Source organism: Numenius arquata, chromosome 1 (assembly GCF_964106895.1).
Source record: "Numenius arquata chromosome 1, bNumArq3.hap1.1, whole genome shotgun sequence".
NCBI lineage: Eukaryota > Metazoa > Chordata > Aves > Charadriiformes > Scolopacidae > Numenius > Numenius arquata.
This window is the reverse complement of record NC_133576.1, coordinates 77,254,790-77,326,878: the sequence shown is the minus strand read 5'-3', so window position 1 is coordinate 77,326,878 and position 72,089 is coordinate 77,254,790. Positions and strand designations below refer to the sequence as shown.

At 42.0% G+C, this 72,089-nt stretch overlaps 1 protein-coding gene across 1 annotated transcript; it reads right to left on the bottom strand.

The window, feature by feature from the left end:
* Nucleotides 1–62,975: 62,975 nt before the first annotated feature.
* On the bottom strand, nt 62,976–67,898 carry IRS2 (insulin receptor substrate 2). Its single transcript, XM_074147012.1, has 2 exons — nt 64,379–67,898; nt 62,976–63,001 (listed from the first exon to the last, which is right to left on the bottom strand). The coding sequence occupies exons 1-2, from the start codon at nt 67,896–67,898 to the stop codon at nt 62,976–62,978; spliced, it is 3,546 nt and encodes a 1,181-aa protein (XP_074003113.1).
* Nucleotides 67,899–72,089: the final 4,191 nt, after the last annotated feature.

The following is a 72,089-nucleotide window of genomic DNA, read 5'->3' as shown; positions in this document are numbered from 1 at the left end:
CCTGCTCTTGGATCCGGGATGTGGGAAGCAAGATCTGATTCCCTAATCCTCAGTGTTTATATTTCTTGTGTTTCTGTGCCTCAGTATAAGTAAATTAGTAGCTGTCCTGACTGGAAGTTACTGTTGGGTAGCTGTATCCTGAGTCTTCTCTTAGCCACAACAGACAAAAGGTGCAACACAAAGAGAAGAAAACCAACAAAAATTAATATTAAATCTAGGAAGACAAAAACACTGCAGTGCCAAATTCTCCTTTGGTAAATCAGCACAGATTCACTGTTGTTTACATCAGCTAAGCAGAAGAATGGAAACTGCTGACAGAAAGGGAGCTCAGAGGCACATGAGTCACCACTCATTGAATTTCTATACTCTCGTGACCTAGTAATGCTGTTGGGGCATTCAGCAGAAGATACTGCTTAAGATGTTTTTCTTCCCAATAAACAAATTTTTGCATTCAGGGTGCATACTGGAGGTTTCCGGAAAGCTTTCTAATAGTGAAGAAACAATTTCAGACTATCAGCTTGAAATCAGTCAGCCTGCATCTCAGGCAAAAACTACTTGCCAGGAAGATGTGCTAGGGTAAAACAGTCTCCTTGGGGAAGCAGTGGAAATTTCGTATCTTCGACACATCTCAAGCTACCCTGGATAAAGCCCTAGTACATGCACAAGAAGAAACAATCTTGCTTTTCACAGGGAGATAAGTTCAAACATTGAGCTGCTGAGATACTTTGGAGACAAGTGCGATGTGAGGTTTAAAATAAACAGAGCACTTCATTGCACTATCAGTAATGAACTGTAGAGAACTATCGTGGTTGTTGTACTCTGCCAATAGAGCTCTATCCTGTAAAATACTGAACACTGTAAATTATTGTTAGAGAGAACATACAGTATTTTCTAAGGGAAAAGAAGAAAAATCTCTGCAATAAAAAAAGCCACCAAAAATAATTACTTAGGTAATCATGCTTCTGAAAAATAACTAAAAGCAAACACATAAATTGAAAATCCGTGACCAAAACAGTGTGTTATTTTAAAAGACACTCTTTAGTGTATGTTTCAGTTTCCTTCATATATACAGTTAAATTGCCCTTAATTTCAGCATGTTGTTTCAAACAGGATTTATGGTGAGTATAAACACATTTCAATACCTCACTTTAACTGATTCATAAAGATTCTTTCAATGCGTAAAAAGTTTGCTCTAATTTGGGCTCAGCGTTCACCATTTCTTCACGGTGAGGGTGACAGAGCCCTGGAACAGGCTGCCCAGGGAGGTTGTGGAGTCCCCTTCTTTGGAGATTTTCAAGACCCGCCTGGATGCAGTCCTGAGTAGCATTCTCTAAGCAATCCTGCTTCAGCAGGGGAGTTGGACTAGATGATCTATATGGTCCCTTCCAACTCTAAAAAAAAAATTCAGTGAAAATTCAGTGAAATTTTTAGTAGGTCCGACTCTAAGTACCTCAAAAGAATTTCTTCTGCTGCAGAAGAAGTGGGAATAAACATTCCAGCCATTTCAAAAAATTAAGTGAATAGAATTTGAAGGCACAATATTGAACTGGCTCCTGACGTACTTACACATAGTTTGTGGAATTTCTCAATTTGAAACATTTATTCTAAAATCCAGAAATCCATACCAAGCCCTCTGTTATTTTCTAATCCTTCAGTAATGCTTATGGTTGCCTGAAAAGGCTTTCAAGGAACATGAGCAAGACAGAATAACATAACATTTGCTGTAATTAAATGTGAAATCAGGAACTTAGGAGTTAAAATGCACACACAGGAGAGAAATCCCTTTCCATTTGTTCTGCTTTGTCATCATTTTTCTTCAGATAAGAGCAACCTTTCTTACCAAATAATTTATCAATGATTCGTTACTTAAACTTATACTTCCTGTCGTAAACTTTGGCACATACAAAGCATATTGTTCCAACTTAAAGTTATAACATAATTACTTTGAGCATTTTTTGAAATAAATAGAAGTAGCAGTTAGACTTCTTTGCATCATTCATAAAGAACAGAGAACTTGGCAATTCTCTGTTAAGGAACAAGAGACAGAAATGGAAAATATTTCTGAGCTTTTCAGCTCCAGCACATGTGGGTAGAAGCCTTAACATTTCTATGCAATCATGACAACAAATTGAAATAGCCCCTGAAATCTTTCAGCCTTGCTGAAACTGGCTTAACCAGTTGCCATCTTCCCTGTCCCAGACTGTAGTTCCCAGCCTTGCACTAAAGCTCATTTTTCCCCTGGTTGTGCCTACACCACTGTTTCTGTGGTGGCACAGTACTGCAGTTGCATCCATAGCATAAGGACAAGACCTATCAGTAACAGTCATGTATTTCCATGATTTGAGTCATCCATAGCCACCGAAAAAGAATGTTCTTTCAATTAAATCTTTAATTATTTTTTTTGATTGAAAGAATGTTAATATGTTTGCAATACATAAAGCTTTGTCCCAAAAAGATGTATCATTCTAGCAATACACGAAGCTGGGTAGCTAGCGCTTCTTATTTCCCATCACAATCAAGTGATCTATTGGTATGACAGCGGATGAAAATATTTTTGTTGCCTTTGCAGAAAAAAAAATTGTTATTTACTGTATTTTCACATTTCTTACTATAAATTTTTTCCCAGTATTTTTTTTTTGAGTCACATTAGATGTATTTTAATCATCTGCTCCATTTGTATGCAGGCCTCCATCTGACAGTCTGCTGTAACCAACAGAGGCAATTCTGTATGTTTTGTGATATGTCTTATGGTAATCACTGCTATCTGATCCATGCAAAATCATTTCTCTGCTCCTTCCACAAAGTGACAGTTTCTGTCTTTTAGTGGGCATAGCCCGGCTTCTCATCAGAACATGGCCACCGAGTCAGTGGTCAGTCACAGTCCACAAGAGACTGTAAGAAGTCAGCCAACTGAAAATACAGAAATTGTGCCTCAGTCCGGTCTCAGATCCCTGTCACTTCTCTCTGTTTTGCATTGCACAGGACCAATTTATCCTAGAATCTACATCTACAGCAAGCAGCAAGTATTGTTCCCATACAGCAAGTTTTTAGCCTGTGTAGACATATTGAAAGTGGCAGTCTCTATGTACCAGAAGTTGAGCATAGAGAGTAATCTAGTTACAGTTCTCTTGAGCAATACATTTCTAGTTTAGCTTTTCATGTTTCAGCAATGATTTGATCATTTCTGTATAAAGTCTGCAAAGAAATACAACAATTTTTGGTTTTAAAGGAGTTACATAAAATGTAACTGTTGTTGACTGTTAACAAGTACATAGACCTTGATTTCAAGCCATAATGTGTCTTTGACAAACAAAAAGACAATCAGCAAAGGTAGCTTAGATCAAATCACTCAAACATTGCTCTCAGTGAGTGAGCCCTCCTGGTACCTTCCTGGCTCACCCCCCATTGCCCATTCGCTCTAGCCAGATCCTTCAGCCTTTGAGCAGCGTGTCAGCATGGAAACTGGGAGACGCCAACCAGATATTTTTTAACGATGAATATTCTACCCCTGTCCCCTGCCAGCCTCCCCATGTCATTGCCTGGAGATGCAGGGAAGTCCGTTTCTCTCTCCAGCTGCACCCCAAGCTCCAGTCCCTGTAAGGAGCTGGAGTTCTGCTGTAGCCACGAGCTACTGAGCCAGGTGCAGGTTTCGAGAGAGCTCCAGTAAAAATCTGCTCTTAAAATGTCCCAGCTCTGACAGAAGAAACTGTCTGGACACCACATGTCAGTCTCCACCTTGCACACAGTACTCACTTCACAACTGACCTCGGATACCTTGGTGTGTCAACCATTTGCTCTCTATATAGCTGCTAACGTTATTTTTTTTCAGAAGTTTCCTTGCTCGCATGAAATTTCTTGTATGAATTACAAAGCAGAATTGTGAAGCAATATTGTGTTTTAAGCAGCAATCCGAAACACGAACACAAATCCATGATTATTTTTTTCAAAGCATTCAATTCAGTGTAATCTTCAGAAAAGAAGAGCCTTATTTCTTCTGAGCTTGGTCATTACTTTCTGTTTAAGGATTTCTCCAGGCTGAATTTTGCACTTAGAGCAACATTTAATCAACACTTATATTGCTTAGCATTGCACTGTGAATGTCTGATCATTTGACTGACTAATCCAATCTTCTCTTTCCTTGTGCAACACTGAAATGAGGGACATCTTTTAAAACGGGGGAAGGCTAGTCACCTGAAGGGCCCAGTTCAGGAGAAAAGGACAGTCTCTTCGTGCACAAGACTGGCAGCCACTCTAAGTGGAGCTCTGGAGGGCACCCCACCTGAAGAAGACACAACATCTTCCATACCATAAGCAGACAGATCCAGCAGCAGCACAGAAGATCTGCTGGCTCTGTTCCTTGGCAGCCTACAAACCTCTGCTAGTGGTCAAGAGGAGAGGTAGAAAGAGAAACCTCTTACTCTGTCTTCTCTTTCTTCTCTCAAAGGTGCTAACATGTACTGCAACGAAAGACCCTATTGTGGCTTGCACTTTGCACAGAGGCACATAAGACAAGCTTCTTCCTTCTTCTGTCTTCTCCTCTGTACCCTGATCATCCCCACCGACGTAACCTAACCTTCCTACTTCTGCAGCCCCAGCTCAGTCATGATGCCTCGTGGTGCTTCTCTTTACATGTCTCTGCAAACAGGACACTTCCCTTCCCCACAAAATGACTGTAAGACTTATTTAACGTCTAGTTTAAGCATAACAATATATCTACACAAAGCTGTATCTAATACTGCACACTGACTTATTTAGATTTTCCATTTAATGCTAGTGTTCTTATAACTTACAGTTAAACAATTCAGTTTTGTCTGCCTGTGGAATTTCTTTCACCCAGATCTACACTATAAAATGTTTTGAAAAACTGACAGAGTGTTATATGCACAGCTCCATACAGCCACATACAATCACAGGATCGCACACGGAGGAAAGGATTTCTGTAGGTCACCCAGCCCAAACGCCTGAGTTTTGAACATCTCCATGGACAGATTTTCCAGTCATCAGGAACCTCCCCCAACTGCCATGATCTCTCAAAGATGACAGAGAGGGACCTCACCATGACACCAAACAGCTCCAGGAGCAGCCTTGGGTACTTCCCCTCTGGTCCCATGGACTTGTGTTTGTTCAATTGTTAAAGGCTCTCTGTCTATATCCTTCTTTGTGCTTCACTCCCACAGTCTCTGAAGGAAAAGGAAACAAATATTTCTTCACTATTCCTTCTAATGTAAATTAGGAGGACAGAGCTGAGAATGGGTTCAAGAAGCAATTAAACGAAGTCATGGAATAAAAATTCATCAGAACTGTTCCATGCTGAGATGCTGATACTACCACCTAATACCAGACAGTCCTTATCCCAAAGATTGCCAGGCAGTAAAACATGGGAAACCTCACAATACGGTAACCACATTGTTCTTGTTTTCCTTGCGCATCTGTGCCTGGGCACCATTCTTGTTGGCTTACACTGAAGAATAATAGATCTGAAAGACTTCCACACCACCAGACAAGGTCCTGGACCTGTTTGTCCAACCCAGCAAATTCTTACCCAGTATGTTTAATGATATTTCTCTGCAATTTAAAGCATAAGTTTTAAAGCTTCTACTTCCGGTGAAGAGTAGTATATTACAAGTACTCCGGTGATACAGGCTTAGATGTGAATGCCTGACCACTCAAACGACCAATGCTGTCAAAAAATGCTTTTATTGCTGTAGGTGTTCACCAACACAAACTACATGCTAATGAGACTATAGCAGCAGAAAACTGAAAACGTTTTAAACGTAGCTTTTAAACAGCCAACATAAACTGCATTTACACCACCTAAAAGTACTGGAGCTGATCACAGTTACCTGTAGCCTCTTCTATCACGTTCTCCTACCGTAGTAAGGCTTCTCAAGTAAGTGTTGTCAGTCATTTGAGTGCTAGGTAGTTGCAGAGGGATCTTGAGTCTTTAAAACTATTTGTTGATTCCTGACCTCGGCAAAACTACACAAGATTTGAATCCATCTCCACTTTAAAATATTGTCGTACCCTCAAGCAATAAGTGGGGAACTCTCCTCATCTCAAAGCTAGTGGTTTCATGAGGATGGCAGAAAGTGGAATATGAGGTTGTTGTTCCTACAGATAATTATCTGAAGTCATAGTGACCTTTGTTGAAAGCTGCACTGAAGAATAAAGAGCATTATATAAACTGTGCATCCTTAAGAAAAGGCAAAGGTACATAATGCATCAAAGTCCGTTAATTCCTAATAGATCCTGTCACAAAGGGGACCTTTGCTATTAAATGACTAATTCAGTCCACTGAGTTATTTTTATCTCTAAAACTCTACCTTAGCAATCATTTTCATACAAAAAGACCTATTACTTCTGATTTTCAGGATTTTTTTAATGTGTATATTTAAAATCTTATGAATATTCTGAGGGCTTCACATGTGGAGGTCAACAAGGGACTGTGCTAGCACTGCCCTCTTTAATATGTATATTAGCCAGTGGTGGTTGGGGAGATTGCTAAGTGTACAGAATAAGCAATTTGCTGAAGCCACAACTCTCTGCTTCCGTGCCATCGAATGTAGATGAAACAGGGTTTTTCTTTACCCTGCAAAACAGACTCTCTCCAAGACTGGAAGCCAGTCCAGCTAAGGAACAGGTATTAGGAAGCTGCAAAGAAAATGGGAGTGAAAGAAATGCAATGAAAAATAGAAAAACAATATGAGTGTTAGTCAGTTAGCTATACGTTATTTATTCTCTTCAGTATAGGTTTCAGTGCAACATTGACGGAATACAAATTGACACAAAATTCATGTAAATTTATGTAAATGCATATATAAATGAGTTGCAGCCCTCAGGCTCCTGGCAAGTTGCCACAGTGGCTCTGAGCAGAGCAGAGACTTTGCACCACTGTAGTACTCTGAGAGGTGTTATTGTGAATTAGAGTGTGGTTTTCTGAGAAACATAGTAGCTTTATCAGTTTCTACATAGAGTTTGCCAGGGGCAAAAGAAATACCACTTTGTGAACTTTTGGCTTCTTATCTGAGGTAGTAATAGCACTGAGCCTAGAAATAGCTCACGTGTGACCATTACAAACTCTTTCACTTTCTCAGCAGAGTTTATAGTTACTGTGAGACAGAAAAACTCAGCTCATGAACATGATAAACTTCACTGGCATTTCTTTGGAATCTGTAATAGCCATGAACTCGGAAATAGCTGGTTCATGACCATTATAAACTCCTTTGGCTTTTCAGTGGAGACTTTCTAATAGCCACGAGCACAGAAATAGCTGGTTCATAACCATTAAGATCTTTGTCAACATGTCCATTGGGAATATAATGGTTGTAAGCCCAGGAACAGCTAGTTCACAGTTTTTATACCTTTTTTTTTTTTTTTACTTTTTCATACTGAAACACAGCCATGTAGCTAATAATTTGCCAGTAACAAATACTGCCATCATAGAAGTTTACTTAGCTATTCAGGGATAATGCAACAGAATAAAATATAATACATTAAGGTAAATGGTGGGACTAGATTTAGGTAGCTTTCCAAAGCTTATGTCTTATACCTGATGATTTTTCTATTTATCTGTCATGGTATTTGTCCCCAGTGAACTGGCATTCACGGAATCCAATCCCATCTCCATTCACAAGGGGAAAGGACAGACCACAGGAGGTGTCACAGACAATAACAAGAGTGAGGATGGGGTACTGAAAGTGTGATGGACTGTTCAGGGAGCCAGCTCTTCTTATTTTTCCGTATAAAGGATCTCAGAATGAATATAACACCTCTGTGGCTTGTCTACAAAAATACCTGTGGCCAGGTTTACAAAGGTACTTGCTGGATTTTTTTAACTGAAGATATGTTGAGTCTAGCTGGTTGTTTGTCGACCATATAGCCAGATTAAGATAGCTGACACGGTAGCTGATAGTCTGCATGCAGACCCCCACCTCAGCCCTTAACAACCTACACGCATAGCCTGTGTTCAGCCAGGCCATAACTGAAAGGTAATCTGCTCATGGCCCTCTTGAATCTCCACAAAACACTTGATCTCTGCAAAGGAGTCTCCTTCCTTTCAGAAGTCTACTGGAGCAGTGTGGGTGGCCTTCGGCGTCCTCACAGGTCCTTTGCAAGAAACTGCATATTTACAGGTGCCTACATGACAACTGAGTATCATTTGGAGGTTTCTACCAAAGGAATAAAAATATAACAGGACCTAACTTCTAAATCTCAAAATAGAAAGGAAACATTGAAGTACTTTTCCTTTGTGACCCTCCTGGGTGCCTCTGGCTCCACACCTTTTCCTTCAAATTCCCCTATGTGAACCCCTTGTCATTGATCTCCCAGATCTTCTATCTAAAAACACCTCTATTATCAGGGAGAGAAGATTTTCTGGGGGCTGAAAGTCTTTCCTCTTAATAGGACTGAGAGGGGGCAACAAGGCATAAAGGTACTGGTGGCACAGGGGGAAGCATTTAAGTATTTATATGCTCTTCTCCTCACTACTTTAGGGAATGTATTATTTCTTTTAATAAGAAGTGTTTGTGCAAGTCAGCCCCTCTGAGGCCATGCAGTTGTAGTCTTGGGATGTAATTCTGTTCCCACTGAAGTCAGCGGCCAAACCTCTATTGCTTTCAAATGAAGCAGCCCTGGGCTCTTTGGTGTTTTCTCTATATTTCCCTCTAAGAAATTGTTTTCTTTAAAGCTCTGACATCACATGATGCAACCCACTGTAAAAATGACGCTCACGGTGCATATAGATGTACAGAAATGGAGGAGTGATTTTTCAGTGATAATGATAATTCTCTGTGGCACGGCAAGCATGGGAGCTGAATCATTGCAGGAAAGAAAGCCTCTGGAAGCATGTACTAACACATCAGGCTTCAGAGAAAAAATCATGTTCCAGCAATTAAACGTAAGAGGAATCAAGCATTTTAATTAATTTTAACTGAGTTTTCACTGTTTAAAAATCCCCAGCCTTTGGGAAGGAAAATGACAGATGGGGCTTTCAAGGAAGTTACGGGATGGAATAAAGGATTGAATGGGCAAACTGGCAGGAAAACAATAAGAGAAAGAGATGCCAAAGAGTGTTGTTATGGTGGTGCTGGGAAAGGACATTAGTCCCAAGAGAAGAGAGCAGGCGATAAAGGGCCTGATCCTACAACTCTGTATTTGCTTATGTGAATGATCTCATTGATCTTAGCTGGACTCTGTGCCTGGGAAACTATTTGTGGAATCAGATCACAGACTGTTAGAGAGCAAACGCTACCTCACTCATTGCCTAACCTGCAAACATTTAGCCAAAGGGACAGATCAGGGGGCAGGAGGGAGGAGGAGGAGGAGAAAAAGAGAAGGAGGAGGAGGCGACAGAGTAAGAAGAGAAAACAACACAGCAGGAAAGACTTTGCTCTAGTGTTAGCAGAGCGATGTCATGGATGCCACCTTGCCACCCCTTGGTCTGAAATAAAGGGGAGATCCAGGTATTTAAGACTGTATTTTGAAAATTACATGCAGTTCCTGGGTTGAGATTTACTTCACGCAAGGCTTAGCCCAAGGAAAATTCTGACAATAAAGTTATGAAAAACCTCAAAAAATAAGATATGTTGATACAAGTATATCGAGTCTGGTGCAAAAGCTGTATCCTACTGATAGATATATCACACTAGGCTATGATGCATGATGAAACTGCTAAAAAACAAATATCTACTGAAGAAATAAACCCATCAAAGTAAAAATTTTGTGTTAAATACTCATTTATTGCATTTTGCTTGTACTCATTACAGTACCTGCAGAGTCCCAAATTCTAAAAATGTATTTGAATGCCCGTTTCCTACTGAAACCAGTAGGAGTTAAGCACTTAAACGTCTTTCAGGGCTAGAGTTCTAGTTCACTGGTATTATAAATTTAAGTGCTCTACCTATTTTCTCCTAATGATGCTTCATCCAGTTTCTGATTGTTTATTTTGTTTCACAGCACTGGTAGCACATTAATAATAGATATTTATATACAGGAGCTATCAAGAGTGCTTTCCAGTGCAAAAGATTTTCACTTCCAAAAGCTTTGGACTGAGTAATAAGTTACACACACATTAGTTACTGCAAAAAATGGTATTTATGGCAATTGCATTTTCTCTAGGACCACAGATCTATATCTGTTATTAGGTACTAAGGTGGTCCTGTCCCTGATGACACAAAAGGTTACTTTACCAGCCTTCAGAGTAAAAGCAAAACAGTAGATGCAATGTCTTCTGTTCTATTGCATAAACCGCTGCTAATCACAGAGCAGCTTAATTGCCACAGTGAGAAAACTGATGCTTTTAGCTCTGGCTTTACAGACACTGACATTTTTCAGAAAAACTTAGGGAAAGGATTTATGGAAATTTAAAACAAGAATAAAATGAAAGATAGGTTTTTCTTAAAAAAATATGAAAGTTGCTTAACTTCACTATAGGAGCTACTGTGCAAAAATATATCTATCCTGAAGCAATTGCAATCACTTGCTGACATGCAATCGGAAGAAGGGCAGACAGAATAAAACTGTATCATCTATTTACAAGTCTGGGAAATCAAAAATATTCACTTCTAATCTTTTCCAAGTTGTTGGCACATAGGAAGGTGGACAGAAAAACAGGAAAACACGGGTAGGTGACATTAGCAATTTCTTTTGAGGTCCTGAGCAGTATAAAATAAGAGAGAAATAGCTCAATAATGACATCATGCCAGAGAAGTCTGTCCTTTCACCACCTGAAGCATAGTTTAATCTAAGGCCAAAAGGATCAGATCTATTTTTAGTAAACATAATGCTAAATAACTTTCTTTGCTTTAATTGAGCTGGTTGGACTAATCTCTAGAGATAGGAGGTCAAGACACAGTTCCTTAAGAACTATGACTGTAGTAAATATTGACACTATTGGCAATTTCTTTCTAAAATAAACAACTATAATATTATTGATTCTGATTTCTCCCTCCTTTTGCACAAATGTAAATGTAATTCTGTGGCCTCGTTAGAGTTTCTCCACTTTTATCCCAGCATTGGTAAGATCAGAAACAGACTCCATTTCACCATTCAGAGGAAAATAGCTGGCTTTTCATGATGGTAATCTTTTTTTTTAATCAATATTTTTGTGGCCAAACTACTTTCGTTAAATATTTAGGGTCATATCAGGAGGTGCAAAGTGAAACCCTAAGACACAATCATCACTAAGTTCCATTTTCCATTATAAGATTTTGACTATTCAGACTCAAGATTGTTTAAATGTATGAAGTCTGAAAAATGCAAGAATCTAATTGTGACACATTTCTTTCCCTTTAACAAAAATACTTGCCATGAGGTATTTTTTTCTTAAGATATATTTTAGAGGCTTTCCCCACCTCAGGTATCTATTCTTCCTTTACTCTTGCCAATAATTAAAATACTTTCCAACGGCTCTAAGAGGGCACTTTCTCATGAGTCCTCCAATTTATCAAAGGGTGCCCACCACATAAATCTAGAACAATGCGTACGTACCTGCAAAAGATGCTCTGGGACTAGTAAGTAGGAGTGGGTACAGGGTAAAGGGATAGTAAGGGATAAGGTAGAGCCACAGGAACAGATCAGTTTGCTGTTTAGTTTCTGTGAAGGTGTATCCTGGCTTTCAAAGGGAGACACGGCTCCAGGAGCCCTAGCTGTGGTCAGTATCAACACCACGTTCAGCACCAGCTGGTGGCACCAAGCTGAGATCCACATTATTGCCACCAGAAATAGGCACACCAGTAGCATCTCTTTCTTTTCTGTTGCATAAAAGGCAGGATACAACATGACAAAAACAATGAGCTATGCATATGCAGAAGAGTTGCCAGACATATTGCAGGTGAGGTGAAGTATAAAACCGTAGATTAGGCCTAAAAAGCAAGTAAGAAAGTTGCACTTTGATGATCAATACAGTGGCCAACTGTGCAACTAAGACAAGTGCTGAGAACATCCACATTTGCTGGTAAAAGCTTATTCAGATACCTGAAGTGTTGCTGTTCCATACATCTAGAGGGGCCACCATTGTTGTGGTGACTGGCACCTTCTCAAAGGCTGTTTGGGGATCACTTGACTAAACACCAAAGTCTTTTCTGGGACCCAATCCAACCCCTCCCCACTTGTCCCCTCTTGGCTACTTGGAGGAAGAACTAACGGTCCCCAGGCATTTTTGCTTTTTTAATAGCCAAGCAGTTAGACCACTGAGCCCTGTGGCAGGAAATCTGGTATTTTCAGACCCTACTTAATCAATACAGTTATTTGAACTTATTAAAAGAAGCTCATTGTGATAAAATGACAGAGAAAGACTTATGATGAGCAGGAATCTCCACCTCAAATTAAAAATGTCTCATTCTCTGTGTGCTGTATAAATCTGGCGTGTATTTTGGAAATACCTAATATGTGTCGGTTTCAGCTGAAGCTTATAATGTAAATAGGCATAAGAACATTTGGCAGATAACCCAAATTACAGCTTCGCCACTGCAACTTCATTAGAAAACAGATATATTAGAAAACTAATCTGCTAGGAGGTGCGGAACAAACTGACACTTGCCTTTAAGCTCTTACAATGCCTGAATTATAGAATTTCTTCTTATTATTATCTTAACATATTTAAATTAAAGTCAATCAAGTATGTATCTGAACTCTAGAATGAATTATCATCACTGTGTCACTGCCTTGAAATCTGTTAATTATCTAGGAAGGATCCATTTGGAGACTTGCTGCACAGATAGATATGTACCATACGCCTGATCTGAAGACTTTCACCTGTCATTTGAAATAAGATTAATCTCTTGAATATCAATACATGAGTGCAGGGTCATGAATCTGAATGAAATGATTCTACGGCAAACTCATAATAAAATTAAAATCCAGTTTCTTTTTTCTGGAGGCTAAAATGATAAATAGACTTCGCTGTCAGGTCTGATGTTTGATTTAATCAGTAATAAATAAAGAGCCCCAACCACAAAAAGACCAACTGGCTGCCAGCTCAGACTCTGCATTAGTCTAACACCTGTGTGTGGAATACACCTATTTTCAAGGTAGTTTACAAAGAAAGTGTCTTATAGGACATGTGACAAGGAGGGATAGGGAATTAAAGTCTTGTGGAGATCTACAAGATCTGGGGGTATTAGCCACTAGAGAACGACTGGAAAACATCTGCTCTGTAGTGCAGTTTAGGACATACAACAAGCTAAATATTCAAGGTGAAATCCTGACTCCAGTCAAGTCAGCAGCAAAGCTCCCTTAGACTTTTAAAGGCCAAGATTTTCCCTTATCTCATTCTAAGTATCTTTGAGCCCAGCTTTGTAAGATGATGAACACCCAGAAGTAATGACTATTTACAGTGACTGCTGGAGTTATGACTCGATTTCAGTTCAGGCATTTCTGTTACATTTCTTCATACCTTATAGGAGAGGAGATGCTCTGTACGTGTGGGAACAGGTCCTTTATAAACTAGCAGTAAAGCCTGTCTTCCTTATCAGGGTATTGTTTAGGTCTCCAGAGAAAGGAACAAAGCCTCAAAAGAAGGAAAATCCCCTGCACTCATTTCTTGCATCTACTCTCCTCTACACAGGAGCAATGAAAGAAATTAGTTTTGTTACCTACAGTTTTCCTAAGAACGTTTACTTTGAATTTTCCTTTGACTAAGTAGAAAAGGAACCAACAAGACAATTTGCATGGTTGGTTACTAGTCTCTTAATGAAAAAAAAAAAAAATTAAAAAAATCATAGGACGGGAGCACAGTAAGGAACAAGGAAATAAAGCAGCCCAGCAAGGAATAACTAGCAATAAAACGTTCCTATTGATTTCATAAAACAGTTCCAATTGTTCCTGGAACTTGATTCAGGGTCGATTGTGAGTTATGGGAAAGGGAAAAAGGACAAAGTCCTAGTAACAGATAGAAAACAGTTTCAAATATAGTCTTTAGACCCTGGAGGAAAGAAAAAAAGCAAAGAATATTATGCAAGCTGAGAAATCATGCTTTTTATTTAAAGGAGAAATAAGATGAGTCAATTTCTTTCATTGTTTACATCCCTGGCTAGCAGGATTCTATAGATATTAATTCAAGACCACACAAAACCCACTTTCAAAATCCATTAATTTTTTTGACTGGTTTAGAAGACTTCCTGGTAATATTGCCATTTTCTGGTAACTCTCTCCTGAACAACTTCTTCAAGAAGATGTCCAAAGGGGGTACATTTTTTCTGTGTTCCTACTCTCACGTCTTTGTCTGCTCTTGTTTCCTGAATGTCCAGTCTTATCTCTGTTTGTTAAATCTTTGTAGCCCTATCTCATCTGGGGATTTATATCCACAAACACAAAAGCTTTCACTTATACCAAGGTGTCTAACATGGAATATTTATAAACACAGGAAGACCGGAGCTAGATTGAACCAAAAAGCAGTAGCAGAACCTGTTTTGAGCAGTCATCAGCAAAACAACAAAACCTCTCTCCCAGTCACCACAAGAGCAGCTTTCTAGCATCTCCTCCCCTACAAAATTACCTCCAGTTACAGACCTTGGTAATATCCAATAGTAAACTAGGTGTCACCCAAAGAAACTAGGTGATATCCATGTGTCCCCCCATGGTTAATATCTCACTTGCCTGACAACAAAATGTTGATTTTATTACATTTCTGCACAGGGTTGGCTACCGTGACCTGGTAATTCTGTGGTAAAAACACACCGCTCTGTCAGCGGTGACAGCCTTAGTGTTTTATGCTGTTTCCCATCACGGCAGCATCTGAGCGCTCTCCTTGTCAAATCAGTCACATTAGGAAAATAAATTTCCTGTGAACCACACAGTTGCAGCCGCTTTTTTTTTCTCCTTGCTTTGAAGTTTTGATAGCACGTACTTTATATCTTTGCTAGCTTGTGGTGATGACTTGCACATTTCTTGGGGTTTGAAAAATCAGTCTTCATAGCCCAAGAATGCCCACAATAGTTCAAAGCGGCAGACCATACATATCTTTGGAAATAGCCAAAGAAATTATTCCAAGAACTTCTAAGATAGATGAAATAACCTTGCAGACACTGTTTTTTCTGAATTCCACCTAGATAACAGTGAACCTAAAGCATTAGGCTGTGTATCTTTGATCTTTTTTAGCCTTTACAATGTCGTTACTGTGATTCTATTATTCATAAAAATTACAAACCTTATTATGACTCCTTGGAAGCTCTTGGTTTCTACAAGAAAGTGTTAGACAGATCTGTTCAAATAGAGAGAAAATGAATTCTAACCTCCACAGAAGCTTTCCAAAAGGATTTTGCTAAGGTTCAGGTATGGATCAAACTTTAATCTTAACTCATTTAATAGACCTTAGTATATTGAATAGTGTAAGATAGCATTAGAAATAGTCCGAGATAACAATATCAGTACCAGCTTAGCAAAGCACGAGTAGCAATTGTAAACAGTGTGTGCCTAGCGTAGCTTTAGTCATGGTAACAAGAAATAAGATGTCTGGAAAGCATCAGTAGTGAGAACATTCAGATTTTTAAAGCTGAATGAGAGCTTTCAATGGGCGAAGGTCAGAAAGCAGCTCTGATTGTAAACAAAGGAGAGTTCTGTCCCCTCTGGCACTGAACCTATATTCCTGATTAGATTCCCACCTGCACAGGCCCTAAAACCTTCTTGAAATTCAAATGTAGAACTGAGGTTCAGTTAGGTAGAATGCATGCTAAGTGTCATACACCTGCAGCAATTTCCAGGATAAATATTCTTCCTTTTTTTTTATTATTCACACAATTACAGATCTAATATGTTCCATATTACTGTTACATATGCTAATAGCAACCAGCCTGCACTGTATTGCTCTTTATTTGCTTATTTAATCATGCATTTATTTTAATCCCTTACTATGAGAATATGGTTCATCTACGACCGGTTCTTTGAAATATCTTTGTTTCCAGTTATATCCAGGGTTCAGCACAAGCACTCTTGTACCAGTGCAAGTCTTCAAGACTTTGGCTAACACTGCTTATTGAAAAAGAGTTTATTTGCTGTGATGCTCTATGTTTCAAATCATTTTAATAAACTAGAGAAGGAACACTAACTCTTCAGTCCTCCAAAACCTGTTCACTGCGGTGATGGCACAGAAAAGTGATAAACAATCCAATATTTAAGGGTCACCACATCCAGAGAAAAAAAACACCTTGGTGTTTGATTTACCTTCAAATCAACTTTATTCCAAGACAGACGTTAAAAAATAGGTACAGAAGTAGATGCAGAAACAGTTATGGAAAACAACTATTTACTTTGGTTCAAATACTTACAGACTGGTTACTTGGTTTAAATTCAAATTTAAATACATAAAAAGGAATAATGATTATATATGCCTGTACTTTAGATCCACTCAAAGACATTTTTCTTCTTTGATTCAAATACTGCTAAGGTACTCCCATGCACACTATTCTTACGAAAAAATGCTCGTCTCTCACTCTCCGAAGAAAATCTTGTTGAAGGCAAAGACTCTTATTGAGATCATATTAAAACTCAAACTTTACCCCACCACAGATACCTGTGATTTGCAATTTAATCAATCAGAGTGATAATTTCAACACTTCTCCTGAAGGGTTATTGGCCCTCCCAATCCAACTTTGAGACTTATTAAGGGCCCTTTCAGATAGCAAGGTGGAGTCATCTCTCCATAAACAGGAACTTGCTAAGAACTATTGCTGTATTTAATATAAACAAGTCATTAACCCCATGGTGAGACAATGTTCCCTCCTCCCTGGTGTTCAAAGAATTCAGCTCTCAGTGTATATGCTCTTTACAAACAAGAACTTGTATTTCTTGTAAACGTCTAATCTGTCAGTTGTATTTTATACAAGCATATAAATTACAGCATGAGATGGCTCATTATGTGTTGCTAATTGAGCAAAGAACTCATAGGAGATAGTAGGTTTGAAGGTTTCCTTAGTCTGGACTTTGGAGAATATCATACTGTACTTCACATTCTCCTATGCCAAGCAATCATGGCTATGATGATGAGCACTTCTTTCATTCCAAACCTAGAAAATGTTCTTTATTATGTATTTTTGAAGTACAGGTTCAGTCAGGTGTAACAAGTAAGGCCCACAAGCTCCCACAACAAAATTGCTTCTTTGTTAAAGTCGGACCCCAGGAAAGGCTTAACTGTTCCAAGCTGGCACCGGTTCTCAATTTATATGATCAAAGCTGAAAACACAGCTGTCACCTTGATGTCCATTTGTTGTCAGTGTAAAAAATTGTACTCACATCAGTGGTTAGAGGTTCTGCTTCATCTGTTACTGAACATTACCCAGTTGTGTTTACTGCAGCCTTTACTGAAAAAAAAAAACCAAACTAAATCCATGTAACTTAGACATTTGTTTTCTCTAATGGCAAAGCAGTGTAAAATAGTTTGTTGGACACTTGGTTCCCTTCCTTGCAAACTCACCTGGTTCACTGCCGCAGCTCAGTGCCCTCCAATTCTGCCAACTAGAAAGGGCTGTAGGGCTGCTTTGCTCTGTGCTCTGATCACAATCACCAGCAGGATCAGAGGGATTTATTTTTTTTAAAAAAAAACTACTTTTGAAGAGGGATTTTGATCATTTCAATGATCTGGTTTGCAACACATCCCTACAAATAGTTGTATCAGCACAGCTAAGAAAGTAGTAGGAGACATATAGCAGAGAGTGGGAACAGGTGGAGGAATAGGAAAAATCAGAACCTCTTAAACTGGCTTTGCTGATGGGAAAAATGTTACTGGGGTGAAGTTTTCAGGGTATGGCTTTGTTCAGTGGGATGAGCCAAGTAACTGTTTTGCTGCAGGAAAAAGAGAAAGCCTGCACTCCCTCTCCATGTGTGGACACCCACGCCTGCCGCTTAGCTTGTGCCAGCTGTGCTGTTTGTCCGCTGGCACAGAGGGACAACCAAGAAGTTTGGTGAATTCAGTTCACTAAAATGATACTAAAACTCAGTAAAACAAAATAAGTAGAGCTGTTGTGTTTGGGTTTTTTGTTTTGGTTTTTTTTTCCAACTGAGGGACTTAGCTTAAAGAGGAAGAGAAGGGATTTATGCTCATGAGTGGGAAAAGAAATGAGATGTGAGAAAGAGTCAGGGCATAAAAAGAAAGAAGTGGAGAAAGAAAAGGGCGAAATGAGGTCTGCCTCTTCACGGGTAGCAGTTATTCATTTGGCTCAGCTGTGTCAGGAAAATTTGCCATTACTCTCTGAGAAAATAGCAGCACTAATAGGAAGATAACCACTGCAACCAATAAAAATTATTCACATGCAGTCAGGCTCCTTGTTATAAAGACAAAAATGGAGCATCATTAGTAAGCAGAACTCCTCTGTGTAATGTTATTTTCACAGATGTGTGTGTTCACACTGCTGGCACTTCAGCAGGTGGAGATGAGAGGCTGCAACCCAACCTGGCCAGGCTGAACTTTGGAGCAGCGGATGCAACAAAGCTGTAAATGTGTCCATCGTCTGACATAATTTTTAAATCTGTCTGAGAGGCAACCTTATGACATTGAGCCATCCTTCAGGGACTCGTCTTCCTTCCAGAACTTCCCAGCATGCAACCTGCATTGCCTTCAACTCCTTCTAACCTTCATTTAAACCAGAGGTATTTGTTGCATGTGGCTCCGAAGCAAGAGCAAATAGCAGGATGCCATTGCCAGAAATCACTGCAATGCTGCTGTTCAGACAGGTTTTATCTCCTTTGTGTTATCTACCGATTCAAAATAAGGATAGACCAAGCTCTTTCCTTTGCAATAGTAACAGCCTTGCACAGGAAAAAGGAGTAAGAAGCCTGAAATCACTGACTTCTCACTGGTAAGATGATAAGATGTTATCATTGATAATTCCTGTCTGATACATACCTGCCATTACATGAAAACACAGTTCTTTCTGATTTTTTCCATTTTCATAGAAAAGACTTTTTTTTTCCATTGGCACACTCCATTTTTGTATGGTGTTGCATTGGAGTTAACCCCTGATGGAGCAAACAGTAGTCAAACACACAGTAATTTAGCATGGGGTTAAGAAACCCAAAACACATGACAGAATCTGGGCAGCCTGAGAAGTGAAATGGAAGCTTTGTTTCCACAAGGAAACAAGGTAAACAGCAGCAGGGCCAGCAAATTACTGTGTCCTTTAGTATGACTGTGCAAAATAGCTTTACCTATTGGCAAAATTGCGCGTGGGCCTGGAGTTCCTCGCCTACAGCTTATTAATGATAAATCCAGGAGTCATTCCCTAAAGCACTGCCTCATCCTGCCATTGGGCTGGATTCTGAGAGCATCACCTAATTTTCTACTGACCTCTTTGAACTTTGGGTACTCAGCACTTTTCTGAGCAGAGCCATAAGCTGGATAATGTTCAATGGTTTTGCTGCAAACAAGTCTGCCTTCTGGTGGATCATTATTATTATTATTATTATTGTTATTTTTATTATTATTATTAGCCTGGATCCTTTAAAAAGATCATTTTCTCCCTGGAAAAAGTAAACAAACCTTAATAATTTCCTCTGTTGGGAAAAATTTCTTCACTCTCTTTCTTTTGTCAGCATGCATCTGATTGCTGCTGTAGCTGACACGGATAGCCTTTGCTCTGTTTACTTTAAAGAATAAGCCACTGCTGTTTGATTTAGTTTTTCATTTTTAATGCATAAGCCCTCTCTTGATCATGCATTCCAGAGAAAAGAAACCAGAGTTCCTTTAAATATCATGTGGGGTGCCTCTAAAGCCAGAGTTGTAAATGTAAATCTCCCTAGCAAATTTATATCACTGAGATTTATAGGGAGGAGGGGGGAAATCCAAACATGTGAGCACCAAGTTCCCCTGGCAGCATTAATGTGACAGGTGTACCTCAGCCCAGCCAGTCACTTTTCATTTAACTGTCAGTACACTTGCTTAATGCTTCTAGCTGCATTGCACCAGTATAGCTTTTTATTCTAAAGGTCAGCCACCCACACCAAAGTTCAAAAAGACGTTTAATGCAAACAAAAAATTACATCAAAGGTGAATTTCATCAGACCTGCCTTGAACTAGCTAGGCAAGATGAGGTTCATTAATATACAGGTTCCAAATTTTAAAGAAAAAGTTCATGTCAGGGCCAAATGAACCACAAAATGAATACAATATAAAGAGCTGCATTCTTCCTTATGCTTTTATCTGTTTAAAGTACTCAGGCTATAGCAGTTACACAAGGAGGGATTTGTATATTTGTATATTGAAAGAAAAAACACTGAAGAACAGGACTTAACATTTCATTCTTAAGGGAGAAACAATGACCGTGATCTTCTCTCAGGAAACTCTGTGTAGTTGATTAAGGTGGCTAGAAACTGGTTTTAAATTATCGACTATGAATCCCCAATTCCAAGTCCCCCATCTCGAAGGCGCTCTCCAAGGCATTGTACTGGAGGTGCCTAATGAAGATGTGACAGCTGCTCTAGCATTAAATATCAAGTGAGTGATGATCAATCCAGAGCCCTGCTGTCTGAGGCTGCCAGATCCTTCCCCCGTATCACTGAGAGAAGCAGAAAATGAGCTGCAATGACTAAGTTAGACATCAGTAGAAGATGTCTCTGTACAGCTCACATACAGCCAGTCTAGAAGGAAAAAAATATCCCTTCCCTTTCTCTTTTCTTTCCTTTCTCATCCCTGGAAGGAGGTGGCAGAGGGAGCACAACAGCACTTTCCAAAATCCCAAAATCTGAGGATCCCACTAGGTGGGAATATTCCTTCTCTGGCCAAATTGCCTAGTTTGTATGCTGCCAGATGAACAAAGCAGCCACTATGTCCAAGACGACTGGAAACAGGGTAACAAATGTGAAATTAAATAGGTTTTTGGTTTGGTTTGGTTTTGTACAGGAACAAAATACAGCAACAGCTGCTCAAGATGTAAACACAGTCCTGTTTAGCATGGAAACCACTTAAACAAGTTGTTTGAATTGGCTGATCCTCAGCAAGGGAAAGAAGATGTTTGGATAAATCCTACACTTCATCCCAGATAACAACATAGCGACATCTTAATCCAAATGACACCGGGCCTGATCTTTCAGACTCTTTGTGTGAAGACTTCCTGATGATTTCCCTGTGTCAGAAACAGGTTACTCATCAATTTCTAAGTGCAGTCGTCTGATGCAAATATTTACAGTTCTTCACCGGGCAGCTCCAGTCCTTGGGCCTCTTAGCTGATTTTGTGATACCCTACCCGCACCATGATTCCTGGAAACACCTCTAGGGATCTACAGCGGTCCCTGACACTAATCTGACTATGCTAAGGTAAAAGGAACAGATTTTCAGGTGGACTTTAATGTTTATGCAGTCATTTACACTTCCAGAAAGTAGGCATTGCAAACTGTCCTTCCAAAGAAGAGAAGAACGGTCTGAACAAACCTGAATATCTAATTCAACCACTTCGAACATAGGGAATTGGACTCTGGCTCAGGACTCGCCATATCTGATCTTCAAACCTTTCAGGCTCTTTTATATACCATAAAGCAGGAAAAACAACGAAACAAAAACTCAATTTTTTTTTCTCATCTTTTTTTTAGTCTAGAACCAGGGTTAATGGTCATCTTTTTTTTTTTTTTCCTGGGGTAAAAAAGCACAGCTGCAATGTGCTTAATTTTTCATGTTTTGTGAAAATAAATAAAAAAAAAATAGATTCCAGTTGGAAGCTTGGCTTTGAGGAATTTATTGGTTTTCTTCTTGTGGCATGTCGAATGATGTGAAATTTTGTTATCAACTGAAAAGCCATTTCAAGTGAAAAGCAACTTTTAGCACAAAAATTTCATCAGTTCCCTTTTGAATGCAAATCTTCAGAAGGTTTATACAAAAATTCTGTGCATTTCAAGGTGCATTCATACTTCTTCACCTCCTTCAATAAGGCTATTGCAGAGGCTTAACTTTAAGTGTTTGTTCAAGTGTTTTGCTGCAGAGGAGCCTCTGAGACCTTGATGGCAGGAGGCATTGTTGTGGTGATTTCAGACCTCGAGGCAGGAAGCAAATTGCACATGTGGCATCTTGCGAAGGACAGAAAATAACACTGGCTTTTTCGGAAAATATAAAAGCATCTTTTCCTTGGATTCTAAATGGACAAATTAATGGTCATTGGCAAAGGCAAGGAGAGAACAAGAAAAATGATAGAAAAAGTGAACAACAGAAGAATAGATATCTTTCTTCCTACAGGCTTTACTGAAATGCTTTCAAACAATTGCCTTTGGATCAAGAAGAATTCCTGAATGATTTTGCAAAACAAAGTAGAACTGCAAATGAAAGCAACACTCTAACAATCAAAGGAAATGTTTCCCAACTCAAATATAGTAAAACAAAAGGTCAGGGGTGGGGTGGGGGTAGGAACAGGGGGAATGTGTGACTCTAAAAAAGAAAAGAAATAGAAAGAGGTTTTTAGAGAGCTGGAAATGGCTGTAAAGATGGGAAAGCACTTTGATTTCCTGACGTTTCGGTGGTACATCTGTATTCTCAATGTTTCACAACCCTAACGTTGACTGTGTGTTTTGTGAGAGAATTTGTTTTCATCCTACTATCAATACATACACATACCAATAGAAGTGTTTTCCTCCAACCTAAGATATCCATATGTCTTGTTGAACAAAACCAGAGGGCAAAACCAGTCTCCCATTGTTCTACAATCCACCTAGAGCTGTCTACAGAAACCCAAGACTGTTTGCAATGCCTTCAAACATATCCCTTCCAAGCACCTGAGATGCCTGCACTTCAGCTGAGCTGCACCGGGTACTCTCCTAACCCATGACTCAGCCTGGTTTTGTTAGGGGCTGTCTGCCACCGACACTACATGCTCCTGTGAAAGGGGACTCTCTTCTTTGTTACTTTCTTAAGCCCTTACCCAGCCCATAATATCGATGGTTCATGCCTACATGTGGATTAGGTTTTATTTGGGATTTCTGAGTAAGTGATTGTAAAACGTTTGGAAGACTTCCATTTTGTGCCTAACTGCACATATTTCCACTGAGGACTGGCCATACTGAACCTGGCCTCCTACACAGTCGCCTTCTCTCTCAGAGGTACCGTGCAAACAGCTCTAGTCTAACTGTGTGGGGCAAAAGCTGTGCTTAGCCATGGATAAACACCACTAGTAAAGCCAGTGAGTGCCTGAATCATAACCATCCGAGTACTTGGGAAAATGCCTTTTACTGCAGACCCTCACATTTACTTCATTTTCCTTTTGGAGTGGAAGACCATGGGGAAGAACCACTCAGAGAAGGGCATCAGGCAGAGTACCTTTCAGAAGGGCAGTCATTTCTACCAGTCTCTGGTTGTCTCCTGCCCACTCCACACACACATATAGACCACACCATAGGCTTTGCACTGGGAAATACTCAAGATCCCAGCAGTCATCACTGCAGGGCACTGTCGATTCATAGGGACCATGAAGGTCCCAAAATATTTGTCAAAAAGTGTGTGTTTGTCTGTAATATCTCAGTTTGGAGTGCAAGAAAATGAAGTGCATCCTGACCCAGACTGGAAAAGACTTGTTGCACTCAAGCATTATTCTTTTTATTATACAAACTTCCACAGAAAACAATAAAAAAGAAATATATTTATTGCCTGTATTCCAGGAACCTGACTGAATAAACAATGGATGTTTCTTACTGTAGGCCAGAAAAAATTCTCTACCGGAATAAGATTTTATTCATGGTTTAACTATATTAATTCAAGAGATCCAGACCTGGCACTCAGAGGCTTTAGTTCCACAAACACTTTGGTCCAGCACTGAGGCCAAAAGAAGCAGTCCCATTCTCCCATCACCTTCATTTTTTTTCTGATCCAACTTTGCTCTCTCCCTTGTTCTGGCATCAGAAGATGCATGTCAATGCAGTGGACCAGAGAGGGGAATGGACCCAGATTTGAGCTAGCCAAGCCCTTCTTTCTGACATAGGTTTCTCCTGGATGGGTTTCCCTGCCCAGCACAATGTGCAGCTGCATGAAACCTGGCTGTGGCACCAAGGACGGCATGGCATAGGGTCAAGGGGGGAGTACACACAGGGGCAAGGAGAAAGCAGGACTGCTTATTCCAGCAGCAGTGGCATCTGCTACTTGGCTGTGATTGACCCTGTGGTGTCAGAGTCATTCTTTCTTACTATAGCCTCCAAATTCACTGACCTGTTCGGGAAGTGCATCCTCCACAGTGCTTTGCTGTAAATGGGTAAAAGGGTGTTACTTATACAGGATATTTATTAAAGTGACTGCGTAGAGCTTACACAAAGAAAATATACAGAACATGCAGAGGGTGCAGCATACATATTACACAGGTTTATAAATGTTTTTAACTATGTTAATGCTGAATATCCAACTCTGGAACACAAAAGGCTGCATTTTACAAACACCGGCATAACAATGTGTGATCCAGAATGGGAAATGGACCTAGGTTACAACTGAGCATTTAGTTCTCCCAAAATCCATGGCTACCAATAGATACAGCAGAACTATTATTGAAAAAGACCTAGTGAAAAATACTTGCCAAAATAATTAGTCTGATTTTAACAAACAGTTTAAATAAAGATTATTTATTTTTCTCAGCTAAGTTCTGGATAGCCTTTAATAAGGGGAGAAAAAAAAAAGCAATATTTTTCTAGGACCAAAAAGCAGCAGTTCGGCTGCTGGCAAGAGTCCCTGTAGAGTACACAGAGAAGAGTGAGGTATTAGGCCATGCTATTTTAAAAGGCTGCTTTCATTGACTGGAACTTTATTCACTGGACATTAACATCAGGAGAGTATTTGACCTTTTTTTTTCAGTTCTTAGAACTTTCATATTTCCTAGTACTAGTCAAACTAAATATTAAGTATTTCCTCTGTGACACAGATTGTTCTTCTGTGCTCCTTCCTCTGCCCAGGATGGACTGATCTGCTGACAACCAACTACCTGGGCATACACTTGGGTTTACACACTGCCATCTGAATCTTTCATGATACAGATACTACCAAATGCCATGTTGCAGGTGGCTCCAGGTGAGAACAAGAGTTTGGTTTCTCCTCATTAACACTTCTGTTTTCCAGATAATGTGACTGGCAGACTTCACTCGCAAGTAAAAACTGAAGGGAAGTAACACCATGAGACCTGCACCTCCAGTGCTTTCTCTTCTTCTTCCTATCTCCTTCTCTTTTCTCCCCATATCTCTTTCTTTGTCTCCCTTGGCCCATGGCTTACTGAACTCCCCTCTTCCAATCTGGCCTTCTGCTTTTCTCCTTCTGGAAATATGGCCCACCTTACCCTCACCAGTCCCTCGGTCCCAACAGCCCTGGTCCCCACCAAGACTCATCCTAGCTCCTCACAACACCCTCCTGGAGAGCGCACCAGTGACATGGCTGGGCGACAAGCAAGGGCACCCACTTCCAGTCGGTCACCATCATGATGATGAGAAAAAGACCTTTGAATCTTATGGATTCAAAGGTGCAAGACTGAAGGACATAAGGGTGGGGAGAGAGGCCACTGAAGGTGGGCCATGTGGCTAGTGCACCACAGCACAGCAGCATACCACATGGTGTTGCAAAGGCTACACAAGCATCAGCACCTAATAATTTTGGTACTACTTGATACCATGTATGTTTAGAGTTGCAGCATGCTGCCTAACACTTCTGTAAATAGGAGAGGGGGGGAGAAATGTTGCTACAGTTTGGTATTTTTACTGTCTTCTAACTGTTTTTTATTTTCCATTGTAGTGAGAGAGTGGTTACTGTACAACATAAGGCTCACTATTAACCGACAACTAGGCACATTAAATCTGTTTCTTGTCCCCTCAGGCAGTGGTCCCTAACTCTTGGCTCAGAGACAACATGTTGAGCACCAGATTCCTCAGTGTTACTTGCAGGCATCAGGGAAAGGGGAGTACAGCATCAGACATCACTTGCAGTGCATTACTTCTTCAGTACATTACCCCAGGTTAGTGGAAGTCGGGGTTCTCTGCTTGGGATTAGACATTGGACAAAAGACATCAGAAAGAGAAAATAACAGAAGATGGAAGAGGAGTAAGTGATCACAAAAATAATCATGCCCAGTACCTGAAAGGTCATCTTTTCACTGCAGCAAGCCCCAAAAAGAAGACTGGCCAATTCTTCGCTTTCAGTGCCTTCCACAAACTCCTTCCTCAGGTTCGTGAGAAGAGAGATAGAATCTCTGCACTAGATATAGGCTCCTGGTGCCACGCTACATTTCATGGAATAGCTAGAAACTCCTCATCTTTGTTTATAACAAAAAAAACCCAACCAAACAAACAAAAAAAGTCTGGAAATATGACAAAGTCATTCAGATCACACAGAGCTATTCACTTGGTTTGGGATTATTGTTTTCTCCAGTTTATAAAGAATTATTTAAAACATTCTGGAGTTCGAACTAGCCCCACACGTCTATTTATGTTTTAAATCTGAGCAGAAAAGAAAATTATCGATGAATTACTATCTAGGTTGCAGTGTACTGCTGATCCATAGCCACTGATACGGCAAGTTCCTGCTGACCAACTCTGAAGGTATTTCTCTCCTATATTCAAGTATAATAATGATGATGAGAACAGGCTACCTGTTCCTCTGACATAAAGGGCACCAGCAGTAATGTCTATTCAGAAGAAATGAAGGGCTGTCCAAGTAAAGAAGACAGATACACAAGTTAGCCTTGCAGATAAAATAATCCTAGTCAGCCAGACTTGATGTGAAACACACATTTATGGACGGTATTGAGAGCACGCATGTGCCTGACACTCCCCAGTTTTGGATTATAAAGGTTACACACAGATGAGTTAATCCTCTTCACTGCACAACCCGATTGTGGCTAAGAGAGAGATGATCTATCGTAAGAGATCTTATCTTTGAACCTCTACTCTGCATTCAGGAGCGCTCCCCAGACAGGGCTAACAATCTTGTATACATCCCCTGCATGGAAGAGGAGGAGAAATGCCTTAACTGACTTCTTGCAGCTATCTCAGTTGGTTCAATGGCTCTCTTCTCAAGTGTAATGAGCTCCCTCAGGTTCACCCTAGTACTCTGATGATGTGATCTCCTTCCTACGGAGTAACTTTTTAATACCTCGCAAGCTCCATGCGCCTCTTGGTTGTGCTGCAAGCCGAGTACCTGCAGCAGCACAGCTTGCCTTGCAAGTTGCCAAGGCTACCCTGAAAACTCTTCCCTCCTTCTCTCTGCCTCGTATATCCTTTTCTTGGTACACAAATGTCAGCAGTTGTAACCTACTGTAGGGAGGCATCTGGCAGTGATGGCTGCAACAAAGGAGGAGGCTCTTGCCGAAGATACTCTGCCAGCAGCGTTATGCAGACTCCCCTTCTCAATTCACATTTTCTTGGCACCTACACCCCTGTCTGACTGACTTTTAAATGGGCAAAGAGTCAACCCAACAGATGGGCTGGGTGGCAGGCAACCAAGACGCTATGAATGTACATTGTCTGGGTGTGGAGAGTCAAATTGCCAGTCAGGAATATCCAAGTAGCTGCCCGTCACACAGCTATGTGACGACAGCGCAGAGATATGCCGTGAATAGCCAACTTTGAACGTCTTCCGTAACAGCAGCACTCGTAGACAGAAAAAGTACAGTAAAGGGGTGTTGCAGCTGACCACACTTGGGAGGAATCCAGGAAGGAATTGCAATGGAGAGACGAGTCCAGAGGAAGAGCAACTTTCCTCCCACGAAGGGACTGTCGCCAGCCCCCATCATGATACCTTCCGGCATCACAGGAGAAGATTTTTATACAGGGCAAGGCGAGCAGCAGAGAAAGCTTACCTTTTGTCGCTCAGGAGCCCTTTAAAATTAGTACAAAAATCTAATGCATTAAACGTCTTTGCTAAACTGCTTGGTAAGCTTTGTATGGTATGTGGTGGCCTCTGCATGCATGGTGTGAGCAGACTAGCCTAGCAAGTCTAGTTACCAAGGAAACAGGTTTTAAACTTGAAACATAGGTAGTCAGGATGACAAAGAGATCTTACACTTTTTTGGAACATGTCTCTCTTCTGACGAGGGAATGTGGAAGCTGGCTTTCAAAATCCTCCTCGCTGTGGTCACGGGACCAATGGAAAATGTTGTTGCATTGCCGACCCTGACTCACTGATCCAGCAGAAGAGGAAACAGAATACATAACAAAAGATCATTACGCAGCATCGCCTAACACTTTGCCTTAAAAGAAAGCAAATGGGGGTGTTAATTAGACAAGGACTTCCATTCTTTAAGGGAGCCGATCAATCACATTTTTCCTGTCCTGAAATTAGATTTTTTTCAACATAAATCTTTTAAGCCTCAGTGCTATGGCTTTATAGGAAGAGGAAATTGATCTTGGCCATTCCCTGGCAGAATGTCACGGAACACAAAGTGTCTTTCTTCCAGAATGTATTCATTAGTTCCTTCTCTCAATCTGACCTTGAACGCATCTGATTAAATGATTAAAATAATTTCATCCCAAAACGGCAGTTTGTAGGACAAACTCAATTAAGCTCCAGGACTGAGGAATGGAAAAGTGCGGGCTATGCTTCTGGCTTTGTATGAGCTCCTATGCTTAAATAACCACGTGAGGGCTATTGTAAGCCCTTGCAGTACGCTGGGCATCTGGCCTCCCTGATTCCCCTCCACCTGAGGGGCTCCCCAAGCCCAGGCAGCTGCGGGTTACTGCTCACTGCCTGCCACGCTGCCCCAGCCACCGCTCCCTTCCCCAAAAGTAGCAACTCTACCTGCACTCTGAGCAGAGTCACTCGTTAGCATCTTCTCATTTTACAGCCCCTCCAGAACACGCAAACTGGCCAGGGAGAGCTTGAAAAATCATTTGGTGCATGTAACAAAAAGCGAAGGAATTCTGCAAATGTCATTGTCATCTTATCATTTAAGATTACCCCCCAAAAAGTTACACCCTCTGTAGGATAGCGCAGTGAAAGTTGTGAAATTATTACTTTCTTACCACTTTGTTTCATCAGCCTGTCTGCACCGTCAAAAAGCTGAATCTGATTTCTCTGCTAAAATAGCACCACTGCTTTTGGCAGCAGGGTAATATTAATGCAGATTGAGATCTTCAGCATTGTTTCTTTTAAATTTCTCAGGTAATCTTACCTTGGCAGTGTAGAAATACTGGGCTTCATTTGCTAATGTTCACACTGAATCTAGTTCTTTTGTGGGACAATCCATGCTAGCAGTGGTAGATATATGACACAAATATACCCTTTTAAACAAGGGTGAGAAAATTACAGTGGGTTTTAATATGATGCTCAGTTATAACTAAGCAATTCTATTGACTTCAGTGGGGCTGCATAAAAATAACTGTTAGCAAAACTTGGCTTTGAAACTTAAAAAAAAAAAAAATGAAAAGAAATCCTTAAACCACAAACAGTATGTGGTTCATTTTGCAAACAATTACTTAACTTACCAATATATCAATGATAAAAACAAACCTTCCCCATTCCCCAGCCAACAACAAAAAAAAAAAAAGGACTAGGAAAGCAAAATTGCCTACACAGGGTAAATGACACACAAATAAACTAGAACAGGAAAAACATACTAATGAATCTTCTTTTAAGAGGTAAACAAAATGCTGGCTTCTCGCCAGGGAGGCATGCATCGAAATCAAGCAGGGGATCCCAGAAAGGGCAGCAGAGCAGCCGACAAAGCCTCTTTAGTGCGGTAAATGAGGCAGACACAATCTCAGCGATGGCTGCGCCACACACACACACACTCCCCCATGGAGTGGAAGGGTGAGCGGAGGGGTAGTGGCCCGCCTCGGTAGGGAGAAGCCAAGGCTGGGGGGGGGCTACCAGGGGCCAGGTTCCTCCAGCATCTGCCTCGGAGAAGGCACTGAAATACCTCGAGGGTCCTGTGCTTGCCCTCGCAGCGGGGAGAGCACAATGGCGGAAAGAATCGGCCGAGGCTGAGCCTGATGGTTTGTGACATTCCCCACTGGTGGCGGCTGGTTGGAGCAGGAACAGCTTGAGTGGAGCCGGGCAGATGAGGCATCCATCCCATTAGCTCTCCCCATCCCAGCAGACGGGGAGGCCAGTGTCCATGTCTATGCTGCATCTGTGCCCACTACCATAAAAGCTCCGGGGTTTCCTGTATGATGATCCATGCCGCTACGTGCTTAGCTGGAGGGTTTTATTTTCTTCCCTTGAAAGGCTCCTGTAAAACCTGAAATGCAGAAGGCAATATGAAAAGTCTCACTTTTCTTTTTGTCAAGCCAGTCATCTTCCAGAGCGACCTTGCAGACTAATGCAGTGAGACAGGGGTTCAAAAAGAGCTTTGCAGAGTCCTTGCCCTCACTGGGTCTCAGTCACACGGATTAATGTGATGATTTAAATGGATGCACTGAGAGAGGCACACAGCCGGCAGGTCAAGCTCTGAGGCAGGAAGATGAAGTCTTTGGTGGCTGACAAAAGTTGGAGGTCAGTTTGAAATTTCTGTTTTCATTCAGGGGACAATAGATTTTTGCCTTGCGGATCTTCTGTGCTAGAGGAGAAGTAGAATATTCACCCGCTCATTAGCAAAACAAACCAACCAACCAAACAAACAACACCCTCTAAATACATGTCAGTTGGTACACTGACATCTGTCAAGCTGTATTTGAATGCATACAAAACATGAGATTTCTTGTATAGTATCAAGTATAATTAGGTCTTTATCACAGTATCCATTGATAAAAAGGGAGTGCTGCTTTGTCAGAAGAGGAGAACCGGAGTATTTAGCTGAACAGTGTGGGAGAACTTCACCCACAGATGATGCACCTCACACACCGAGAAGGTACATCACACATCGAATTGAGGACAATCAGTGTATAAAAGGACAGAATTCCTGGAGCTTATAATTTGTAGCAGGACAGGCAGTTCAATGGCTGGAGAGTCTAAAGGCAAGTCCAAACATAAATGAGGTTCTCCTGAGCAAGACACTTGCAAATTTCTCCTAATCTCCGTGTCTGTAAATGAAGAGCGAAGATCACAAATATAACCTGGCAATGGAGTTCTCCAGGTATGCCACATAACAAGTGTGCTTGTTAACAACAAAAGAGCAGGTTTTCAAAATGAAAATTATGCTGTCTTGAATTTCTTTGCAGTACTGCTTTTCTGGTTTTGAAGGCATTGGACTACAGCTGCTCAATTCCAAATCTCATTTTCTTTATTCCTTTAGAACAGAAAAATCCTGGGGTCTGTTACCTTCTGAGAAATACAGACAAAGTCAATAAAGTAATTAAATGTTTATATTGTCCAAGTATTTCCTGCGAAATAGTAAACCCATTATTTGATTAAAATAATATAGAATCCAGCACCAGGATATTAATCATGCTACATCAAAGGCAGAGAAGGAAAATATTGTTCCTCTTTTGTCAAGTCTATTACTAAAAAAAGACTCTACTCAAAGCAGAAACACTTCAATATTTGTTCTTTAGGTAAATAAGATTAAATTTTAACCTTTACTCTTCTGAAACCCTCAGAGAAACATTCATTTATCTGCAGCTGAAATTAATATTGAATTGTTGATTCATTGGCTAAAGGCACACACTAGCCATGGAAATTCCTCTCTGCTTGCATTGACACATTGAACAGGAAAAAAAATAAATGTCATTTAAAAGCAGTTTAGCCTTGAGAAAATGGGCACTCATTGTGAGGTTTGGCATTCTAGCAAAAAAAAAAAAAAAGTTCTTGCATATCTTTCTTAAGAATCAAGATATTTGTATGGAACAGCTTGATAGACATGTTAAATAACTGACTGCGATTACATTTCTTGAAGTACTGCTCAAAGGCAATCTTATACCACAACACAGAAAAGCCTTCAGAGGACATAAGGTTTAAAAAACAAAATATCAAAAATACATAAACAACCTCTCAAACGACTCGGAGTCAGAGCTTCAGTTGCAGTAAATCACCATGAATGCAATGGTGGCATATTCCTAATCTGCAGCAACTGAGACCGGGGCCCGGGGTTTATCTTTGTACACCAGCTTGCGATATTTAGGCTGCAAATTGGCAGCAGTTAAAGGGCAATTGGTGGGGACGTTGTAGGTGATACGGGTGATCCTGCTAAGGGCGAGCTTGGTGTGAACTTACTTCCCAGTCTCTGTGTTTATACCCTGATCCCATGGCAAGAGCAAGATAATTTGAGGTAATCGCTGCTCCGTAGGGAAGGGGTAAACACCTCACAGTTACCTCTGGGTCAGATTAAGTAAAATGATAGATATGACAGTGTAGTTGCTGTATCCCTTACTCCTTCTCTATCTCCATTGCTTGTTTAAGTATATACACGTTTACATGAACCTTGACAGCTTCATGTAGGTTGATCACATAGCTGAGGTAATGACATAACACCCCACCCCACACTTTCTGGTCCTTTTCCAGGACGGTAATACTTGTCTAAAAGGTTTGATGAGAACAGGCTGCTTTGTCATGCCGACCAGCTTCATCCCTAATGCCCAAGGAGTGGTGGAAGCCCTGTGTAGGGGCCCAGCTCTGCCGCAAGCCTCCTCGGCGTGGGGGATTGCCAGTCTTCTGTAACATGTGGGACGGTTCCTCTCCTGATACATGGAAAGCATTCATGTCTCCTGACACGAAATGATACTGCCTGCAGCTGTCAGAGAAGTCAATCATGCTGCTGCTTTGTTTTTTTTGATTCATCATGTTGAATGAGGAGTTTCATCTGCAGTTGGATAAGAGCACTCGTGAGCAAATCATCTGAGTTTTAATTGAGAGCAACCAGTCTCACCAGTTCCTTTCTCTTCAACATCTGCTTCTAAATCAGGTCAATTGCCAGTAAGGAGCCAATGCTATGGAAATTATCATATTTTTTTTCTAGGAATCACTGCTCTGTCAAATAGTGTTGTAATGTGTTGTAGCATCACAAATTTAGACTGTACCTTAGAGGCCTCACAGAGAATATCTGGGAGACCTTTCCACAATCACTTTTAGTGTAGAAATTTGTCCCCAAACCCATTATTCCTGAGTGAAAGGAAATTTTTAAAAGGAATTAGGAGCGTTAGGACATGAATTAACTCTACTGCTTTAAGGTCACTTTTCACATGAAAACATTCTAGTTGGTGATGTAGTAAATTCATCCCTTTATACACAAGTTTCATCATCGAATCTGATATTTTTAATTAAGAGTAGACTTCAGTTCACTTTCTTTGGGAAAATCTAAGTTATATTATCAGATCTAAGTCTGGACCCTCTTGTGTGGGCATCGGAGTTTGTCTGAGGTAGAACAGTAGACCTGGATGTTCAACTCTGCAATACAGCTTGCTCAGGCTAATGAATGAATGGGGAAGTAATAACTGCATTGTTGGATACACCCACGTTTTCACACAGGATCCTTGCTTAATGAGAAGTAAAACTGGTTTTAGGAGCAGTAGCAGAAATTTCAAAGGTTGAGACAGAATAATATATTAATGTTTCATTCCTGTCAAATGCAGGAGTTCAATTTGACTGGTCCATCTGCAGCAAGCACGTTTCCAAGTAAGGAAATCCTGTTCCTTTATCTAGAACCCCCTCATATTCATATTGATGGCTGTTTCAAGGTGTGTCTAATTCCATTTTCTGCCTCCTCCATTTACAATATGTAAACATAGCCTGATGTTTATATCCGCTTCCTTGTGCAAGAGCTAGTATTTTGGCAGTAGTGCTCCTCACCTTATAGACACACATTCTACATGCAGTTTAGCACTTTACTGATGCTTTTTTATGATTGTGTCTGTTTCTCACTTTAGGCAGGGAGGAAAAGAGAAGTTGCAAAGAGGCCCTGTAAATAAATACTGAGGATCAAGTAGACTTTGCAAAAACTTTTGGCAGCCACATGTTCAACACATGACACTATGTTGCCCAATAGTATGAAAAAATTTATGAGGCCATGGCTCATATGAAGCAACGTTATGTGTCATATCCATCCCACAGACCATAGTTTCCCCATCCCTATTTTAAACATTGTAAAACATATGTTTAGTCTGATATATAGAATAGACACACCAAAATCATAAATAAAAATAAAAAAACCAGCAGGAATCTATATTTTCAAAAGTATATGGTGAAATTTTCTGTCCCTATTATTTTGGGAGGCCATTGAGATACTTGAGTGAAGTCCTGTTTCCAGAAATCAGATTCCCACTAAACGTCACAAATTGTACCCTTAAAGTAGAAATACCTATCATCAACTGTAAGTTAAATATTTAGGGCTCCTAAAAAACAAATAACCCATTCATTAAACATAACCTCTGTTTGCAGACCCTTTCAGAGACTCTTGTCCCTCAGGAAAAGCCAGGTGCAAGTCAGGTGAATTTTGCAGCGTATCTTCATGTCTCTGCAAGAGCTGGCTGAAGTTCCTGAAGGTGGAAAAGCTATCTGAGAAAGACTGAAGCAGTAGTAATATAATGAAAGATCTGGTAGGTGATTTGCCTCCCACAAAGTGTGAAGACTTGCATCTCTGGCCAAATCTGGTCCTGTTGCACTATTCAGCAATGGCTCTCCCAAGAGCAGACTTCAGGTTGCATTTCCTCACTCAGAACGCTCACAAATGAGTTCAGAATTAGCATAGCAAAGACCTGAACCCTTTTTTCGTCCCATCCTCTTTAAGAACAGAAAGCAAGTTGAACAGTAGGAGTAACTGTTGAAGAAGGCAACCTGCTTGTCCTGTGTTCATTATTTAAAAAACTACTGAAAGACGATGTCTTTATAGTGGTCTCCAGGACCACTCTGAACTGGAGAATTTGGGAATGTTTCTAAGCTCCAGGTACAGGTATATGCTCAAGGTAACTTAATGAGGTGACACCTGAACACTATCAACCCTTCTCTGAACCCTGTACCACAAAAAGTAAATGAAGGTTCCCAAGGGGGAAGCCATGGACTGCTTAGAGGTCCTTGAGAAGGATAGTCACTGGATGAGGACTTAGGAGCAACACTCTCGGGTCAGTGCAAAGGTTGCTCTGTTTGGAAGCAGCTGACATCACACCAAACTGTGTTATGAGTGGGCCGAGTATCCAAATGTTTCCTTTATGCTCTGATTATCAAAAATTGAACTCACCAGAGAATCTGGCAGTGGATTTCCAGATGACTTATGAAACAGATTCTTCTTCCATGTTATCGTAGGTACCACTCACACACCCTGTTGCCAGCAGAAAAGGAGAAGATACTCTTGGATACTTGTATTTCTCCAGAGCAATTTCAAAGTCTAAACCAATTGCTCTTTCTCTTCAAGGATGTAGGCACTGTAAGATCCACAATTTCCTATTTTGTGCCCCCTAGCTAAATCTGCAGCTAAGACAGTCAGGACAGATGAGAGAAGGAACTGAATGTTCTTTCTTGGGCAGCATATACATTATCTGTGATTTATGTCTGCACTCTGTGGCTTATACAGACACTCCAGCAACCACAGGATGATCCTACTGCTGCAACAGACAGGATTGCTCCTTTCCATTCAAGGCAGTTTCAGAGAAAGAACCTAGGCGTGTGACAATAAGCCAGGTTTTGTCCTTTTAAGACAAAGTTTTATGACTATGGACCTTCAGCTATCCCCCAAACATAAGGTACCAATGAAAGTGGTACCACTTAGTGGTAGATGTGGCCAGGAGAATGTAACATTAAACTGAAAGAGGGAAGATTTAGATTAGATACTATGAAGAAATTCTTTACTGTGAGGGTGGTGAGACCCTGGAACAGGTTGCCCAGAGTAGTTGTGGATGCCCCATCCCTGGAAGTGTTCAAGACCAGGCTGGATGGGGCTTTGGGCAACCTGGTCTAGTGGGAGGTGTCCCTGCCCATGGCAGGGGGGTTGGAATTCAGTGATCTTTAAGGTCCCTTCCAACTCCAACCATTCTATGATTCTAACATACATGTTCCAAGACAAGATTTCACTCCAAATGACTTTAAATGTGGTACACAGAGATAATGTCTCCTCCAGTGCCAGCAGGCCTTGCATGTGATCAACAAAGATGCGTCACTCAGACACTCTTTAGCTTAAGCAAAGGAGATCTCAGCAAGACTCTACTGTGGAAGGGACATCAAGCTTTTTATTAATCTACTATTGTCATCCCTGGCTCCTTATCACCCCAATCCCTGTGATGAGTCAGTGACCCTCACGCAGGTCATTTATCTGTATGCAAGGACCTCTGAAAAAAGGTCATTTACACAAGCATAAGGGATGTTCCTACTGACCAGGAACAGATCAGGCTACAGTGACCCCATGGTGCCATGACTGTACCCCAGAGCCCCTGCACACAAGCCAGCAGATGAAGATACCAACATAGAGCATTAGGTTCCCATTTAGCTTGTACCAGTGTGACTATACAGCAGGTATAGGGCAAGTCTGTTCCCACCAAATAGGCTGCCAGAAGGATTCCCATAGTCTTCCACTCACTTTTTAAAGTGGAATTAAAAATTAAGACCAGATTCTGCTCCTAGTTATTTCCTCAAATACACAAGCTTTGCATCTATAATACTGATATTTATATTCTTAAACAAGATTTTAAATTATTTTATTGTTTTTCAGGAGTGTTATGTGTTAAGAGGAAAGCAAGTAAGTATGTGCAGAGTAGTAACATTTATTCAGAGAAAGCGTATTTCCCTTTAAAAGAGAGACTAAACTGATTTTATGTAAACAACCAGAAAAACCACCCCACCCCTAGAGAAAACAGGCACACAAATACTTTACTCCTTTCATAAATAATGTATTTTATTGCATATGGCTATTAAGGAGAGCATCCATGATCAATACAGACTAAATACAATACACTACTCTAGTTCCATTTATTCTGGTCTCCAGCAGCATCACATTTATCCTTATATACAGCGTGTACATTGGAAGACACAGCAAGATAAGTTAAGTCTCTTGTCATATCACAATAGCAAGAAATATATTTAACATCTTGATATCCAGAAACAATACGTACCCAAAAAGAAAACACTGCTTAATAACTGTTAAGGTTATATAGCAAAAAATATTTTAAATTTAAGGTAAGTCAGGCAAAATGTACAAAGACCCAATATACATTGTGAAGTTTTAGCAAACATAACATTTATACATTTTGGTTCCATTCTGTAAACTAAATTAAGAATGTAAGTATTGCATATGCCTTTGTGAAATATACAGGATAGAGAAGAATTGGCTATATTGTCAAGTTTTTGTTTTGAAGTTGCTGTATGCATTTTAGCCATTTGTTTTAGTGGCGTGATTTCTTAATTGGTACAGAGGGCTACTTCAAAATAGAAGTTCAAATCATTGAATTCAGCAGGTACCACACTCAGTGCTACGGGGAAGTCAGACAGAAAATGTCAAAGGTATTTGCCTTTTTTTTTTAGTTCCAGACTTAAACAAGCAGCATTTTAGAATGTCTTAGAACCATTTATAGTATTATTATTAAAAAAACCCCAAACCTCAAACAGATAGATTAGATATTTAAATTGATTTTAGATCTAATATTGTATTAGCCTATGCATTGCTGTGATTTAAGACCCCAAAAATTACACTGAAAAATCAAGTGTGTCATGGGGTAGGGAAGGAATTAGTTTACATTCATCTTTGTCTTGTAATACAATCCTCAGTTCTAAAAATTCAGCATGTAAGCAGGAAGACCGCATTGCCATTCACTGTATTTGTAAGACATTGACTCTTGTCTTCCTCAGAAAAAAAAAAAAAAAAAATCCCAAAAGATATACAGGTTCCACCTAGCATGATAATTTAAAGAAAAAAAAAAAAAAAAAAGAAAAAAATCTCACAGAACTCAAATAACTTAGTAATACTTACACGTCTATCAGAGCAGGCACTGGGGAGGTACCCTTAAAATGTATATGAGCTCTTCAACAAATTTCTCGAAGGAGAAACAAGGTGGCATGACATTCTGCTAGTCTGGTGCAACAGCTGTACGTGACATTTGCGACAGTAGCCGCCACATCAGTTGGATTTTCAGGCCACTGGAAATGCAATGCGCAGGTAGCCTCAAAAAGAACTCAGGATGAGTGGCTGCAATGGTGGTTCTTCCCTGTAATAATGCCTGCAGCTGCAATGGTGCTTTCCTGGTAGAAAGCAAATATCAGGACTTTCCAAGACGGCAAGATAATACTGTGTTAATATCAGCGCTTGAATCTGCCCGATGCCCATTATCATCCCTGCATTCCTAGCATGCCTATGTGGATTTTTGGTTACAAGAAACGCAGCTAAGAACAGGGTTAGCTGACAAAAGTGAGCTTCTAAATAGGAGAAAAGGCTTTTGCAATCTGAAGTACCTACATAGAGAGGATTAAACAAGTGTGTCAAAGGTACAGAGAGATACCCCCAATACAGTTTGGATGTTTTTAACTTACATTGCTTCAGTTACACATTTTATATATATATATTTTTTTTTAACTACTCCGAATCCTCTGTCCAAGTCCGATTCACAGAGTTCCATCCCATTTTTGCCATTTCAGTGCCCTGGTTCGGCTCTGTCTGAGAAGTAAACCCTGCGGCTAGTGATTCACACCCCAGCAGCAGCAGCAGCTGTACACGTTGCAAGTTCAGTAAGGCTGACGACCGTTCTTGAGAGAGAACTCAGCATAGACATAAAGGAGGTCCTGTCGTACACCAACACCGCAAATCCGGCTTTACTTTGAACTGAGGTAGGACTGTGGTAGGCTTGAAATTATGCCAGTAAATACCAGATCTTACTGCTTCAGCAGGTGTTACAGAATCCCCTAATATGCCGAAGAATAAATACAGTTTGTCTTTGCAGAAAAAGGAAATAAAGGCATTGGCCGTTAGGTAAAGAGGCCGGCAGAAAAGTTCCTAGGATCTAAAGAGCATCTCCAACTCCTGTCGAAACAGCAGCAAAATGATACCGTAGATGCCATGGACAGGTAATGAGTTAGGCAGGTTGCTTTCCCTTCCTCCCAGATTCGTTGCACAGTTTAGTCCACAACAGGTTGAAAGTTAAGTAACTGTCCAGACCAACAATAACAGCAACAACAAAAAGTAAACCTTAAGCAGCTTCAGTTACAAAAAAAAAAAAACAAACCAAAACAAAAAAAAACAACAAACAAACAAACAAAAAAAACCACAAAAAAACAAAACCAAAAAGGTATATGCCAAGCAGCTTCTTTGAATGTTGTATTCTGTTGTTTGAGGTCATGGTGAGAAAATTAACTCCTTCACTCTGAAAAGACAAATGAAAGAATGTCAATAAAAGCTGAAAATCCCCCCCATATTTATGATTTAAACAACACAAAAAAATACCATGAAGAGATTACTCAAAATAGGTTTTCATCAAAAAAAACCAAAACCACCTTGCAATAACTGCTTGCAGAGGTAGTAAAGGGAGTACTTCCCAATCCAATACCACCTCCTTATTTTAGAACTTTTTACCTGTGGCTCTTCAGACCAGCAAACAATGGGAGACAGAACTGGTTAGAAAAGCTGACACAAATTCCCCCCAGTTCAAGTTGTGCCCATCACTGTTTGTGTTAGTGGAAAGCAAAAGGGTTTGCAGAAAGTAGGTACAAACTCAACTGGATTTTTTAGTCAGCTGGGTGTTATTAAAAGCTGTCCATTTCCAGACATTAAAAACAAGTTTCTTGAGACTATATTATCTTTAGGGACATTAGGTCTTCTAAAAACATAAACAAAGTATAGAAAGAACCTTTTACTTCCAGAAGTAAAAAGGCAGGGGGGAGGAAGGGGGGATAGGCAAATGGAAGGAATCTTCTCCAGGTTACTGACTGTTTAAAGCTGCTTTAAACAGTCAAGGTGAATTATGCAGTAAAACAGAAATTGATTACGAAGTGACCTATTCTACTTTACAGAATGCCTTTTGTGGTTTTTCACTGCAACGAATTAATGGATAATGTGTGCCACTGCCATAAAGGGGCATTACTATATTCAGTAACAACATTAAGATAATTTGTTAATGTGTTCAATAAAAATAAAAAAAATCAAAATTTCCTTGGTATGTATTATTTCCTATAATATTTGAAAAGCAGCAATGCACAACCAGCAGTGATTAAACTACCATGACTGTAAATTTTACATGACAAAACACTGACACCTCATTTTGAAAGGTGCTAAGTGGAACATCCTGATACAACATCAGTTCCACAAAATTACATTCACACTAAGTGCTATTAATAGTGTCTAGTTCATTTAATAGTTTATAGCAACTTTTTTGTTGTATGTTGTTGGCCCCAGGTTTACAAGTTAGATGAAAATTTTAGTATGAAGTTTTCCTAAAAATTGAAGTTATTTGGAACACTTTGGGAACTAACTTAGAAAAGTTTGTAAAGGACATAACCCATCAATTTTGACTGTATGGATACATGAAGTCAGTATTCCTGTATATTTTTAAATCCTTAGGGACCATAAAACCAAAATAAATTATGTATGAAACCTGGATGTCAAAGTAAGCATAGTGCTGTTTCAATCTGTGCAAGTTTCAATCCATATAAGTTTTAATCCATGTAAGTCTCTGATAAACCAAAAGAAAGACTTTTCCTTCAGGTCTACAGAAAAACAAAGGTTGACACATCTTGGCATGTAAGTGAGAGTTGCTAAATTGCTGTTGAATCTCTAGGAGCTAATATTTACCTAAGGAATAAGCCCTGCTGAAGTCAACTGGAGCCGCTATATGATTAGATACTTAAGATGTTACTTAGGATTTTATTTCATGACACAGCTTGAGATTAATAAATCACTTGCTAAAACCAAAAGGAAAGCAACTCATTGCCCCCACTCATTGCCATTTACTTGTTGCCACTTTCCTAATCAGAAACTAAGTCAAATCTACCCACTCGATCTTCAGGAAATGAGCTTTCGTTGTTTGGGCTGGGAGGGTGTTTCTAATTAAGAACTTGAATTGGCTTATGAGGCAATCAAGGGAGCCCCAAAAGAGCCATCATCATCATCATCATCATCATCATCATCATCCAGTAAGACTGTGTGGGAGAACAAGCGGCAGGATGGATGGCTCTCAGAAGGGAGCAGAGATCCCTCATTTGAGGAAGAGCTGGCTACCAAACAACTTCGTTCTAAGTTTTGCTCAGGGAAGCAGGATGCACATGCATCACGCAGGCAAACATGGGAATGTTTAAAGACACACGATGACTCCGTGCTGTTGCTTTCCTCCTTCAAATGGAAAGCAACCTGACAACTAAATTTAGGTTCCCAAAAGTGTCCACATGGTAGTGAAACCCAAATAAAGTTAAAAAAATAATACTGTGTTCAGATAGGGAAATCAGAGGAAGATATTTTTGCACATGCAAAGAACACAAACAAGTAGGTTTTCAGAAGTATGTCAGCCTAGGGCAGCCAGCAGGGAGGATTATTAGCAACTGAGTAATCCTGCCGTTGTTCTTACAGCACAATGCATACTTTCCAGACAAAATTAAACTGGAGCAGGTGAAGTGGCCAACGCATCAAAGCATTTCCAAACTTGGTTCATAGGGTTTTGGAGGAGGACAATGGGACTATGGGCAGAAGCCTAGGAGCCTATGATGCAATAAACATGTCATCCAATGAGTCTATAACACTGACTTCTAACTCAAAACCTAACCAAAACATAGTTTTGCAACGTCAGCTTCAGAGGAAGCCTACTTGCAAGAATTAAATTGCAAGTTCCATGCTAAAGTAAAAAAAAAAAAAAAAAAAAAAAAAACAAAAAGAAAAAATACTATATTAATATCACTGTTAATTTTTACTTCATTGATTAGTATCTTTTACTTATTTCAAGTCTCAGGTCAACATTCCACTTACACAGCAAGTCACACCAGCATACATTGTCTCTATCCAGGAACTAAACAGAATTCCTACAGGGCTCGAACATATTCTTTGATAACCTCATTCCCTGTGGGCACCCACAAATCAAAATACAAAGTCCAATACTGCTTCAATACTGAATTTTCCTCCAGGTTTTGGGCTTTATTAAGAAAAGCATCCATTATCACTGCTGAGTTTCCAAAACTGAAGTTGTCCAATTCCACCAGTGCTTCTTGGGGAATAAATTGGATAATAAAGAAACACACGAATTGCTAGGAAACTACCAAATACTCAAAAACTTATTAGTATATATCGTGAAGAGAATATAATGGTTAGTCAGTTAAAGAAGATCTAGTCTGCTTATTAATTTTCAAAGCCAGTAAGCAATGAATAAAATTTTTCTTAATTCCCAAAAATAATTCTCATCTGCTAACAAGCATGTAGGCAGAAACAGCTATTCATGTAGCTCATGGCAAAACATGTTGCTGCTTTGCCTAAACCAGTAAATTTATTGCCCTGGCAGCACGACCACCAGAGCGGATCCAGCATCGGACGCAGAACCCCCAGCTCTGCCATGGGCTTCTGCCCTGACTCCAGGCAAATCCCTCAGTGCCTTTGTCCCTTTGTTTCCCCTCCCCGTGCTGCCAGCCAAATAGATTAAGGCTCTGATCCCGCTAACAAACTTTTCCTGGAAGAGTGATCCTATTGATACAACCGAATCTGGAGGTTAACACCATGTACGTCTGCGGGCATCAGGCCAGGCCATTAGACGACGTAGCCCAAGGACCCAAATCCCACCAGCAGGGAGATGCTTTTGGCCCCCCTGGCACCCGGGAGGAGACGTGTGGCCCTGGGCGAGGCAGCTGGCCAGCCAGAAAAGGCAAGTGTCCCCTCCACCAGCAAGCCCTCCCTACCCTCCAGCATCGTGCGCTGTACCTGGCAGGGCATCCTGCAGGAGACCGATTTGCAGGAACCTGCAGGGGTTGTAGCCTGGCACCTCAGCAGCACCTTCCCTATGCCCAGAGCATCAGCAAGGAAGGGAACACAAAGGCAGGTGGCAGGGGCTTAGGGTGGGGAGGGACAGCATGGGTCCTGGTGGACATAAACCTGTGCCCACTTGGCACCGACAGCAATGGGAGATGGCCTGAACTGCAGTCTCCGAGGGCTTCTTTATGGGAGGTATTGTAGGATGAGCAGACACACACACAAATTGGGCCAAGCATCCCAACGCGAACGCAGCCTGCCCGCTCCCTGGGATGCGCACAGTAGGAGCCAAATCCTGACCTGGCTCTGACTCGTATTAAGCAATTTAATAAATACTATATTTACTATTAAGTACATAGGTAACATTGCTAAAGACAACAGAACAACTCATGCTGAGCTATGGCTCTCCACGAGTAATTCCAGGGAATCTGAGCTCTGCTCAGTGGGACTGCTCATACCAAATAAAGCCGAACTCAGCCACCATCACAGGAAAAGGTTTAAATCAGAGCTTAAACATTCGCCTTACCAACACTTCGCAGGAAAACCTAAAGTAGTATGCTCTAACAGTTTACAAAGTCCATAAATAATATCCATCCAGAGTAAAATGTTTCCACATTTGATGGGGAAAAAAAAAAAAAGTTAAACCATGAAATGAAAAAGCCATGTTATTATTATTTTTTTAAACCAGTCGTGGTTGATCATAATTGGAGACATGCTGCCCTAAGTAACTATGCTCCTTCAGTATGGTATTTCACTAAGAAACAGTACGTAATGTTATTTAGATATGTCTCTGTTGTTTTATGAATTCAGAAAAGCAAGCATCAGGTCAACATAGATTCCTCATGACTAATAATAAAAAAAATAAAATCTTTGAATGTCTTTAAAGTAGTAAAGTAGGGATTTTGTGGTCACAGTTATATATATTAAAATGTGCTTTATAGTACTTTTAACTCCTGCATCAAATAGTTAAAAATTAGAACATCTTGAATTGCATTAAAATAAGCATGGGGAAAGATGTCTTCTAAAGTGGGAAACAAAACACTAGTTTATCTGGAAAAAGATGTTGCCTGTCAGCACCTGCAAGTACCTTCTTTTTTTGTGTGTCTTTGCATACACACAAGAGGCTAAAATGTTCATCTGAAGGCATAGACAAATCCCCACAATTTATAATGAGCGTATACTTTTATCCAAAGGTACTAAAAATCAAAGTAATCTGTATTTGATACCGTATATTTACACAACTAACACTTACAATCTTATACTAGAGTTTAAGCAGCTGAGTCTAGAGCAGAAGTACAGATGATGATGAGGGCTATGCTTAGTTGATTTCAGAATTTGATATAATTTGTATTTCATATAATTTTGTCAGGGTTCTTATAGATTTTGTAGTATGAATAACTAAACATTAAAATGTAATTACGTGGAAAATAAAGGATTAAACTTTAAAATGTCATTATAATGAATTTATAGCTAAAGTGCTGTTCCAGAAATACATTTCCCATATCAATTATAATACAAATAGGCACTTCAAATTTAAAATTAAGAAACTAGACATGCTCATTTTTCCAGGATTAATTTAATACAGTTGCTATTATATCTCTTAATTTCAGAGCTACAGCCACTGTGTACGATTAAAGAAGTTTGTATATATGTGATTTAATCCCATGATTAAGGATAAAACCTCAACATCTGAAATTTGTTCAATTATCCTCTCCCTTGCAAGTTGTGTATACAACCACTCAAAATGTTACATGAAATCAAAATCAAGCTGCTTTCTCTGAGCAAACAAAATGCTAGGGGGAAAAAAAAAAAGTTTAGTCCTTTCGGCCTTCCACTGGGAGTTTGTAAGAGGGACAGAAACACACAGAGAGAAGCAGATGTGGAAACTATATGGAAAATTTGCCACTGAAAAGATTAGTCTGTGGCAGCCAGCCAAGGAACTACTCGACAGTTCACATGCATGGGATTTAACCATGGTGGAACAAGAAGTCATGTTCTTGGTGGATGACCATTAACATGCAACTGGAATTGTCCCCCACCTTACAACTATCACATCATTGCTTTACCAGAGCAGATTCAAAACCCAACACTGCAAATGTGGCCTCAAGTAGGCCAGTTGGCTTGATTTTTACAGCTCCTTCCACCACCCCAAGGAGAGAGCACAGACTGAGAGCACTACACAAACTCCAGCGACACCATTTTGCATATAAAGTGAGGGTGGAAGTTTCTTAAGAGGCAGAATTTTTGCAAAACAACATGCTCGCCTTACTCGCGATGAAGGGCGAGGGAGGAAGGGATTGGTGACTAATACGCTGAGCTACCTACCAACTCCATCTTCAGAGACACAACAAAACCAACTGAATTAGCAGGTCTGCCCCTACAGCATACACTAGGCAATACTCAGCTAACTTCTGCCACCCCCAGTGTGTACCTCTATGTCTCTGACCTACTCACCCTAGTCATTCTAGCTCCTTATAGTCAAGGAGAAGAAATGGGCACTCCTAAGAAACAATTCTTCTGCCCTATTTCATATTAGGCTGAGATGCTTAAGAGTTATGAAAGATCGCCAAGGTTCTGGAGGTGAACACTCCTGAGGTGTATGACTTGGTATTCATTTTAGGAGCAGAGATCATATCCTTTTACACACCTTTACAATTGTTGGGAAGTTTTCTCATCTGGGATTTCAAAGGCATATCTGTCCCTCTTTTAATATACATCAGCAGTCATTAACAAGGCAACAAGATGCAACAAGAAAGAAGAGGTCTAGTAAGTAGAGCTTGATATTCTCACACAGCTGCTAACTGAAATGTTATCAATGTTGGTGGACCTATTTCAGGCAGGTAACAGTCAGAGGGGGGGAAGTATAATCAAACTTCTGGTTGGATCCACAAGAGAGAACCTGACTGCCATTCTAGATACCAATGGCCTATATCAAAGTCCAATAGCTTCTTCTGAGCCATTAGGTTATCCCCGTCTACACTCCTGAACACAAAATGCTATAATGCTTTCAAAGAGCCTAAAACCATGCTTTTTCTCTCTCTCACTTGGGAGAAAAAGCAATCTTTTTCCAGTGATTAAATTGAGGAATTATTCATATTAAAAATTTAAATATTCATGGGAACAGGGATAAGGACTCATGTAAGATGTGGGAAGTAATGTTCACCCTCCCTTTCCATTACATATCTAATTATTCCATGAAAACAGTTTCAGTAAGAATGAGAGCACTCTACCAAAGAATATATAGCTAAAATGCACTAGGGGTGGGGAGGGCAGAAAGAGGAATGATTTTTTTTTTTTCAGTGAGAAGGTAGTGGATGCTGGTCAGTCCTGGTCAGCCATGTAAATATTGTGAGCAGGGGAACAGAAACACTTCTTCCAGGCACTCTTTGAAAGACTGACTGACTGACAAAAGCCTGACAAAAGCCTCCATCATTGCCAAAAGGGCTTACGCACTCAATATCAAAAGAGATTTCAGATTTACAGAGTCTTTATGGAGACTGGAGCATTCCTCCATCCTCGAGTGAGACATTTATCTTCCAGGGAGCAACATGTTTTGAAGCACGAGGCTCTCCTCAATTTTCAGAGTCAACTACCCACCTGTTTTGCAAACTGCTTTCAGACTGCTTACCAAGGAGACTGAAACACCCCTGGCATTACATACATTCATTTATGCATCTAACCTGGCATCTAAATGCAACTCGATGGTCACACACTAAATCAGCTGGCTGCTGCGGCTTTTGGACTTTCAGGTTAGGAGATGTGTCCAAAGAGATGCTTCTCCTCACAGAAGAGAGACATGGGGAGTGAAGGAAGAGAAAACGTAAACAGGGAAGGGCTAAGAGGAACAACCTGGCATTCACAGGAGGGACATCTTTTCCCTCCTGCTTTCTCTTGTAGTCACATCCTCACTTAAAACTCTGAGCACCTGGTTGTAGGATAGAAAAAGAGATTTTAAAGGATGATTTTCAATTTCTGACAAAGCTTTTCTATAAATCTTTTGTGTTCTCACTGTTGTCAGTGTGAATCACTCAGTAACAGAGGAGTGAAGGAAAGCTGAAGCTAGGCAAGCTTCATATTCTGTGATGAAAAGGCAACACCCCTCCCCAACCTCCTTAAAGCCATTTAGTGAAATGAGCAATACAGCACAAAACAGCTGCACTGAAGCCAGCTAAAGACTCATCTAATCTAGTTTCTTCTCTCTTTCAGTGGGCTAAAAGCAGCTGCTTAAGCAAGGCTATAAAACCCAAGACAAGCATACGGAGATACTTCTTATCTAGCTTCTAATGATTTACCTATCAAGGACCTCTTGCAATACACCACCCTTCCTGGAAAACTTTAGTAGCCTGTAGCCTGGAGTTTCACACCTGAACTACAGGGCGCAAGAAGAATGATTTCCACGATGCTGGTTCTGAAGCTGCCACATGTTAGCTTAATGTCCCCAATAAAGCTGAAGTCTTACTTCCCAGGGACAGTTAAGACTCACAGTCCATGTATGATCACATGTTGTCCTTCCTTTACTCTATATGTTGAGACATGCAGCAACAGGAACTGCCATTCCCCCGTATGGATGTTTCCTATCTACACCATGAGAGTAGGCTCAAAACACAGTGCGCCCAAGTATTTCTATACAGCCCCACAAAACTGGGATGAAAAGCCCTGTACAGCTAGCCAACACTTTCTGCAGGATTCTTGGGAGAAGAAAAACTATGCTATGTGTTACCTGGAAAGGTTTCTAACACTTTGATGGGAAATCACTTGCACTGTGTACATGGACTACGGTAGAGGGAGGAAAGGAAATTTCTCTGTGAGAAGAGAAAAAAGTATCCACAGATGTACAGTGTTTCCCAACAGAGGTCACTACCTTATTTTGGTCATTTACTTAAAGTCTGTTCTGTAGGACAAAAAAGAAGAGAAAAAGACAATACACATAATTTCCTAATAGATTCTTATTATTTTACACACATAGCTCCTACAATTTATTTTCATTTTAATCATGTCCACATGAGGATTTGTTTTCCTGTTTTGTTTTTTTTTTTTTTTTGATGTTTGTTGTCCAAATTGAAAGAGGTTTTTTGGTTTTTTTTTCCATGAAACCAGGTTAGAATCCTTTTCTCACACTGAAAGAAGGACCTATTCGTTTTGTGTAATATTGCTTAGAAAATGTAACAAGTTTACTTTCTCAATTTTGTATCCTTTGAAGTATCATTATTGAGTCATTAAACAGCTACATCTTTCACTTCAGCTATTAATCTTGTTGCACATAATATTACCCCTGTTCTTTTAAAACTATGTCTCGTAGTTCAGTGGTTAATACAGTAGCATAAATCAGGTTAAGCCCTTAACCTTTTTCCTTTACTACTTCGACTTAAACAGTAATTCAAGTTTCTATATACAAATGTAAAACACTTCCATGAATAAGGCCATAATTTCCTTATTTTAAAAGCATTATTCTGTAAACTTTGGGGTTTTTATATTGCTGTTGTTAGAAACCTCTATTAATGGAGCCTATAGTTCCAAGCACTGTACATGTACATAGGCCCAATATATTTTTCTACTAATCACGGTAATTAATTGAAAAAAAAATGTGATTGTGACTTATCAAAAGTATTGCTCCTGTTAGCAACACATAAAGGAACTAAAAAAAAACAGTCCAGAAAAGTGCTTGGAAACAACACTGCAAAAAGAATTTGAAAGAATAAATTTGTGAGAAAAAGCTATTACAACAAAACCTTCTGAAAAGGTGAACTTCCTTATACCATCAGACCACTTCCAAAGCTTTCATGATGAGGGGGAGCTAAAACCAAAGCACAGCCTGGCCAGTTCATCACAAGTTAGGGATGTGGCTCCCAGCTGCTGCTCAAGCCGTAAGCAGCAGGTTTTCCTCCAAGCAGGGCAAGCTACTCCCCGTCATGCCACCCCTAAGCATGTTCCTTCCCTTCATTTGCAACACACCTTGGTACTTACTCTGCTTGTGACACCCAGCCACCAGCAATTGCCAGGTTGAGTACACTGTCACAGACACACTACACAGCAAAGATGAGAAACTACCTATTTTTCTGCAGGAACATTATTTCTGACTGTTTGAATTACAAGTTTAGCTTATCACTGGTCAAAAATGTTTACAGACCTATTTCTGCTCATTAGTGTATTACAGTTGCTATTTCATAATAATCTGTGTGTATTGCTGTATTCAGCTATACTCCTTATCAACACAAAAAGAAAGTACATAAATTGTGACTGTTTTCCCTCTACCTAAATCTATTTCTAAGACTGAATTTAAGATACTGAGAAATTACTATGGCCACAGCTGAAATGAGGTGAGTGGGCTGTGCCAATAGCCCTGAAGTCCTGAGCTGTAAGCAAGACTATTATGGGAAGTCACCAGAGAACCCACTGCAGTGCTCAGGGACTCCCTCCCTGCCTGAGGCTGGGTCTCCCTCCCTAGATGAGCATCAGGGGACAGGATGGGGGTTGGGAGATGATGCAAACCTGGGCCTTTGTCTGTCACCTTCCACTCACTCACAAGGTGACTCACAAAGTGTCCATGCTATGAACCCAAGGCCTGGAAAAGGTCCTGATCCCACAGTTCAGACATGGGATTTGGAAGACTGATCCTGCCCAGAACCAAAAGAGTTGAGCTGAAACAAATACTTTATAATATCTCCACAGAGAATGATCAAAACATCTTACCCTTTGCTCAGGCACACAGCGGGGCTATGATCATCTCATCAGATAATATGTAGAAATGTACGCCTAGACAGCTCGTTAACGATCATGAGCTGAGCTCTCATTAACTTCCTTGGGATTGCGTGGGCTCACAACCCACAGATACGCTTGGCACAGTGGATACTGTCTGAAAGCCAGATTCACAAATTTAGTGAGGTGCCGTGTCCCTGTTGGTTTCAACACCTTTGCCCGCTTGAGCCTTATCACTCCACAGCAACCCATTAAGTCTCCCTGAAAACAGCCCCTCTTTCTCCAACACAATCGCCCAGCAGACATTTCCTACTATTCCTTCAATAAACACCCTAGTAATCAAAGTAAAACGATGTCTAGGAGAATGTTACTTGCAGATTTCTTTCTTACAAACTGGATTGTGTTCTCCCTTGCAACAACTGCATTTCTGAGGGATGCCAGAAAAACAGAAAAGATTTTTGTGTTGCATTGTTAAAACAAACAGGGGCACCTGTAACTTCCTGCTCCGAATTTAACCTCAAGATGAATTAGCTTTCTTTCTGAACTTGATATGGATTGTGTTGCATACAGAAGCCAGTATTATGTTCAGACACGAAAGGACAGGAAGTATTTTTGTCACGTGGGCACCATAAATACCATCCACATATCACTCCAGAAGGCTAACTGATATTCCACTTGAAAACAGAGTCAAAAAGCTTAGCAAACTGTTCAGAAAAGTCCTTTTGACGGTTAAAGTTTATCTTCTGAGAACACCAGTTTAAACACTGGAAGTTGGTCGTAAGATAACTTCTGATAGCAGAAAGTATATAGAATAATTAACTTCTCTGTCTTAGTCATATTTTACTTTCTTTCTCAAGCAAGAAACAGATTATACTGAATGAATGAGATTGTTCCCAGATACACTGGATGCACCTTGGATCCCCGCCATCCGTTTACTGCAGACATCAAGTGATGCACATCATTTATGTGCAATATTACTAACTCCAGAGCAAGATGTACTTTCTTCTGTAATTACTAAAGCTCTCAGTAAATATTTACACAAACAGAACTGTACTCTACTGTTTTACCAGTCCTGTTTTCCCCCCGCCTCCCAAGTGCTCTCACACAGGTGCCTTTGTTTTGTTCTGTTTTATGGCTACCCTGATTTGTTGCCGGGTAAATATGTTTATAAGCAACCAATAACAATTTTCTTAACGAGGTTTGCTGGTACCTCGTTTAGTATTTTTGAAAAATGCAGCTGACTTATAGCGGCGTGTCTAATCACACGACTATATAACTGGGACTGTCGTCTTTTTGAAATTGTATTACGCTACCAGGACTGTTTCTATAGAACAGATTAAAAAACATGTTGTCATCTAAGATGGGACACTCAAGGAGTTCGGCTGTAGTCCCACGATGCTCAGCAGAGAATTCTCCTAGACTTCAGGGAGCCTTTCCAGTACATAAAGACCTGCCTATATTTTCTCCCATTGCCAGCATCCCAGCTCTTTAAAGCTGCTTTGGACATCTCAAATAGCTGTGATAAACACTTCAGGAGGTCACATGAAGGAACTATAAATTCCTGAAGGATACCATGCAGTAGATGAGACTTTATAAAGCTAAGACGCTGTTCTAGAAGGGTGCTCTGTGAAGAATGGAAAATGAAAGATCTCGGACAATGAGCACGAAGAAATACTTTGCAAAATACCAGTATTTCCCCTGAGGCGTCTGCGCCTTTAAAGCCCAAGTTTGCTTCCAAGTGCTAAGGCCGTGATACCGTTGCATATTTCACATATTGTGATTGACCAGGAAATATATTGAAAAGCACTCAGCCAACAGCGCAGCAGCTGCATAGCTAGAGAAAACACAAATCCCTTTTAATTTCACATTTACTGAACAAGTACAATACATCATCAACTAACTAGAGGACAGTCCAGGTCAGGCAGGAATACTTAGCTACGCCAGCTGATCCACATATGAATATCAGTCTCATTTCAAGTCCTTCTGCTTAAAATAGACTCCACACAGCAAGTTTGATCTCACAAGCCACAGACCTCTGGAAGTTAGTTGTTCCATTTATGCCAAGCATATAGGCTCCCTCTATAGTCAGGGAAGACAGGTTTGTGCCAGTCTCCAAGTCTGGCTTGGACCAGCCTCTTCAATACTTAAAAGGCACCTGTATCCTTCCAGCGACTACTTATGGAAGCTAGATCCTTATTTCAAGAGGACTGGTTCGGTAGGATCCTAATAACATGCAAATGAGGTGTCTACAGACTGGGCCAAACTTCTCAGTTCTACATAAAGCACAAGAACAATGACTGTATTTTTAGAAAAAACACCATCTATGTGGAAATCTAAACCAGGAACATGGAGCCCTAGGACATACTGGAGACACCTGAGCTGGAATCTGCAACACAGAAGGCATTAAGCAGCTTCACTCAGAACACCTACATTAAAGTCCCCTAAAATTTTGAAGCCCTGTGGGTCATCCTGTGGCCTTAGATGAAGATATTTCTGCCTTTTAATTATACTCTTGTGTCCATCAGACCAAAACAGAAGCCCAGCACAGCTGAATTCCACAAAACCTGTTAGGAAAAACACAGATAAATGTCCTCCTCTGGAATATCCTCCCTCAACTTGCAAATAATCCCATCTTGTCTGTACTAAACAATCCTACCAAAACTTTTCTGCAGCAATCACAAGAGGCCTGTTTACAAGGAGGAAAAAACAACCAACCTGAGGCACTCATAAAAGGCACAATTTTGACAGTCTTCCACTTTGATGCTTTAGCCTCTCCAACTGCCATCAAAAAAGTCTCTTAAGTTAAAAAAAAAACAAACAAACCAACCCAAAAAACAAAAACCAGATTCAATCTATGTTTGAGACAAGAGACCACAAGTTTCCTATACAGCAGGGAAAAGACTTGGGCAAAATTACTTAACCATTTCCAGAAAACACATATAAAATAAACCCAACATGAACAGGCTCTAAATGACTGGTTCCTCCACATCACAGCTTTCCAAATTACCATCCACAGACTACTTTATACTGTATCAGAGGTCCTTATTTCCAGTAGCTATTATTAATTAAAGTACACTGAAAATATTAATAAGTAATTAATTATTACTGTTCCAGAAAGATATTATGTGGTCAAAAATGGCCCCAAAAAGGGACCTAAGACAATCCATGAGAAAGAACAGAAATGCTTCCAAGCCTCCCTATTAATATCTCATGGCTGCTATAAAGAATCTTGGAAACCTCTGTCACATTAAAAGTTACCACATTACAGAAGCAGAGGAGAAGTTTAAGAAAGGTGCCACCAAAGTTTAAAAAAGGAGCCACCATATACTCTGAGACAAACACACATACTAGGGAAAAACCCGAAACTCCGGTAGCATCTGATCCAATGAAGAAACAGGATTTCAGACTCAAAAGACAGATGGCAATGCTGTTCATTCCAACAGTTACAGTCATAGCCCCACTATACTATATCCTGTACTAATACGAGTACCACTTATTTCCAATGTTTTTCCTTAACTAAATCATGGAATTTGGACAAGTGTGGCCTGCTCCTGGATTAACTGACAATTACCAAATACAATTCTTTTTAGAATGGTGCTTTTTTTAACTGATGAGACAACAGGCTTTTATGTATCACATACACTTTATTCCCTTCTTCCAAGTAAGAATTTGCTTTGCTTGCATCTTATGCAACTAACAAATTAATATATTTTGGGACATACCTAAATGTGAAATGTTTCATCGACTACAGAAGCAAAAATGAAGATCTTACTCAGGTACACACACATATGCACAGAAACACAGCTATGCCAATGAGTAAGAGAAACTCATTTCACAGTCCAATAAAACAATGGGTTTACATGATTAAAAAGATTTAAAACATGGCAAAGAATAAATTTATCATACAGCTTCAATAAAAGACTTATTTGTCTACTGTTTTTCCAGCTTCAGCAGAACTTAATAGAACTCTGCCTCTAAAGTGGAATGAAAAAGAGTCAGCTGCTCAGGTAGCCCTTTGCAAAATGTATGGGAAAATGCCTCAAGAAGACAAGCGAAAAAATCAGTGCCTGATAAAGGCGCTGGCATCTAAAGTAAACTAACAGGAAATACCAAAAACGTCTTCAGAGTTAAGATACTTGACTAAGGACAAGATGTATATACTTCATTCCGCTCAGACTGGAGAGTGTGAAGTTGTCTCCTGCGCATCAATCCTCAAAAGAACTCAGTACTTCCCAGGTACACATTCTGAAGTCCCAGCACCTTTTTTTTTTTCCTTAAAAAAACCAAAACAAGCAAACAAAAAAAACCCAAACAAAAAACAAACAAACAAAAAAAAAAACAAACAAAACAAAACAAAAAACAAAACAAAACAAAAAAAAAAAAAACAAACCAACCAAGCAAAAAACTTCAGCATTCTGATTTTTCTATGCTTAATTGAGGAAATGGAGCAAGCTGCACTGTAACAATATGGAAATTACTAGTAAAAATCAATACAAGTATTTACTTTGGCAAATACAAGTAGAATACAAGCCTGAATGTACATGACCAAAAATATCATGTAAATAACTCTCAATTTGTTTTTTAAAATAGCATGATTGAAATGTTATCACCTTGTGAAAGCAACAACAGCCAAACCATGACTACAAAGAAAACAGAAAATATCTAAGGAATGAGAGGAATAGAAAAAGTTGCAGTATTTTTTCTTAATAGAATGGCAAGTTAAAGCTTCCCATGCTTGTGACCGCTAAAGTAGACTCAAGACTTATGGAATAATTCAGACTCACAGAAGACTCTCTAAACAACCTCTTGCAACGACTCCATCAAACAGTAGCGTGTTATCTAAACATCATACATAGCTCATTCACAGCACAGACCAGCTCCCTCTGCATTCAGACACACCATTGTGACTGTGCTTACTCAAGCAGCAAGATCTAAATCTATTGTTTCCACTTCCTAGCATAGTCAAGTATACATTTATTAAAATAAAAGTCCATCAATTTATCTCCTGAGGGCTGAATTCTAATTCTACTAAAAATCAATAACAAAAAAGTCCAGCTATTTCACTACTACCAAGTTCTGACTTTTTTTTTTTAAATAACAGATGGACTATCTCACATTACCATATCTTACAAAGCTTTTAGTTTACTGTCACTTGAATATTCACATTAACAGAAAAAAAATTGAGAGGACCTGGACCAGAAATCACTTACAGTGCTGAAATACATCGGTGCATTTGTATCTGGAAATCATCCTATTGGCTAACATTCAACAACTGAGTACTACCAATTTATTTATTTAGAACCCATGCAATCTACTATTTATTTAAAAATACACCAGTTATGGTTAAAGTTGAAAATCCTGCCAAGATAAGCTTTTATCTGACATTTAAAGATAAAAACAGAACAGTCTAGGTTACCTTTCTGTAGACATCCAAAAGAAATAGCTGTTATCCTAGCACTCATTGGAGCAAGTTAAAATCTCTCACTGGTATTTGTGAGAGTAACTGCTAGACTATTGGGATTATGAAGTCATAAATACTAACCATTTTCAGTTTATGGCCAATTCTCTCAGGTATTCTGTGCCTCAGGATCATATATACATGTTTATACCTAATGCTCCTCAACATAGCCATTTCTCTGTAACTACTGTTAAAGTCACAAGCACTAATTCTGTAACTTCACCATTGAGTGAATTATGTACCCTTGCATTGTTATACAAAAGTGATTCCAAATCCATACATGTTCAATGTTTTATGCTAGATCAATACTAATTAGTTATAAATAGTTTTATTATCAAGTGGCTTTTCACAGTTCCACCATCACAAGTCTTTATCAATAGTTTCTGTGCAAGATTGTTACAACAAAAGTATAACTTTTCTTTTTGTTATGTTAAAGAGATACTATTATAGTTACATTTCATTAATTTTGGCTGAAATAATTGCTCAAGACTGAAACCTGTTGCAAAAGATGCAAGTCCACCCTCCTATAAACTTTTCCAAATGTTTATGCTGTAAAAAGGAATGATGTTACAACACAACTGAGTGCAACTGCCTTACAGAAGAACTTTACCTCCACCTTTCAGATCCAAATCTCATCACTCCCTTGCAAGAAGTCTTTTTTGGCTATCAGGGAAAATATTGGTTAGACACATCACCTAACATTTGGTCTGCCTTTTAAAGTAAACTAAAGCCACTCACAGGAGTTTTGGGGAAAAACGACAACAAAAAACAAAACAGTACAAGAGAAACTGGTAAAAAGACTACAGAAGGAAATTCACATCGTAACTTCTCAATAATTCGAGTACTGGAAAGACCACAGTAGTTGAAGCAGTCAATCTGGTGATGTAAAGGGGGTTTGCATTAACTAGAAAACTGATGAGGTTTGCATCCATTTTTCAATTCTATTATTATTTTTTAAATAATGCTAAAATCTAGCATTATCAATTATAGTAAGTAACAGACTACAGAGTTATCTCCATCAGTGAAGGCACACTACACCAGCATCATTATTGTTTCCTTGTTCTCGAGCAACTGCTCAACACCACTCTGTCTCCTACGTAAGAGTTAAGTCTAACTCTCCCCCAAAAGACTGTCATATGTCTTGTTCAATCAATCTTCTGAGTTCCGGTGAGCAAAAGCCTAGATACAAAGAAAAAAAATTATCTTCCAAATTCTCATTCCATACATTAGTTTGACAGTGATACCCAATTTAATGAGGTATTAAACTGGACATTAGGACTGTCTTAAACACTGTTCTTAAATAATAAACTACCTGGGAGGACAAATCTAAAACTGCTTAGATCTTATTTCATTGACATGATTTTCCCACTGTTACTGGAATGATTTATTGATTTGTCTTTGACTGAAGAGAAGCAAAGTCCTCTGCCTCAAGTCACACCTACAGTGCTGTTCTCAATCGACTTTAAACTGTCTGTGAAACAGATTTGGAAAGTGAGATCAAATGAAACAATGAGTTTCACACCTTATAGTCATCATCATGGCATGTATCAAACAAATTTTACTAAACCATCACCTGGAAAAGCTTGGAAAATTCTCCCCTGTTCTCTACTGTTTCTGATATCAGCAAGTTTGCTATTTTGGCATTACAGTAAAGCCCCAGTGCCTCCATTTCTGACCCCTTCAAACAAAAACAAGCTGCTCAACAATGTCTAATCCGTGCGTCATGTAATCCTGCTTAATACTCTACAAACTCTGGGTAATATTTGGGTAGTTTTTAAATTTAGCAAAGAACATCCTGGCCTACTTCAAAGATACCCTCGCCTTGGGTAGCATCCCCTAGAAACATCGCCCACGCTCACTCAAACAAGAAAAGCAAACACACATAAACGTGCAAGAGAAATGAACAAGAGATAAAATAAGAGATCCTGGTCTAATGACATAATAAAAACATATAATATTACAAATCAAATGATTGAAACAGGAATGCATTATGCAAGCACCAAAACACAACACTCCAACAATTAAAGAGACATTCTGACTTTCTAACACCATTTTGGCCCCATTTACCAGCCCAAGACAGAGGAAGTATATCCGACCCCCCGCTTCCAGCCAGGGCAGATGCTGCTGCAGAGGACTGTGGCACAGCCAGCTAAATCACTCAAAGCCTTCTTCCCATCCACACAGAGCTGTTAAATATAAAGTCGGCTATCTCTGCGCCGGAGAAACAGAAAATCCCTTCTTTGAGCCATCGTTCGCTTTCTGCAGCATCATTATCTTAGAAGTGGCTTGCACTGCAAACACTACTGAAGAGGTCTAAATTAAATTCCATTATAATTCTTCAGTATACCGCCCTGATTGTCCTTCCTAAGATCTCTCAGACCCTCACTGAAGGACAAATATGTTCCTATTTTGTTTAGGCTGTCAGGCAGACAGTCTCCAATCATTAGCCTCTTGTCAACAGCGATGCTGGGGTAGATTACTAGTGCGTAGTGCTTGTAATGGCAGGTGCATGGCCCTGGGGCTGCCATCTGCCAGGAAGGAAGTGTTCTCCTCTAGGATGCTGAAGAGATTGACAAATAATGTAAACAAAACCCTGAATCATTCCTAATCTATGGAATCAAGCAATTGCATTACTCTTCCGCAATATACATGTTACCAGCAGAGGTGGGGGGCTTAGGGTTTTTTTTTTTTTTCATTTTTTTCTCTTAACTACTTCTGTGATTGATTTACTGAGGGAAAAAAAAAAACAAACCCAAAATAAAACAAAAAAAAAAAAGAAACCAAACAAAAAAACACACTCTAAAATAACTTTCTGGATTTGAAAACAAACAAAAAGCTACCCTAGTATCAAAAAGGTTTATTTTAGAAAGTATTTCCCTACTGTTACCTTGTAATGTACCTTTTACCAGAGTGTATTGCCCTCACTGTGCACAAGAACTGGATTTTTTTTTTAATTACTATTTTTGATACTGCTACACACAATTTTGGGCCATCATCACTGATAAAAAATTGAGAATACGCTTTTTGACAAAAAATTTTTTTAATGTAAAAACCCCCTGGATATTAACAGAACTCCTAGTATTGTCTTTGGTCTTTAAATCGATTTCCAAAGGGATCTCTCATGATCAGATTGAACATCTTTCCTAAGCAGTGCTATTTTAGTGGCCCATTTCTCACCTCAGCTACCAAGAGACAGCATAACTCCATACAAATGTGCATGGGTTTACCAGAACAGTCACTGTGATCATACCTGTTCCTTAGGAAAGTTATTCATTGCTGTCTAACCGGCAACCCAGAGGAGATTACACACTACTGCTGTCTTTAAGTGAGCCTCAAAAGTTACTATGTGTGTTAGCACTTTAACACTCCATCAAGTGTATTTTTTAGGTGAGCCTCTGTAAAGATGTGAGCAATCTTTACATTGATTTCTCTGTGGTTTGGATCAGGCTTATAATGCCTAAGCCTTGAAAGCTTGCTTTAAGTACAAACACTAAAAACTTAGGGGATTCATCCTAGCTAAATTAGTGTGGAAACTGCAAACGGAATACAAACCAGTACTCCTGGTTTCCTCTATAGCTGACAGAGATGGAGGGAAAAATTCATGCTACTTTCAAAATGCAAATCCTTTAAATGCAAGTTATAAAGGGAGCAGTCACCTTTCCTGGCTCCCTTTACGGCTGCTAGTTCTCGAGAGTGCCCGGTGGACCGACTGACCCAAGATGCCCACATGGCTGGATAGCTAAAGGCAGTGGAGACAAACACAAGTGTAAAAAGACCACGGAAAAGTTTTCCTTTGGACAGGCTGCAGGAGGAAAACCAGCCTTTTCAACAACAGGCAGCAAGGGGACTACTCAGCTCAACTTGGCTTTTCAAGGCTGCCGCTCTTGACCCCCTACATACGTACGCATAAGAACTTTAAAAACAACTACGTGCCAGACAACAGACACACAAACAAAACACATCTGAACTTTGGGGTCACCACACTGTCTTCTGAAAACTCAAGGGATGCTACTGATTTCCTGTATACAAAGACCTCTTCTAAGCAAATATTGTAAGAAACTACAACACAATAGAGAGTTGTGAAACCCTCGTAAGTACACACCCTAATTTAGCAAATCGGTCACTATACTCACTTTAAATTGCTATTACACACACTGTGCCAACAAAATGTTAAAACTTCCACAAACTCTGATGAAGTACATCATGACTAATATACAACACCTACACACAGAGAGAAAACATATGGACGACCAGTACAAAAGCATACCACACCTCAACAACTTGGGAAAAAAAACAACCAACCCCAGATATAGCCTTTTCTTTATGTGTTTATTACTTTAAAAAGAAACACATTCATGGTGCTTTAGAGAAAATCTGATATAAACAGAAAATACCTGCATGTACCTATGTTGCCATTTAACTGCTGAATAGGGGGAAAGTTAGATTACACACCCTAACTCTAGCTTAATTTTTTCTGTGGATGCTTGCTGTGTTTCAACTTCTAAACCACTTCAGCATTCCAGTGTAATTAATGCTATTTAAAAATAATAGTAAATCAAGAGTAAAGAAACCCATGTTACTCTCTCCTTATAAAAAAACACCGTATAAAACATGTCCTAATACTCTTTCTGTTCAAACATTCCTTTATCCATTTTACTTACAAGCGAACGTTAGTCTCTGTAGCTATCTTGAAAGAAATCAAGTAATCAGAAGCAATCATCAACCTAAGCATTTCCTCTGCCTTGAGCAATGACTGTGCTGGTTCATTTTAGAACAAACCCACCATTCAACTTGGTCTATAACAATTTATCTTAAATGACTCAAAGTAACCATGACATTCTTTCTATGAGCAGTATAGCTAAACATAATTTGAAGTATAAAGCAAAATAAAAGTCTAATAGATGTTACGCATTTTAATATTCTATCTGCTTGTAAAAAGCTGACATCCGTATAATCAACATAATTTAAAATATCAAAGGCTTCATTTAATCTTAGATAACTTCGGTTTACATTTTGTGTTACATGAGTGGCACCGCTAGGTTCAGACCTAACCATTTTGGTTTGATCAGCCGTAAAATACAATCTGAGAGACAAGAAGTAAATTTCTAGAGGTTGTAAAAAAAAAAACCTCAGACTTTTTAATTCTAAGCATAAAAAGTTAAAAAAATAATCAAACTACATAAGGTGTTAGAAGTAGTTCAGTTCTTTCTGCTGTTTATTTTGATGTTCTCACAGAACTTAGCAGTAAGAGACTCTTAACTACTAGTAGTTTATTCAGAAAAAGACTTTGAAAGATGTATGGATTTGTAACACAGCATATAGTTCTTTTAATACTTCTAAGAAGTCATTTTAAAATTAATACAAGTTTTCTTAAGGAGACAATTAAACAGTCTCATGCTGCTCTGAGAACCAAAACTTTATGGCAGTTGGCATATTAGAGAGGGGAAAAAAAACCTTAATAATAAAATTCGTTGGGCAAAGTAATCCCAAAGAAAAAGTAAATAAGGGTTATGTCTTCAATAAGCTAAAATGCCATTAGAAAGACACGGGAAGAGATTTCTTAAGATGGACTTTTTATTGTTTAGGTGCAATCAGAAAACCCTCACAAAAATAAGAGCGAATTGACAAGGCAGGGGGATCATTATTATCAAAAAATCACCTTATTACGATCTTAAGTAGATGCATTACAGAGGTTTTTTTGCACCATTACACATAGTATCTGTTCAATTCTGGAAAACTAGACCAACTACTAGAAACATTTACAAGTTACAGAGCATTTTGTTAACGGAAAAGAAAACAAAATTGAAGATAACACACCCAAGTCTGGTGTTTTCAATTAAGCAAAATTCCCACACCCACTAAATTTAATGGGAATTTTACTTAAGAATCTCAGGATTACACAGAAAGAGTGAAATCTTAACACTCCCCCCCAAAATAGAGACAAAACTCCCATTTGACTTCAACAGAAGCACTAAAGTCACATCATTATTGCATATAATCTGTCATAAATATATTGAAATAAATAATTTACACTATATGAGAAAAAATAGTATAAATGTCTCCATAAATAATGAAAACCATACACAGTTCATACATTTTTAAGCAAAACAGCAGTCATCATTTAAGAACAAAGGCAAGTAACAAGTTTTAGCCAACCAGTAACAGTATCGTTTTATTTACACATCAGATGAAGGCAAGTGTTCCTTCCATTCTTAAATATTTGCACACTTTCAGAACACACTAAAACTAAATGGTCCGGTAATTTCAAGCAACCTTTAAATTTCTTGGTTTTGACAGCAGTTGAGGATGCACTCGCTTGCTCTTGCCACAACAGGATAATATGGACAGAGATTTCCAGAAGCACAGCACTCCCTACAGCAGAGGCAAGTTACTGATAGCAGAGAGACAAGCTACACATGAAAACCAGCCACCTTTAAATGACACAAATAATTTCCCTCAAAACACTTACCCATAAGGAAACACATTTACTGCTACAGACCTTCAGGAAAAATTAAAACTGTTTTTTTACATGTATTTTACACAAATCGAAATATTAATTTACTGTGAAGGTAATTACAAGGAGCTTGTTTGTATACCCTGTATCTCTGAGATTCTCCTGTTCTAAATACTAAATATATGTAGATACTCCATTGTTTTAAAACTGATAGAAACCCCTCTTGGTTTTTGAAGCAGCTTTGAGGAAATAAAGCTTCTCACTTTGCTAATATAGTTGCACTTTTTTCAAGTTTTGTTTTCAAACAACTAAGTAAACAATGCTGATTATATATAAGCTATCTCTTGTGGAAACCATTAATTTTTACAAAATTAGATTCTCTCAACTGTACCTGAATTACTACTGTGTTAAAATAATCTTGCTTATGCTCAAAACTGAGTTTTCTTTAAATTGCATATGTGTTTCTCTGTAAAACATGAAATTCTTAGTAGTCTCCCAAATCACAACGTCTGAAATTCAAATACACCGGCACAATACTTGGTGATCTTTTTAAACAGGCAGAAGTCCTTCCATAAACCAACTTTGGTGTGAAATCCCAATGAAAACCAAAAGAGAAACTAGGAAATTTTTAAGAGTTAACGACTCGATTCAACTTACACCGACAAAGTCCTTTGTGATCTAGTTCCCCTTCCCCATGCTATGGCTTTTCCAGTTTGCCTGCCACAAGTGCAAACCCCATTTTTGGTACCTAACCCTGCACGCTGCTGGCTGATGCTGCTCCTGTGAGGTTTTCCCCTACCGCCTTGGCCTGATGTTGGCTACATTGCCAACCCCCCCAGCCCTGTGTACACCCATCAGGTGTGCCTGCTGCTCAGGGATGGGACCTGGAATGGTGGAGAAGACAACCTCACCTCCTACAGAGAAAGTAAATCTCAACCAGGCTTCCCTGCACCACTTCTGTCCACGTGGTTTGCATTTAAAAGCTTTGGGGAAAGGGGGGGGGGGGGGGGGGAGGGGAATAAATAGGTGTGCAGGTAAATATTAAAATAAGGCAAGCCTATAACCACCCTTTGACAAATACACAGCAGAAGTGAACCCTCTCCTCCGTATGCCCTGTACCAAATTAACACCGCTCTGTTTATTGCATTATCCTTCTGTTTACTGGATGGGAAGGCCAGCAGTCGGTGCCCCCTGCTTATCTGCTCTTATCGGCTCTTTCATCCCTGCTTTTCGCTGGGATGGTGACTGCGCTCCCATCCAGTCCAGGTTTTCTCGGTAACTGGTGCCCATTCCCCTCCCCCTGTCCCCCCATCCCCCACTTCTCCAGGGTCAGCAGTTTGGGGAATGTTGTGGAAATAGCTCTTTCCCAACTCGGGGCTTGGGTCGCAGTTGGGGCTGTAGGTGGCTTAAAAAAAAAACAAACAAACTAAACAAAACAAACAAAAACCCAACCAACCAAACAAAAAAAAGAAAAACTCGTTTCTGTGAAAAAAAAATCCGTTTGCAAAGCTAAGGGATGCGACAGCTTGTCGGTGGCCGGGACCGGCCGCGGGGACCCTCACCACGGCCCCCAGCAAAAAACCAACAGCAACAGGCAAATAACGCTCTGCCCTCCCGCCCTCCCAGTCACTCGGAACTGGCGTTCATCCTTCCAAACTGACACTGCCTTCAACAAGCCTCTTAATTAGGTTCAGAGCTTGCTCTGCAAACGGTGGCTCTCTCATCTTTTCCATCTTCCTGTACTTCCTATCAAAAGAGAAAATATTTTCTTCTTCAAAATCGACCAGCTACTAAGAAAACAGAAGAAAAAAAACAAAACCAACCCTGCAGGCGGCTCTTGGAAACTGTCCCTGTTTGCTTATTATTGATGACTTCTATCAGTGCTGTGAACGCAGAAGCAATTCTTATTCACCTCCAAACAACCGCCTTTACGCGGTATGTCACTTCACCTAGCTAGACCCATAAACATGTATCACAGCTAGGTACGCGTAGGGGTTTAGAGCACCATGCCTTCCTTGCATAAATTCAAGAGCAAAGAGAATCCCCACGGTGTCTCAGCATTAACTTTTAATCCTTGACAGACTGGCTGTCCCGTGCCCTCCTCAAGCAGCCCCCAGTTGCGTAGGAACTCTCATTTCCTAAGAGAAGGCGGGTTACTACTGGGGGGGTGAGGGGACGGAGGGACGGACGCGACGACACATGACACATTGTTTCTTTTTTGGGGGGTTTGTTTTGTTTTGTTTTTTTCCCTTTCAAAACAGCCTAACCAGCACCCCAACAAAGGAACAGCTACATAATTAAAGCCCAAATTCCCTCTCACCCGAAGTTTCAGATTTCTTCGCTCTGCTTTTGTCTTGGAACACCCAAGCCTTTGCAAGCCGACCAACTGGTCATTCACGCTGGGACTGAGCCGCCAGCTGGAACGTAGTTACACACCACCATAGGGTGGGCCTTTAAGTGAAATGTGCGATACAACATGCAACAGCTCATGCATATAGTGACTTCAGGAAGGAATTTTTTTTTTTTTTTTAAATTCACATTCCACGCTTACCATGATTTACTGCTAAACTTTTGCAAGAGATAAGATATTTCAAAACCAAGATATTAAATTTATCCTTCTCATTTTGGTATGATTGACCTTCCCAGCTAGAGAGCCAAAGATTTTTTTGTAATCTGATGTCCTCAGTCCAACAATCCTGTTTTCTAACTCAATCATTTTACATTTTTAAATAGTATTCAGAAGCTGCATTAACATAAACTATTTTGGTCACATTTTCCAAACACTTTCCAAAATCTTACATAAGAAAATGCTCAAGTACAGCCCAAACATAGTAACTGTGTAAACATTAGCTTCTGTTGGGGTACCCAGAAGTATACTCTCATAATAATAGCACAGTAGAATTCAAACGTGGAAAAAACTATCACAAAATTAAACTTTTTTCCCCTCATACAAAGAGCCAGCGAGTTCCTCCAAGACTGTTTATTACAGGATGCATTGGGAAAAAAGAGCTTTTTAAGAAAGCAAGGAGGGATACCACTCTATCTGACAAAACACAACCCCGTGGTGAGAAACAAACACTAAGCACAAGCGCGTGGCAGGCACTGTCAGACGTAGCTACTCACCTTTCACAGCACTTGCTTCTTTCAGGTTGTGAGACAGAAAGTCTATGCTGGCATAGGCGCTCATCTCCACCCCGTTGATGCCCCCATTCAGGACGTGCCTGGCTTTTGACCTGGCTTTGTCACAGTTCGCCAGGGTCCCGTCCACCACGTCAATGGCAATGTAGTTGAGGCCATTCTGGAAGCCAGCCGAGGTCTCCCGGCACATGGGGCTGCTACCCTGCTCCTCCTCCAGGCCTTCGCTTTTCCTGAGGGACACATTCTCCACCGAGGCTGAGTTGTGCCGTTTGGGGTTGTGTGCGAAGGAGGGGGACACGGGGGTCACAGTGGTGGTGGAGGAGAAAGTTTCCGAGCTGTGCCTCCTGCGCCCCTGGGGATCTGCCCGGATGACCTTGGCTCCCCGGTTCGGGTCTGGGGGGGGGCTGGAGAGAATGAAAGCCTCCACCCCAGAGAGGGTGAGCCTCTTCACCCCAGCCGTGGGGCTGGTGACCCTGGCACTTTCTGGCTTCTGAACGATGGGTTGGGGTGGGGTGGTGGCCATGCCAAAGGTCATCTCGGTGTAATCCCCACCATCGGATGGGCTGGACGAACAAGCCACCCCCACAGCCGCCTTCAGGTAGCGCCCATCAGGCTGGCTGGTGCTGGAGGAAGAGCCTGGTGAGAGCGCTTCCAGGGAGCCCACCGAGACTGCGCCCGACTGGGAGGGTGACTGCGACCCGAAGTCAATGTTCATGTAGTCAGAGAGAGGGGAGCGCCTCTGCCCCGTGCCTGAGCCCAGGGAGGAGGCTGGGCTGTCGGCGGGCAGGGAGGGAGGAGAATAGACGGCAGCATCCCCGAAGTCAATGTTGATGTATTCGCCGGGGCTCTTGGGCTCGGGCGGCAGAGGGTGCTCGTTCATGCTGGGCAGCATCGTCCGCAAGGTCTCCAAAGAAAGGCGGCTGGGCCGGGCTACCCGCTGGCACCGCTGGCTCAGGAAGCTCTCGGTCCGGCTGTGCCGCAGGGGCGAAGGCACCGTGTGGCTGGAGGGGGCAAAGGTGCCAGTGGGCGACTGGCCCGCTCCGCACACCGCCTCCTCCGGGATCATCCTCCCCGGGGAGTTCATGAAGACATACTGGTCACTGTCCTTTGCCAGGCCCTGGCTCTTGTAGGAGCGGGGTAAGGAGCTGTATGAATAGCAGCCAGGCTTGGGGGGCTCACTGGACCCATGCCCCGAAGGGGCAAAAAAGAAGTCTGGAGGAGTGAGGGAGGGAGCCTGGGGCCCGTGCTGGGGGTCCCGAGGGGACATATTGATATAGTCGCCATTACTGAGCCTCCCATCTGAGCTCTCCACAGACAGCTTGGAGCCACACCACATCCGCATGTACCCACTATCATCAGGAGAACTCTCACCGGGTGAGCTAGTCTTGTAGCTGCTCCCATTCCCAGGGGACCCACCACCTACCCCTGCCCGGGGCTGCAGGATCTGCTTGGGGGCCGACACGCTGGTGGGGCTCATGGGCATGTAGTCAGGGCCCCCCCGGCTTCCCTGCCCTAAGGCTGCAGCCACGCCCGGGGTCATGGGCATATAGCCGTCATCATCTCCCCCTCCTCCTCCTCCTCCTCCCCCCCCCAGTGCCGGCGGGCCTAGGTTGGTGCTGCTGCTGCCAGAGCTGCGGTGGGACCCGATCTCGATGTCCCCGTAGTCCTCGGGGTACGGGGTGTAGGTGACTTTGGGGGAAGCCCCGGCTTGGCAGGAGGGGAAGAGGCGGCCGGCGCTGCCGGCGAAGGTGGCGCGCATCAGCGTGTACTCGTCGAGGGAGGCGGAGGAGACCTGCGGCGGGGCGGGCCGCTGCCGGCACGGGGTGGTCAGGGAGTAGGTCCGCTTCCGATGGCCCCTGTCTGCCGCGGCGTCGGGGCAGGGCCGGTAGCAGAGGCGGCCGCTCGGGGGCCGCTCCATCGCCATGTAGCCGTACAGGTCGGTGCCGCCCCCGGGGTCCCGCACCGGAGGGGTCTCGGCCACCGACTCGGGGGTGTTGCTGCGGTTGCTGGCGGTGGAAGAGGAGGAGAAGGGCCGCAGGTCACCGCCCGGGCTGGAGCCGTACTCGTCAAAGGACATGAAGCCGGCGTCGCTGGGTGAGCCGGAGACGGAGGCGCTGCCGCTGGACGGGCGCTGCGGGTGATGCGGGTGGGCAGGCTCGGAGCCGAGGCCGCTGCTGGAGGAGAGGCTGATGGGGCTGGTGGCGGAGGGGGGCGAGTGGGAGGCGGGCATAGACATGGAGCGGCTGCTCTGCAGGCCGCCGCCGGCCAGCACCGGCAGCAGCTTCCCCACCTGCCGGCCCCCGCCGCCGCCGCTGCTGAGCGTGTGAGAGCGGCTGAGGGGGGTCCGCACGGGGCCCGGGCTCATGGGGCTGCCGGCCACCGAGCCCACCCGGCAGCCGTCGCCTTCGCTGGCCGTCCGCACCCGGCACGGCGTGCACTTGGCGCTGGCGGCGGCGGCCAGGCTGTCGGTGCGGGAGCGGCGGAGGAGGCCGGTCTGGCTGGGAGGCAGGTTGACTAGGTGGTGGTGCCGGCGGCCGGGCACGGTGATGGGGTGAGTGGCGGAGGCGCCGCTGCCGCCGGGCCCGCCGGCACCCCCCGAGGAAGAAGAGGAGGACGACTGGCTCTTGCTGCGGGGCCGGAACTCGGACAGCTCCTTCAGCGCCTTCATGGCCTCCAGGATGGTCTCGTGGATGTTCTGGGCCACCACCGAGTCGTCCGCCTGCATCCAGAGCTCGCCGGGGCCGGTGGCCGCCGAGCGCCCCACCTCGATGAAGAAGAAGCTGTCGGAGTGGCCGCAGCGGCGGATGTTCATCAGCTGCAGCGTGACCGAGGGCAGCTCGCAGTTGAGGCGCACGAACCCGATGGTGCGGGCCGAGAGGCAGAGCCGGTGGACGCCGGTGAGGTTTTTGCTCTGCCCCAAGCCCTTGGGCTTCAGCGTCACCTGCCAGACCTCCCGGTAGGCAGCGGTGGCCGGGGCGATCAGCCCGTAGTTGAGGTCCTCGCCGGCGGCGGCCAGGGAGGCGGCGGCCGCGCTGCAGGAGGCGGAGAAGGGGGAGGCGAGGTGGCGGTGGGGGGACCCCTGGCAGGCCGCCTTGCCCTCATTGAGCAGGTCGGTGAGAGCCCGGTACCAGCCCTCCTGCTCCTGCTCGTTCTCGGCCGCCACGGCGAAGTACTCGTCCTTGGTGTAGAGGGCGATGAGGTACTTGTGCTTGGCGTCCGCCCGCTTGTTGATGTTGAGGCAGGAGTCCAGAGCGATCACCCGCTTGGGCGCCCCGGACTTGTTCCTCCATTTCTTCTCGCTCTCGTAGTACTCCAGCCGGGCGCCCCCCGCCTCCTCCCCGCCGCCGGGGCCCCGCAGGACGAAGAAGCGCTTGTGGCCGTGCTTCTGCTTGCGCAGGTACCCGCACTTCCTCACGCCCTGGTTGTTGTTGTTGTTGTTGTTCAGGTTGGGGCCGGGGGGGGAGCTCAGGGGGGGCAGCAGCCCCAGCACGGCGGGGCTCGCCATCCCCGACCCCGCGCCGGGAGCGCCGCCCGGCTCCTCTCGCTGCCGCCGCCGCCGAGCGGGGCTAGGGACCGGGCGCCGCGGGGACACACACACACACAAAAAAAAAAAAAAAAAAAAATAGAAAAAGAGAAAGGAGAAAGCCGGTAAAATAAAGTTATTCCTCCGGAGGAAAAGCGCGGCTGCCCGGAGCCGCAGCGGGGTCCTCCGCCGCTTCTAGGCAGCGGATGCTACCGGCGGCCGCCCGGCGTCCTCCCCGGCTCGGATACCGGCGCTACCGCTCCCCGGTCGCTGCTGCTGGTGCCGCCGCGGCTGCTGCCGGCGCCGGCGGGAGTTTCGCCGTAAGTAACACATCGCGCACCGAGTGCCCCAACTAAAGAGCAAAACAACACGTGACCGCCGCCGCACCGAGACGCTCACACACCGAGACGGGGCGGGGGGGGCGCGGCCGCCGCCGGCGCCCACCCGCATTGGCCGCCGCGCCGCGCGAAGGACGGCCCCGCCCGCCAATGGGAAAGGCGGGGCGGGCCCTGGGGGGGCGAGGCGGCGCCACGCGGTTGGGCGGCGGGAGCTTCGCCCCACCCATCCCCTCCTCCCGCCCCTCGGCGGAGGGTGCGTTCCCGCCCACAGCCTCCGGTCCCCCGTCCCCCCCCGCCGGCGCGTCGGGAGCCACCTCCTTCCCCCCCGCCTCCCCCTGCCCATCATCTCCGCCGCTGCCCTCCGCGGTTCACTCGGCCAGACCCGGTGCTGTCCCTCGCCATCCGTGCTAACCCCGTCGGGGGGGACACGGGGGAGGCGGGGGTACACACACCGGTGCCGCTCGCCGCGGCCATCAGGTGCTCCCCACCCCCCCAACCCCTCCCGAGCGGAGCTTCCGGGCTTGCGTGTGCGCCAGCCATCCCTCCCCGCACATACACCCACGCGTGTGTGCGTCAAGCTCTCCTCGCACACGCAGGCACGGCGGCTCCCACACACATCCCCCCCACACCCCCCCTCCATCCCCATCCCCGCTGCCGCCGTACGCTCACTCCTCCGCCCGGTGTGTCAGCCCGCCCCCACCTCACGGGCCACCATTGCGCTCCCCCGCCCAGAAACGAACGCGGCGGCGGGGGAGCGGGCTGCCCGGCGTTGGGAGGCGAGGGGGGCGGAACGACCCACCGCCGGGCTGCCCGCTCCCCCCGCGCTGCGGGCCGGAGAAGGGGCCCCGGTCGGGGGGGGCGGCGCTCGCTAGTCCCCGTTTTCCCGCGTGCGGGGGGAAGGCAGGGGGCCCGGGAGAGGGCTGCGGGGAGGGGGATGCCCGGCTGTCCCTCCTCCGGTGAGGGCGCGAAACGTGCAGCGCGGTGCGGGGAGAGCAGGGAGAATCAAAGTCGGGGGGTGAAGGGCGGGAAGAAGGCTGTGCTGCTTCTCATCACGGGCGCGCATCTGCTCCCGCCCCGAGGGCGGCGGGGGAAGCCTTTCCTCTACACATGCCCGGGAGGACAAGTGAGGCTGGGGTCACGCAAACACCCATCCATCCATCCATACATACATCCATCCATCCATCCATCCGCCCGCCCTCCCTTTCCATTCTCTCCCCCGAATGCCGTCGGGACACGCTTCCATTTGTCGGCCTGCGGCGAAGCTGAAGCAGCCGAGTTTGCGTGTTAAGCCGAGGAAAAAAAAAAATAACAAAAAGGAAAGAAAAAAAAAGACGAAAGCGATGCGGCGGCTCCAGCTGCCGCCGTGCGGGGCCGGGGCGGGGGCCGGGGAGGCGGGGGCTCCCCGCGTTCCCGGGGGAGGTGGCAGCGGCGGCGGGGCCGCTCTCAGCCCGCACGTACGGCTGCCTCCGCCGCACGGCTCCGCTCCGCTCCCTCCTGCCCGAAATTCTCCGCGGTTTGGGTCATAATAACCCATTTAGAAATCAACAGCTGTAACCGGGAGGGAGGGAGGGAGGCGGGGGGTGATTGGAAAAGACCACTTCGCTGTAAATACCGGTACGCTGCGATAAAGCGGCTTTTGAAGGCAGACCTCTCCCTTCGTCTTACGGGGAAATATTAACATTTGCATATAAGGTAGCAGGTTTCTTTTTTTTTTTTTTTTTTTTTTTTAAAGGGGAAGGGGGGAGCGGGGGGTGGGGGGGGAGAGAAGTAATTGGAGATCTGAGGCACCGGCCTCTCCGCAGGCGCAAGAAAAGAGCGCCTGAAACGTGCGGCTGATTGAGCGCGTAACCTTGGGCAAGGTACCCGTGACCTTTCTGTACCCGGGCCGCTCCTCAGAGGAAACGATGCTTGCAGTCTTTACCGTCCTGGTAACGTTCTTTGACTTCTGTATCTGGAAAAATGCAGAGAATTGGTAATTTTAAGTTTAGATTACAGGTAAGGATTGCGTAACAGATCTCAATGGGGAAAGTTTCATATGAAAAGTCAGGAATAGTTGATTTTCTGCCTATGACTGTAAGGGGCCAGACTATCCGCTATACTCACACTGCTGAAGACATAAGGAGAGTTAGTTACCTGAACCATTTCTTGCCGCTCTGAACAATCTGGGCCCATAAACACCAAGAGGAGCCTTTTGTCTGGAACCCCCTTAGAAATTTGGGAAGATTTTTCCAGGCGTTTAAGAAATACGTTTGGTGACCTTGAGCAAGCATTCTTAGGTCTGACATGTAAAAAAGACTAATATTAATTCACCTACTTGATATTTCCATATATGCTATTTTTGACTGTGTGCAAACAATTTCTATGACAAAGGCATTAGGATAGACTAAAATTCAAGGCTGAAGTTTATACTTTATGTGTTGGCATTGATGTAAGGAGCATCTTTAGCAGTGGCCAATTCATAACAAGCATTATTTTTTCCATAATTATGTTTGGGGTTTGTTTTCTAACGCATAACTGGGGTACAAAGCACAAGAAGTGGGACTCAGGTGTGTGTAAAATTCAGGTGAAAAAGTACTATTGTTTCATGACTGACACTGTAGAACCAATGACCTCATTTTACAGAGGTGTTCTGTCTTATTCAGAGTTTTCTCTGAACTCCTCTGAATTGCTTTTCAAAATTATATCCCTTCTGGAAAATTTTCTCAGTCGTTTCAATGTAATTACAGGGACATTTAATTAAAATAAATATATTTTATTTATATATGTAATATATATAAAGATATGCATAAAATACTATAAATAAAATAACTAACACCACTCATCGCTCCCACCTCTCAGCTACAGGTCACTGTTTCTACAGGCTAGCGTGCCTTATGCTTCAGCTATTCCTATGTGCCTTATAGCATAGTAGCTTTAATTTCTGAAATAAGTGGGTTTTCAGTGATACAGTCAGCTTGAATTTAGACAGTTGAAACATAGCACGTACTCTCTTTTTCCACCAAGTCGTTTCAGGCAGAACATAGGGATGGACAAATAGGGACAGCAGCATCTTCGGTAACTGCAGTAGATTTGCCAGAGGATGTTTCCTTAAATCATCTCTGTATAATAATTCCACCATGATGAAAGAAAAAATGATCTCATTTTACCTCTCCCATTCCTTCTGTCGTATCACCCTGCCCCATCTCTAGTTCACCACATTTATCTTCTAGTTTGAGGTCTCTGCTGGGAATGTTTTGCTAATATACAAAGTAGACCAACAAAATATTGCTAATATTAGCATCTTTCCTGCCTGCTAAACTATGCTTTTGCCAGCATACCTTGCTTCAACCATCTCTTTTTCCCTCCAACAAAAATAAACTGTGCTGGGTAACGGTCAGATTTATCAAAATATACTCTCTATGTGAGGGGCATTTTCCATCAGTTCTGTTGGTCATAAAATGTTACCTCCATCCACCCTAAACTGGCAGAGATGTGCCTAGAAAATTATAGACCTTGCTTACAAAAATGATGAAATTTAGTCTAGGTATAGCAAACAGTTTTGCCAGCATGGAGTTCTACTGATTTCAGGTTTCCATGCTTCAAGTACTTGGGGTTCCTTTGCTATAGAAAAATAAAATAAAATAAAATAAAAAGTGTGTGATCATTTCATTTATGCATAAGTGTATTTAAATTCCTTGTTTTGGTTAGCTGAACTATATGGATGGGTGATAAACAGCGGCCAGCAACACTGTTTTGCAGGTGATGAACTTTTCAAGCAATCAGTGAATTTTGCTTGCAAAGACTGTTTGCCTGAATAGTAGTTAAATGGTCAGATAGAAGTATTACCTCCAGGGGC

Coding starts and splice junctions, on each gene's coding strand:
- IRS2 (XM_074147012.1), bottom strand. CDS start 67,898: ATGGCGAGCCCCGCCGTGCTGGGGCTGCTGCCCCCCCTGAGCTCCCCC. Junction 63,002..64,378: donor AGAAGCAAGTGCTGTGAAAG/GTGAGTAGCTAC, acceptor CTCTTTTGATAG/GAAGTACAGGAAGATGGAAA.